At 38.8% G+C, this 55,000-nt stretch overlaps 3 protein-coding genes and 1 long non-coding RNA gene across 5 annotated transcripts in view; 1 reads left to right on the plus strand and 3 right to left on the minus strand.

The window, feature by feature from the left end:
- Positions 1 to 17,247: 17,247 nt before the first annotated feature.
- Positions 17,248 to 22,754, plus strand: eomesa (eomesodermin homolog a). The gene is made up of 6 exons (XM_082185403.1): positions 17,248 to 18,095; positions 18,570 to 18,724; positions 19,370 to 19,491; positions 19,873 to 20,031; positions 20,118 to 20,179; positions 21,602 to 22,754. The coding sequence occupies exons 1-6, from the start codon at positions 17,371 to 17,373 to the stop codon at positions 22,377 to 22,379; spliced, it is 2,001 nt and encodes a 666-aa protein (XP_082041529.1). The 5' UTR covers positions 17,248 to 17,370; the 3' UTR covers positions 22,380 to 22,754.
- A 13,926-nt stretch (positions 22,755 to 36,680) lies between these two features.
- Positions 36,681 to 49,361, minus strand: ppp1r18 (protein phosphatase 1, regulatory subunit 18). Its single transcript, XM_082185583.1, has 3 exons — positions 45,918 to 49,361; positions 38,116 to 38,322; positions 36,681 to 37,456 (listed from the first exon to the last, which is right to left on the minus strand). Exons 1-3 carry the CDS (start codon positions 49,344 to 49,346, stop codon positions 37,343 to 37,345), a joined length of 3,750 nt encoding a protein of 1,249 aa, XP_082041709.1. The 5' UTR covers positions 49,347 to 49,361; the 3' UTR covers positions 36,681 to 37,342.
- LOC309511722 lies at positions 41,090 to 45,911 on the minus strand. Its single transcript, XR_014210756.1, has 2 exons — positions 41,702 to 45,911; positions 41,090 to 41,614 (listed from the first exon to the last, which is right to left on the minus strand). It is a non-coding gene; the product is annotated as an uncharacterized lncRNA (long non-coding RNA).
- A 2,355-nt stretch (positions 49,362 to 51,716) lies between the features above and the next one.
- nrm (nurim) overlaps positions 51,717 to 55,000 on the minus strand; it is an 8,306-nt gene continuing 5,022 nt past the window's right edge. Inside the window, exons 4-6 of one of the 2 annotated variants that reach the window (XM_082186581.1) lie at positions 54,878 to 55,000; positions 53,584 to 54,602; positions 51,717 to 53,142 (exon numbers count right to left, since the gene is read on the minus strand). The exon at positions 54,878 to 55,000 is cut by the window's right edge and continues 209 nt beyond it. In XM_082186581.1, coding sequence (XP_082042707.1) covers positions 54,907 to 55,000 — 94 coding nt within the window. In that variant the 3' untranslated portion in view covers positions 51,717 to 53,142; positions 53,584 to 54,602; positions 54,878 to 54,906. The remainder of the gene's footprint in view (positions 53,143 to 53,583; positions 54,603 to 54,877) is intronic. The other variant, XM_082186580.1, reaches the window with a different exon arrangement.

The following is a 55,000-nucleotide window of genomic DNA, read 5'->3' on the forward strand; positions in this document are numbered from 1 at the left end:
AAGAGTTAAAAGGAATAGTCAAACATTCACTCACTTTTAATGATGCACAGATATCATTAAAACCTTTTCATTTATGGAGTCAGATGAAATAATGACAGAATACATATTCAAATGTATTGCATTTAATCAAAAAAATGATTTGCCTTGAGAAAAGATAGTAACACGTAAAGACCTTCCGCGCTGGTCGGATGCTGGACTTTGGGCCGATATCGCGAGCCTACAATTGCATTGATAATAATCCTCAATATATGGATTGCATTAATAATATTGCAATAATAATCTTCAATATAGATTGCATTGATAATAATCCTAAATATTTGGATTGCATTGATAATAATCTTCAAAATATAGACCGCATTGATAATAATCCTCTATATGGATTGCTTGTTTTGCACATTTAACTTATATGAATTGCATGTTTCACAAACACATTTAATATCATAATGGGACACTTTTCAGACTGAAACTAAACATTGTCACTCATAATTTGAATATTGTGAGTGACTTGAGGAAGATTTTGCTTTTAAAAGGAATTATGAAGATAAAGATTTTTAATTTTTAATTTCAACCAAAAATGTAAATTCGGTCATCATTTACCCTTGCGTCGTTCCAATCCTGTATGACTGTATGATATTTTGAAATGTCTTTTTTCTCTCCATACGATGAAAGTCAATGGGGTCCAAATTAAATGATGACTGAATTTTAATTTTGGTGAAAAATCTCTAAAAATATAAAGTGCATGAATTGCAATGCATGTTTAAGGAAATAAATAGATGTAATTATTGATTGATTTCACTTTAACCTAAATCTATTGTACAGTTACTCATACCTTATGACTTAAATTGAATTGAATGAGCATTGAACTGAATTGAACTGAATAACGACACTATTATATACTTTAGACTTGCTTTATAGCTGAATTGAATTTGTTTGATATTTGATGTATTTTGCAACATTAACACTGTTATTTCCATTCTTTACTGTTGCTTTGAAACAATATTGTATAGGATCAGACCTATAGCTGACATCTTTTCTAGTGTGTTTTCTGTAATACTGATGATACAGATATGCATGCAATTGATCTTTGCACCCCCAAAAAGAAAGAAACAATCCTCTCAACCATCTCTGAATCTCCGTGTCGATCTGATTCAATCTCGTGTAGTTGTGCATGAACACCTGAATAAGCAACACGTCTCTCTCTCGATGTGTGCCTGTCATGTGTGTTGCTGTGCGTTTAAAAACACATGCGGTTTGTGGGTAAAGGAGAATCTGGGGGTTGCTACACAACAGATTTGTATTGGAGAAAAAAAAGGACATTAACACCAGGTCTGAGTCCAAACTGGGCCGGCTGTTTCTAGGCTGAGAGGTCCAAATCCTAGAAGCCAAGACCTCTCTCTCTCTCTCTCTCTCTCTCTCTCACACACACACACACACACACACACACACACAGGCAGCATGTTCAGGGAAGATCGCATGTGTCTGGACTCCCGTCATGGCTAACCTACAAGCACAGAAGGAAACGCAAACACCCAACAGACGATCCAAAGCAACACACTCCTGTCATGTGCTGGTGGAATTTCCCCACAGCAGCTGATCTGAGAACAGCCTGGACTTTCTCTCGCACTACACTTCGCTCGTGGGGCAGCGATTAGTAGTCGTGATTCAAAGGACCACGTTAAGTTGGATAGTTTGAGTATAATTAGATACGATGCATCAGAATGAAACAAAAAGTTTAGAAGCGAGTGCTTTGATTTAGTGGATGGATGGATGGATGGATGGATGGATGGATGGATGGATGGATGGATGGATGGATGGATGGATGGATGGATGGATGGATGGATGGATGGATGGATGGATGGATGGATGGATGGATGGATGGGTGGATGGATGGATGGATGGAGGGATGGATTGGATTGGATTGAAGGATGGATGGGTGGATGGATGGAGGGATGGATTGGATTGGATTGAAGGATGGAAGGATGGATGGAGGGATGGATGGATTAGAAGGATGGATGGAAGGATGGATGGATGGATGGATGGATGGATGGATGGATGGATGGAGGGATGGATGGATGGATGGATGGATGGATGGATGGATGGATGGATGGATGGATGGATGGATGGATGGATGGATGGATGGATGGATGGATGGATGGTTGGATTAGAAGGATGGATGAATGGATGGATGGAGGGATGGATGGATTAGAAGGATGGATGAATGGATGGATGATGGATTAGAAGGATAGATGAATGGATGGATTAGAAGAATGGATGGATGGATGGATGGATGGATGGATGGATGGAGGAATGGATGGATGGATTAGAAGGATGGATGAATGGATGGAGGGATGGATGGATGGAGGGATGGATGGAGGGATGGATGGATTAGAAGGATGGATAGATGGATGGATGGATGGATGGATGGATTGATTGATTAGAAGGATGGATGGATGGATGGATGGATGGATGGATGGATGGATGGATGGATGGATGGATGGAGGAATGGATGGATGGATTAGAAGGATGGATGAATGGATGGAGGGATGGATGGAGGGATGGATGGAGGGATGGATGGATTAGAAGGATGGATAGATGGATGGATTGATTGATTAGAAGGATGGATGGATGGAGGGATGGATGGATGGATGGATGGATGGATGGATTAGAAGGATGGATGAATGGATGGATCCATCCCAAAAAAACATTACGTCTATTGAGAGTCCCCATTAAGATAGCTCAGTAAATGAGTGTGTGTCTGTGCGTGCATGTGTGTGTGTGTGTAAGCGGGTCTGTTTATCAGGAGTGCCTGCTGTCATCGGGCCTGTCGGGTGTGTGTGTGCGGCTGCTGGAGACCCATCTGATCAGCGTCTGAAACTGATCTGAGTCCAGTCGACAGGCGGCCCGTCCAGACTGTTTTACACCATCTCAGATAAATACACAGACCTCTTCTGTCCTGCACCTTCAATATTGAGATTCTCCTCATCAAAGACCAGCGATTCGCCAAGCAAGACGCCACTGATGACAAAGACGTCTATAAATGAAAATATGCTATGTTGGGATGAATCAATATGGAAAATTGGGCCTATACTGAAAATTATGTTTTAATATCAGATAACTGATATAATTGACAGGGTTTCTCTTTTTTAGTGATCAATTTCCAGGACTTTTTCTTTTATATATATAAAAGACAACGATCATCTACTAAACTAATATATTCCTCTCTCCAGAAGTATGTAGAAGACATATAGTTTAAGGCCTTAAAGGGATGGTTCGGAGTAAATCAACCTAGGGTCCTTTGCACCATGACCTCGAGCCAAACACCCCCCAGAAGCCTTTTCTCCCTTGGTTGAACACTATTATAGTTAGAGCTTATTAAGAGATATCAGCCGGATGGTTTAGTGCAGGCGCTAATGGATCCAAGGCTGTATCTGGTAAATTACCCCACTAATAATGCCCAGAATGGAACCAAACTTCTCCAGTAGAACAAATAGGTTCTGTACTCATAAAACGAGGCATTGGAAAGTTTGTAAGTACATCAGGAGTTTATTTAAATAACACTTTCCTGATGGCTCATGCTAACGCTAACCCGGACGTCGACGTCACTTCAGTGGTTTGGGAAAAGTCTGTAAAAGTCCTGACAGAAAGCGATGCATAAGGATGTAGTGTAACGACGCACAGTTCTAGGAATGCACTAATATTTTGTTGGTAGTACCAGTAACAATTATTAGTTAACACTAAGTTGTCAACACTTAATTAATAATAATTCGTCATTACACTACATCCTTATGCATCACTGTCTGTCAGGACTTTTACGGATCCATTAGCGCCTGCACTAAGCCATCCGGCTGATATCTCTAAATAAGCTCTAACTTTAATAATGTTCGACCAAGGGAGAGAAGGCTTCTGGGGGGGTGTTTGGCTCGAGGTCATGGTGCAAAGAACCCTAGGTTGATTTTACTCCGAACCATCCCTTTAACTATAAAACCAGCTCTTTGATAATAGTTCTTAATTATACATTATAACAATTCATCAACGACAGCTGTCACAGGCGACGAGCAATCTAAAAGGACCGACTCATTTAACAGCGCTCTGATCATATTCTCGGACATCGAAAGCTTGCTTTTTAAAGTCCGTGTCCTTTGAAGGATGCAGCCTCTGAATGAGACACTTTCTGATCGTTTCTCAGTGGCGTTGATTTAATTTATGATTACAAATAGCTCAGCCCCTCATTCTAAACACGTTCCTGTTTCCCCTATATGCTATATCCCCTATTATGCTATTTTAAAGATTCATAACTGTTTTGGAGTCTCCTACAATACGCATCCAAGGTAAAAAAATAAATTACAAAAAAATACTGTAATCAAGCTGCTCTGTTCTGATTAGTCAGATGACCCAGTCTGCTGTGATTGGTCAGAAACCAACCGCTCATTATCATATCTGAATCTCAGCTCTAGATTCACAGTGATACAAAGAGTAATAATGGCGTAGGTTTTACAGTATCAATTTGATCAAAGTGGATTTGCTTTGTCATCAGAAAACAGCGTCTTCTCCACATGAACAACACGAACCAAACTCTTCCAGTCTCAGATACAACTACAGTGTTTGAGGGCGGGGCTAAGAGACGCTGTTCAGCCAATCAAGACCATTATGCAAATTAGTTCCAAGCCTACACAGGTTCAGTTGGAATTAAGACTGGAATTACTGGCAGTTCAGAATCGATTCTTTCTTTTAGGAGACAAAAACTCAATTTATCTGCTCTTTGATCTGTGAAACTGTGCAGACATTTTACATTCACAAACAGCTGCATCACACACTACATGAAAGGGGATATATAAAAAAACACAATAGTGGCACTTGATCACACAGAATGCACTAAAAGCACGAACATTACTTGTATTCACCCAACGTTATGATCTTCTGATATTTCCACAATCAGCTGAAGTGAGTGCACTGGTTTGAGACAGAGAGGCCTGGGATTCCCTCTCTCTGTGGGGTCAGTTTTAAAGCAATAAACATGTCTTCATAAGCAGCATATGCCTGAGTAGGCTGAGAGTCAGAGAGATGTGTGTGTGTTTCATAGCGAAAGGTGTAAAAACCTCTGACTCACAGAGACGGGCCTGACGGGCTGCTCCTGCGCTTGAACTGCTGTGGAGAAATGTGTCCGCTCGTTCGTCCCGAAGACAGAGCGGGAGAGAGAGAGACTGGAAATGCAGTTTCTGAGTCAGAGCTGGAGATGTGATAAAAGCCCTGCTTGTTCCCGGATAACAGCACTCGTGAGCCGCCGACACCGGGCCGCATGCGGGAGTCACCGCGTGACCCCTACAAAGTGCACAGACACACACACACACACACACACACATGCACTCACACTCTCTCTCTCTCCTCTCACACACACACACACGAGAGAAAAACCTTAGTTAATCTTGGCCAATTAACACGTTTCTCTCAAAACACACTCTGACTGATTTCTGAACCACATCTACTCTGACTCTTTCTGCAATATTTAGTATGCACACACTGCATCGTATGCAAATATTCTGCAAAAATGTTCTTTGCCAAAAATACGTGCAGTATGCAAAGAATAATGTGTCCCACAATGCAATGTGCTCATCTTGCCCTCTTTCAGATTACAGTGTTGTTTTAGTATCGAGATGTGATATATATATATATTTCGATTTCCAGTTCACATTTTTATTTTAGTTAAAGGTTTGGTAATTTTGTGTGTGTGTGTTTTTGTCATTTTTAATAGTTAATGTTTTTTTTCCTTGTTTTTTTTTTTATGGCTATATATTTTTTATTGATTTTTATTTCCGTTTTAGTTATTTTAGTACATCAAGTTGAACTAAATGAAAAATTATTTCAGTTACTATTTATTTAATTTAAAATGTTTATGTTTTTTAGTTTTTTTTTAGTTAACGAACTAGAAATAATTACAGCTGTGATTTTGATACATTATTTATCGAGACTGACAAAAGTTCAGACATTTTTATGTTTGTATATATATATGTTTATATTATATATGTTTATATATTTTTTTAAATCACAATTTTCTCAGATGCAACTCAATTTTTGACAAAATTTCAAGACTACTTTTTATGGACAGATATTATGTACAATAGTGTTCTAACATAAAATATAAATATAATCTAAAAATATCAAACAGAATGTTAGTACCTGTACGTAACGCAAATAAGGGTGTGTGAAAAAATGATATAAAAAATGTGTTGATTCAGGGTTCAATTATTGCCACATTATTAAAATAATTAATAAAAGTCCTACATACCAACTGAAATAAGTGTAAGTTAAAGCACTAAAAATACTGGGGGGAAAACGAAAATAAAAAGAAATTAAACCTAAATAGCAATATTTAACTAATAAAATGACAAAAGCACATAACAAAAATTACAAAAAATGTTGCTGAAAAACTAATTCAAAGTCTTAATAATTACTATAACAGTATATAAATAAAACCTAAATAACACTAGTGCCAGTGTAAATGCGCACACACACATCACTCTTTCTTCAAAGCATGTATCTGTGGCCTGCGCTGTCAAACTTTTAGCACCTGTCATCCTGCGGCCCGCCGGTCGATGTCTTCAGCGTTCTGAGAGGAGAGAGAGATCAGAGGCGAGAAACGGGTCAGGCCCGGCCCGGGGTCACACAGAGGTCAGCTCCGGTTAGGAGGCCAAACCTAAACTAAACGGGACCCGACAGAAACGGTGCTTCACAAATCCGGTCCGTCTCATGCATGAGGTTATCCGTGGAAAGCTGATACTCAGGACTCATCCGTGTGTTTTTTAATGGTATTATGTGGTTCCCTTGGATGAATACAGGAGATGAGATCGAACGTTCCTTCAGCAGACGCGGCCAAACCCGCAGAATATTCAATCCGCAATCTGCATTTGTGCATATACGCACATCTAATCCACTGGCTTTATTGTGTTATTTTGTCATCTTAGAGAGACTGGGCTTCAAAAATATCATGCAATTCCCCAGATGTGCTTTAGAACAAACACCGAATTTCATTTTATTTTGGAAAAGGAGTTTGTTCATGCAAAAGCCATCATGTTCTTCATGCAAAACTATCATATGGCTTTAAAAGATATAGTGCACGAGTTGCTTTTGTTATTTTCGAAACTTGATAGCATCTGTTCACATTGAATGAACAATTCGCAATATATCTTCCTTTCAGGAAGAAGTGTGTAAATAATGGCAGAATTCTAATTTATAATGACAATTTATTACTTTAAATGTTATATTGGCCTTTTAACTGGTAGTACAGTGTGAAAAGGACCAGACTGGATTAAACAGCTGAATTTTCACAACATTAATTATCAAAGAAAAGCATTTTACAGAGGCCTTGATTAGTATTAAAGAGAGTTCACCCAATAATGATTAAAAAACAAATAAATCAATAAATTCTTACACTTATGCTGTTTTAACCCCAACTGCATTTCTTTCTTTGTTTTTCTGTGGAACATAAAAGAAGATATTATGAAGACAAAACAACTTTGGACCCCATTCACTTTCAATGTGTGCACGAAAATACCCACTGAAACATGTTTCAAAATATCTTGTTTTGTGTTCTATAGAAGAAAGAAAGTCATATAGTGAGTAAATGGTCACAAAGTTCAAATTTTTGACTGATTTACTCCTTTAAATGACATTTGGTTGATAAAAAGGGGTGAAACAGAGAGAAACTGGACAAGATTAACGGGTCTAAAACTCACATCGCCCAACATATCAGAGAACATGTACAAAAGTCATTATTTACTCACTGTCATGTTGTTCCAATCCAGTGTGCATTTCTTTTTCACAGAAACATCATTGGACCCCATTGACTTTCACTGTATGGACAAAACAACAGACATTTTTCTTATAATCTTCTGTGTTTTTAACACAAAAAAGAAAGTCATGATGGCATTATGAGATGATTTACTCCTTCAAATGTTATGGTTGGTCTTTTCACTTATAGTACAGTAGGAAAAGGATAAGACTGAATGAAAAAGAGAGAAACTAAAACAATCACCATTTACTCAGCATCATGACTTTCCAATTTTCTTTCATACATACATTTCATACATTTATTTTTGTGAACAAACTTAAACTGTGGAAAGCAACATGGACTTTTACTGCATGGACAGAAAAGCATTTCTCATATCGTATTTTAAGCAGAAGAAAGTCACAGAGGTTTGGAAGGAGTAAATGATGACAGAACTGGCACTTTCGGGTGAACTCTCCCTTTCAGCGTTGATTTGTTTGAGGCTTGTGTTACGTGGAGTCCAGGAACATTTAGGGGTCACTTGACGTTACTGAACATTTACACAAAAAGCTCTGACAGCAAACAGGCATCGGATACTCAATGAGCGCTGACTGAAAACACTGACATTCATCTCTTTAAAGAGCGAGTGTCACTGACCTTCATGTGCAAATAAATCCTGATCCCAGAAAACAGGGAACGTTCTCCCAAAGTTATGAACAAACGTTCTTCCAGTAACATTAATGCGCTTGTTCAAAGTTATCTGGTCTTTGATATTATTCCTCAAAACGTTAGCACAAATCGTTCATGGAAGTTTGTTTTCTGAAGCGTTTCAGTTGGAATGATCGTCTAACATTTTTTGAATGTTACTTGTTTCGGAATGTCGGAATGTTCAGAGAACATTCAAATGTAACACTCTCATAATGATGGCAGAATGGAATGTTCTCTTAACATTCGTTTAACTTTTGATTTCTTTAAACTGGACGTTCTGAACGTTCTGAGAACATTCAGAGATGACGTTTAAATGGGAACGTTATTTAAAGGGATAGTTCACCTAAACATTCTGTCAGTAATTACTCTCCCTCATGTTGTTCCAACCCCGTAAGACTTTCGTTCATCCTCGGAACACAAATGAAGATATTTTTGATGAAATCTGAGAGCTGTCTCACTCCTCCGTAGGCTTCTAGGTAATCGATATCTGCCATCCCAGAAAGTTAGTAAAGACATCGTTAAAATAGTCCAAGTGACTACAATGACTCAACCTTAAGTTTATCAAGCGACGAGAATACTTTTTGGGCGAAAAAATAAAATAAAATACCGACTTTATTCAACTCTTCATGTTCTTCTGTGTGTTCCTCTGAGTGAGTTCACGTATTGTAACAGCGCAGCGCTTCTGGGTTGTACGTCAGAACGCAGGCTCAATATTGGCCAGCATCACACGCATCACACACATGACAGCCAATCGTGAACCTGCGTTCTGACGTACAACCCAGAAGCGCTGCGCTGTTACAATACGTGAACTCACTCAGAGAAACACACAGAAGAACAAACTAAATAAACTAAAAAGTTGAATAAACTAAAAAGTATTCTCGTCGCTTGATAAACTGAAGGTTGAGCCACTGTAGTCACTTGGACTATTTGAACAATGTCTTTACTAACTTTTCTGGGATGGCAGATATCGATTACATAGAAGCCAATGGAGGAGTGAGACAGCTCTCAAATTTCATCAGAAATATCTTCATTTGTGTTCCGAGGATGACCGAAAGTCTTAGGGGTTGGAACAACATGAGGGAGAGCAATTACTGACAGAACTTTCATTTTTGGGTGAGCCTTTAATATTGTTCTCAAAACGTTGGCACAAATTGTTCATGGGAGGTTTTTTAGTTGGATGTTTGTCTAATATTTATTTGACTTGTTTCGGAATGTCGGAATGCTCAGAGAACATAACATTCTCATAACGATTGCAAAATGGAATGTTCCCTTAACGTTGGTTTTAAAACTGGACGTTCTTAGCACATTCAGAGATGCCGTTCTCCTCTGTGTGTTGTCTGGGACATGGCAGACGAGAGCAGGTGAAAGCAGACGCGAGCGCAGACGAAACACACTAATGGCTCAGTTTCTCAGCTCGCCTCCCGCCGCGGCTCTCAGCATCGAGATCCTCTAATGAGACGTACGGCGTTAATCCTGTCAACGGCGTTCATGAATCTAGCGCCGAGCAAAGGCTTCAGCGGCCGATCGCATCATAAAGCAGGAATGCAACGCTTTCATGTGCTGATGGACTCTGACAACAGTTCCTTCCCCTCGAAGGTGACCCCTGACCTCTGGCCACCGGGGGTCACTCAGCTTTTATGGGTGGCCACAGAACATGGCGAACGGGTCAGAACGGGAGCGGGTTTACGAGGAAACGTAAACTTTGGGCTGCGTTGGAATGAATCTATGCGTACGAGCCGTAATTCAACTTTATTTGGTTTTCTGGTAGTCTTGAGAGATGGAAACGCTCCTCTAAAACCCATCCGTGCTCCTCGTGACTAAGAGTGCTGCGCTTTTATCGGCTGTTTTATGGAGGTTTGTACAGTCGTCTGTGAAATACACCTAGCAGTAAAATATAACGCTAATGAATGAAACTAATGTAATGACTCTGCAGGAAATTGCTAAATAACATTTCACTCAGTGAAGATTTTTAATAATGACAGATAGATAGATAGATAGATAGATAGATAGATAGAGGGATGGATGGAGGGATGGATTGGATGGATGGAGGGGTGGAGGGATGGATGGATGGATGGATGGATGGATGGATGGATGGATGGATGGATGGATGGATGGATGGATGGATGGATGGAGGGGTGGAGGGATGGATGGATGGATGGATGGATGGATGGATGGATGGATGGATGGATGGATGGATGGATGGATGGATGGATGGATGGATGGATGGATGGATGGATGGATGGATGGATGGATGGATGGATGGATGGATGGATGGATGGATGGATGGATGGATGGATTGATGGATGGATGGATGGATGGATGGATGGATGGATGGATGGATGGAGGGATGGAGGGATGATTGGATGGATTGAGGGATGGACTGGATGGATGGATGGATGGATGGAGGGGTGGATGGATGGATGGATGGATGGATGGAGGGATGATTGGATGGATTGAGGGATGGACTGGATGGATGGATGGAGGGGTGGAGGGATGGATGGAGGGATGATTGGATGGATTGAGGGATGGATGGATGGATGGAGGGGTGGAGGGGTGGATGGATGGATGGATGGATGGAGGGATGGATGGAGGGATGATTGGATGGATGGAGGGGTGGAGGGATGGATGGATGGATGGATGGAGGGATGGGCTGGATGGATGGATGGATGGATGGAGGGATGGACTGGATGGATGGAGGGGTGGAGGGATGGATGGATGGATGGATGGAGGGATGGGCTGGATGGATGGATGGAGGGATGGATTGGATGGATGGATGGAGGGATGGACTGGATGGATGGAGGGGTGGAGGGATGGATGGATGGATGGAGGGATGGGCTGGATGGATGGATGGATGGATGGATGGATGGACTGGATGGATGGATGGATGGACTGGATGGAGGGAGGGATGGAGGGATGGACTGGATGGATGGACTGGATGGATGGACTGAATGGAGGGATGGATGGATGGATGGATGGATGGATGGATGGATGGATTGGATGGATGGATGGATTGGATGGATGGATGGATGGATGGATGGATGGATTGGATGGATGGATGGATGGATGGATGGATGGATGGATGGATTGGATGGATGGATGGATGGATGGATTGGATGGATGGATGGATGGATGGATTGGATGGATGGATGGATGGATGGATGGATGGATGGATGGATGGATTGGATGGATGGATGGATGGATTGGATGGATGGATGGATGGATGGATGGATTGGATGGATGGATGGATGGATGGATTGGATGGATGGATGGATCTAACGAGGTGTTGACATCAGTTTGAGGGTAAACATATGTCCAGTCTGTCATCATCTGACCTCAGTAACGGAGCCGCGGTTTGATTCGAACATTTAGCGACGGCAGCGCAAGGCCTGCGCTCATACACCACTGTCACGTCACGAGTGCATGAGGAGGAGAGACATGACAGGTCAAAGGTCACGTGTGCATGAAGAGTAGTGACACAACAGGTCAAGGTCACGAACGCCTGGACGGTGACTGTCCAGATTAATAGCGAACAATATAATTTTCAGTATTTTTCATTTATTTTGCTATTTAAAATACATGTATATCTAGTCCTTTTAGGCCTTTTTATTGCCTGCCAATCAAAAATCATTATTCTAATCAGTAAAAGCATGTTTTTTTCCCTTCATGTTTGTATAAATTGTAAAGTTTAAAACAACTGCAGACATGCTTTTAAGAAAAAACATTTATAATATTAATTATAAGCTTGATCTATACAGCACCTACTAAACAATATTTACAAAGTTATGTTATTCATTTTTCATGTACATAAATAAGTGTTTAATGTGCATTTCATACCACAGCAGAAGTCTATGTGGTGTTTTTAATATGCTTTAAGATTAAGACAAACCATGTGTAAATTCATAAGTCGACAGCATTGCTGAGTATTTCCTCCTTAAAACTGCAGTGAACCAAAGACAGTCTCAAACACACACTTTGAAATCGCTGGTGTTTCTGACGTCACAAACTACCTTGTAACCAATCAGATCAACGTGTGATCGTCAACCAGTGGATCTCTGAGCTGAGCGAGTGAGTGGAGGCGGGGCTCATTTACATATTCATAGAACAGTGCATACTAAATGAGGCAAGGGTGTCGAGTTACATTCAAGATATTTTAAGGCATAAAGAAATTTTTTCAAGCTTAAATATGTAATTTCGTTGATCAGAGATGAGTTTTAAGGGATACAATCATGGACTTCAAATCAGTGTGACTGACCCAGATCTGTGTGAACTGCACTGAAAGGCGCTGAAAATACTCACAGTTTGCGTTTGGAAAATTAAAAATGTGTCGTGATTCTTCAAGATCCCAAATCTTCCACCAAAGCCTCCGAGAGTTACAAAAGAACATTTAAGACTATTACCGTCCCTTATGTATCTGTCCCGTCTAAAAGCACAGTATTGATTTTGAGTGACCCTGATTCACCCGCAGCCTTTCGCCCGACTCTCTCTCTCTCTCTCCGAGCGAGAGAGAGAGAAAACAAGGGAGGGAAATAAAGACTGGGTGGCATTTCCAGTCAATAATAAAATGAGAAAGACGCTTTCAGAGGCGGAGGAGTGTTGAGGGGACGCGGCGGGGCCCTCGGGGGCCGAAACAGACATCTTGCGCCTGGTCACCGAGGTCCCAGACCGGAGAGGACAGCAGACTCTTATTTCCTCCTCAGGCTGGCAGCCAATCAGTTTCCAGCTGAGTTCCAGCCCCCCTCTCTGTCTTTTCACAGATTTTTAGCCCCTTTTCCCCAAATTCTTCACACATCTCTAGATTGCACACATGCAAACACACATACACACACACATCCCCTGCTCATAACACACATCTGCACACGGGTAATACAGTATTATGAAGCGTAAATATACAAAGCAATAAAACAAAGCAACTTGCAAATTTCCAGATTGAAGCTGTTGATTTAAGGAATAATGTGAAAACATTAGGATGCATATATGATTGGCTAATAAAGCAATAAATTAAAGCAACTTCTGAATCAAGCTTTGCTATTTTTCATTACATTCATATAATCTTCCAGCTTACATATACTATAAACTTCCAGATTTCAATTTGAAGCTGTTGATTTAAGGAATAATGTGAAAACATTAGGATGCATATGATTGGCTACATAAAGCAACACAATAAAGCAACTTCCGAATCAAGCTTAGATTTCATCAAATCTGAATGAAGCTGCAAATGCTGTTGATTTAATGAATAATGCAAAAACATTTAAATGGCATTATGATGCATATGACTAAAGCCTCTCATGCACTTTCAAAGCTTATTTTATCATCGGCATTAATTAATCTTTTAATTTCACGGCAGCAACACTCTTAAAAATAAAGGATCCAAAACGTTCTTTTTTTTTAGTGATCAACATTTACAAAATCTAAAGAACCTTTTGTGGAATTGGAAGATTTTGTATGGAACCATCGATGCCATTAAAAAGCCTTTATCTTTACGAGTGTGTAAATGCTGGTCTGAAAGCTGGAAGCAGAACTCAGTATTCTGCACGGAGAACTCGTTCTCATCTCAATATTCCTCTTAGCTGGGAGCTAATCCTTGTGAATCTCACACCTTAAAAACTACAAGGCACTTGGGACCCGGGATCTGTCAGGTGAGAACGCATAATCATTCCTGTGTGTGTGTGTGTGTGTGTGTGTGTTTCGCAGGTGCTCTGTGTGGATCGTCTTTACATCACACCTTCTCATACCATCAATTGAGATCATTTCAGGATTTGATTTCATAATTTAGACACAGCGACTGAGCTGAAACGACGAGGCGACGTGAGCCGGAGTCTGAATCAAACTTTGCTTTTCATTGCATTCATAATGAATGAGTATGAACTTCCAGATTTGAATATTGGATTCTTGATTTAAAGTCGGCATGAAACAGAAGTTGCGCTAGTCTTTTCTTCTCTATTGTGCCGTAACGCTTCTGGAACAAGAACAAATGTGGGCGGGGCTTGATTTTGTCAGTGGGAATTGATTGGATGGTTGTGCTTTCCTATTGGCTGATCTCATGTGAGTGACAGGTTGCCCCGCCCACATCATGAGAGAAGAGAAGATGCTGTTATTCTGATTCAAGATTACCAGGAACATGAATTTAAAACAATAATGATGTGCACGGATAAACACTGCAATATTCCATTACAAAAACACGAATCATTGATTTTGATTTCATGGTGACTTTAAGGAAAAATGTGTCTTTTCTTACACATGAGAGCTGGGCACATGCGACCCTAAAATCATATTAGTATTAATAATATCTCCTTTAAAGCTAATCAAATTAGGTCAGGTGGACCAAATATGTATATTTCAAGTGTGAATAGGTTAATGGTTGACAGTGTTATTTTTGAGTAGCCTAATATAATCACAACCTGTGACTTATTAAATGTATCACAGACTCTCTTTAATTTAGCATGCAGCCCATGGCTGTCATCAAGGAGTTTTAATTACAATGCCGAGCTAAAGAGAGTCAGTGGATGGGTTTGATGAGGACACCCGGTGGGTTTTTCATTAAAGAGCGCTCGCGCTGAGCGTGTGACCCTTTCCGGGTAACCGACCATTATCGCCACCCGGTCCGCGTGGTTCCGTATCGTTATAAAGAACGCAAAGCAGCGATTCCGTGCGTTTGTCCCTCTCTCTCACTCTCTCTCTCTTTTATCAGATTTGAGGTACAGAAGGGTTTTAATAAGGCGGTGTCTATCCGCCCGGCTGTCTCTTCCTTCTCGATCACCGGTTCCTTCACACGGAAAAATAATTGGCCGGTTTCCCTGAGCTTGGAAAGAGGTTGAGCCGGGTGGGATTTGCCTTTCCCCCGCCCCTCTCTTTTTATAACCACCGCCTGATGATAAAGACAATCAGATATTACCTTATGGTGAACTGGGGCTCAATTGTTTTTCCATCTGTTGACCTGGGTGGTGTTTTCTTTTCCTTTTTTTTTTTTCCTTCTTTTTTTCGCGTTTTGAAAATGTGTTCAGACATTGTTTGCATCGTGCATACGTTTTGATAAATACAACCTGCGTATTTCGAGCTCAATTTCACAATTTTAAATAACGCAATGTTTCGCTTTGAAGATTTAAACGTAGGCTATAATAATAATAAATGCATGGTGTTTAATAAACAAATACGACTATTTTATAAATAAAGACTTTGTTCAGTAGCTTAAAGCAGTCATTTATGATTATTATTATTATTTAGGAATTATAAACATCAATTAAACTTTAATTAATAGATTTATCCCTTTTTATTATTATTTCTGAAATTAAGTAGGCTAAAAAAAATGAATAAATGCACTTATTATATTTACTCTAACAAAAGAAAAATATATATAAATATAGGCAATTTATTTTAAAAACTGAGTATATTTGTATTTATAGGCTACTGTTATTAAAGGTGCAGGTTTTTTAAGAACTCCTCAGGTGACGCAAGCGCGCGCGCCTCGCTCACTCACTCACCTCGTGCACGCTGAAAACATTCTCCTGCAGGGTTTCGTCCGAATCATGAAGACGCTGAAACAGAGTTCACAGTAGAAGTACACATTAGAACACGTAGATTAGGCACCTAAATATGTAAATACACAATACGTTTTTTAGACGGGGAATGCTTTGGGTAAATGCACGTTAAAATCTCACGGAATTTGTGAACGTTTACTTGTGCGTGAACAGAACTTACACTGCGGCTCGAGCTCGTTCAAATCTGAGCGCTTTCTGGACTCCAGTGCTGAAAAGATTGAGCCCATACACACTGAACCGGAGAGGGGTGAACTTTAACCCCCGCGACACGAGCAACTCAAGGCATGGCGGTGCTGACTGACAGTCTGTGGTGAGTTTGCTTTCCTCATTAATCGTTTGTTAATTATTTGGGTTGCCAAGTTCAGTCGAGCTCAAGTGTATTTAGATCAACCGCTCTCAGGTCAGCCTGGAGGACTCGTTAATTGTTTTGTTTTCAGTGCATCAAAAATGGGTGTCAATCCACTTCCAAGTTCCTCAGTGGGTTCAATGTCAGTCTCAAATTAACACTCATTAATTGGCTTGAAGCGAATTTTGAAACGTTCTATGATAAGTATGTTTTTAGTCAAAACCTAGATGCATTCCAAGTAAATATAAAACACATTGTTATTATTAATAATAATAACACCCACTTACCAGGGCCAGGTGTTTAAATCAATACAAAAATCACTCTTAAAAATGTAGGTTCCAAAAAGAGGGTTTTCGATGCAATATAGAAGAACCATTGGTTCCCCAAAGAACCTTTCAGTGAAAAGCTCTTAAGAAAAAAATGTTTTCCTTATAAGTGTACAAAACATTTTAATAATCTAAAAAACCTTTTTTCCACTATAATGAACCTATAACTCAAAAAAAAAAAGCTGGGTTGTTTCAAAACGTTTGGGTCAAATATGGACAAACCCAACCGTTGATATAAAATTATGTGAATTTTTTTTAAACCCGGCTGGTTTTGTCCACATTTAACCCAAACATCGTTAAAACAACCCAGCTTTTTTGTGCAATGGAAAGGGTTTCATTGATGCTAAAGGTTTTTGGAACCATCATTATTTATTTAAGCGTGTAGAAGCCTTAAATAAATAAAAAAGAGAAAGTGATATGTTTTTAATAGTAGGCATATTAAAACGAAAGCCTCTGAGCCAATGAGAAAATGGTCAGAACGCACGAATTGCAAAGGCTCCGCCCCCTCGAGTGAGATGGAATATATAAACTCTCTCAAACAATTCTGTCACTCACAGATTACAGTTGAAAATCCGGAGGTGTCGCTTTAGAGGTCAAACTGCGGGGCGCACGGAGCCTCGTCCTGGTGTGATCTACTTATTGATCTCGACCAGCTTTTGATTGATCCTCATCCCCGTATCAGTGTATTGAAGAATGCAGTTAGAAAGCATCCTCCCTGGCGCATCTGTAAACTTACCCAAGACCTTCTATAACCTGTCGACGTCCTCCGAGAGCACCAGCAACAGCCCGGGGTCAACGCAGATCGATTTTCAGGACATGGACCGGACAGATTCCGAGCAGAGCTCCGGTGCCAAGAAGTTCTTAAGTGGCGGGAACACGCTGATGGATGAGGCGGACACCGAGAGCTTCACCGGGACTAAAGCAACAGCGGCAGCCGCTGCACCGGACGCGCGGAAAACTTCTCCGGTAATCGGTGGAGATGACGAGCTGTCCAGCGCGCGCCGCTACAACATCGACGAACTTGGCACTGATCGTTATTTCATATCATCTTCCCAACCGAGCTCCGACGTGACCAACCCGTGCTCTCTCTTCCCGTACGGGGGCCAGACCGGCTCGGTGTACAGTGGCTCGAACGGGTCCAGGTATTCGTCTTCTCTGCATTACGGCTCGGTTCTTCCACCCGCCGGGTTCTCATCCGCCGTGTGCGCCAGTCGGAGTCAGTTTGGAAGCGGCTATCAGTTCGGACAGGGTCCCGGGTGCCTGTACCCGTCCTATCCCGGACCGGGCTCCAGTTTGAGCTCGATGCCCATCCCGGGTTCGGGCTCCGCGACCAGGGCGCAGGTGTACCTGTGTAACAGACCGCTGTGGCTCAAATTTCACCGCCATCAGACTGAGATGATCATCACCAAACAGGGCAGGTAATGTCGAGAAGTTCATGAGCTCACTCTAAAAAAACTAAACCGCTGGGTTGTTTCAACACGTATTTGGGTCGAATATGGACAAATCCAACCGTTAAGTTAATTGTAATTTTTAAACCCAACGGTTGTTTTTAAATTCAAATTTTAAACCCAACGGTTTCAAATTCAAATTTTAAATCCAACGGCTGTTTTTTTTTTTTCATATTTGACCCAAACATGGGCTGAAACAACCCAGCGTTTTTTAGAGGGCTGATTTTGCAGAAAAAAGAAAAAATGCTGTTAAACTTTTGCTTTAAAATGATTAAGTAATTTAGAACATAAATGTATAATAATTTAGAGCGTGCATGGTTTAAAATGTAATTTTAACAGGAAAAAACGTGCAACATTTTAATAAAATTATAAGATGTATTTTAATAACGAATATTCCTTTCGAATCCGTCATTCTTAATTATTTATTAATAATCATATTCGCAGGCGAATGTTCCCCTTTCTAAGTTTTAACATCACTGGACTGAACCTGACGGCGCATTATAATGTGTTTGTGGAGATTGTTCTGGCCGATCCGAACCACTGGAGGTTTCAGGGCGGGAAATGGGTGACCTGCGGGAAAGCGGACAACAACATGCAAGGTGAGGAAAGAGTTTCAGCAACATGACAACATGTTATTTCTACAGTTAAACGTGTTGTTAGGGGGTTTTTCTTCTCCTGGAAAATATAAATTAAATTTAACTCGAGTAGGATATGGCCTTTATGATCAAATGCAGCCAAAAACTAAATTAGATATTTGTTGTTTTTTTATCTTGAGTGGGATTTTAATCTTTCGATGTTGGTATAAAAAAAAATTGGTTAGATATATAGAATCTTCCGTAATATAATTATGAATGTATGATTATTGCCAACGACGCGTGAAATTCAACGAATTAATTCAAACAATTTGAAAGCTAAAACGAACGTTATGGTTTGTGCGCGCGATTGTTTTTATTACCTTATTTAAATTTCGATATTTTTTCACACTTTAACATGTCATTTCGTTTTAAAATGAAAGCAGTTTCAATGCAATGAAAGAAGTTTCGCATTTAATATGAGCGATTTGCAGCGATGACACGCGGGGGTGGACGTGTTATTCTCCTATGTGTATTAGAATTATTCAAAACAAATCGCTCTTAGTCATGATGCATCTGTTTTACACCAGTGCAAAAGTTCTCAGCTTTATTTAGCCCAACTAATAATTTAATAAGACAAAACATTAATGTTCTACATGTGTTTTTGTGTAGGAAACAAGGTTTATGTTCACCCTGAATCACCAAACACTGGGGCACACTGGATGAGACAAGAAATATCATTCGGGAAACTGAAGCTAACCAACAACAAGGGTGCAAATAACAACAATACTCAGGTAATCCAAATCACTCTGTTAAAGAAGTTGAGCAGTGCTCTATGTTCATGTGTTAGGTTCAATTGTGGATGGAAAACATTATAGACACGCGTGAACTTCATTGTTTATTAGACTTTTTTTTTGTTGCAAAAAAACCAAACAATGCTGGAGAGCAATGTTCTTAAACTCTGAATGCATTTAGCATATTAACGGAAAACCTTTGAATAGTACTTTATTTTGAATGTATTTTAGTTCATGTTGCAGCGGTCTTGCACATTTTAAAGATGAGTGTGTGTGGAAGTTTCTTCAGGTCTTCGGTGTGGGTTTGACACCTACAGCAAACGCTGGCCATGAACTCTGCACAAACAATGACGCTGTGTGTGTGTGTGTGTGTTAAAATAGATGATCGTCCTCCAGTCCCTGCATAAGTACCAGCCTCGACTGCACATTGTGGAGGTGACAGAGGATGGTGTGGAGGACATGAGCAGCGAAGCCAAAACCCAAACCTTCACCTTCCCAGAGAACCAGTTCATCGCTGTAACGGCTTACCAGAACACCGACGTAAGCAGAAACACAGCCACAGCTCCTTTCAGCCACTTCTGCTTTTGTGCCGCTTCTCAACTCCTCGTCTTTGTGTTTAATTGCAGATCACACAGCTTAAGATCGACCACAACCCCTTCGCAAAAGGCTTCAGGGACAATTATGATTCGTAAGTGCCTTTCGAACAACCGTCCCTGACTGAGAAGTGCCAAACACATTATTGCTGACTGAATTATGAAAACAGCCCAAAAATATGAGGGTGTTCCTTTCGTTCACTACATTTTATAAACGATGACTCTCAAACCTTTCTTTTTAACAAAAACATTGGACATTTTTTGTAAGGTACATGAGTCTGGTTTCATTCTGTGTGTGTTTATGCTACAGTGCAGACTTGATCAAATCCAGTAGTATGAATACTGGTAAAGTAGGACTTTGGCATTATGGTAACACTCAAATATAAGGTTCCATTAGTTGATGCATGAACTAAATTTATTTAACAATGAGCAATTCGTTACAGTATCTACTAAAAACTTTAATGTTCGTTCATGTCAGCTCTGGTCCATTAAATACAACTTTTAATTCTAGTAATGTATTAGTAAATGTTGAAATTTAAGAATTATTATTCATGGTTCATACTAATGTAAAGTGTTGCCATTTATATTTGCATATTACATTATACAATATTTCTGTAGTGAAGATCTTTAGATTTAGCAAGGTTTCCCAAAGAACCTTTCAGTGAAAAGTTCTTAAAATATATATATATATATATAATATTTTTATAATCTAAAAGACCTTTTTCCACTATAATGAACCTTTCACTCTAAAAAATGCTGGGTTGTTTCAACACACGTTTGGGTCAAATATGGACAAACCCTGATTTAAAATTAAGTGGAATTTAACAGTTTGTTTTTAAATTCAAATTTTTATTTTTTTAACCAAACCGTTTTTAAATTCAATTTTTAAACCCAACTGTTGTTTTTTTCCATATTTAACCCAAACATCAGTTAAAACAACTCAGCATTTTTTGTCCAATGGAAAAGGTTTTATTGATGCTGAAGGTTTTTGGAACCATCAATATTTATGTAAGCATGTAGAAGCCTTAAATAAAAAAAAGAGAAAGTAATGTTTTGAATACAGGTAAAGTGGGACTTCATGCAATATGGTAACACTTCAATATAAGGCTCCATTAGTTAATGCATTAACTAAAATGATCTAACAGTGAGCAATTCATTACAGTATCTACTAAAACTGTTAGTTCATGTCAGCTCAGGTTCATTAAATAATATGAACAGATACAACTTTTAATTCTAGTAAATGTTAAATGTTTTAAGAATTATTATTCATGATTAGTCGCCTACTAATGTAAAGTGTTGCTATTTATATTTCTACATTGAATTATAAAAAAAGAGAGGGAGAAAGTAATATGTTTTGAATAAAAGTAAAGCAGGACTAACACTTCAATATCATGTTCCCTTAGTTAATGCATTAACTAAAATGATCTAATAGTGTGTCTACATTGACTCTTGTTAAAGAATGCAATGCGACAAATCGCTAACAGTCTCTCTTTCTCTCTCTCTCTCTCTTCTCTCAGGATGTACACGGCTCCAGAGAGCGACAGACTGACGCCCTCTCCTACTGATTCTCCGCGGTCGCACCAGATTGTCCCCGGCGCCCGCTATGCAATGCAACCCTTCTTCCAAGACCAGTTTGTAAACAACCTGCCACAAAACCACCGCTTCTACGGCAGCGAGCGCGCCGTGCCGCAAACCAACGGCCTGCTTTCCCCTCAGAGCGAAGACTCGGCCTCCGGCGCGGCTTCGGCTCAGCGCTGGTTCGTAGGGCCCGTCCAACAGAGCAGTGCATCCAGCAAACTGGACCTGTCCTATGACAGCGAGTACTCGGCGTCCAGTCTCCTGCCGTACGGCATTAAACCGCTTCCGCTGCAGAGTCCTCACGCGCTCAGCTACTACCCCGACTCCGCCTTCGCGTCGATGGCGGCCGGTTGGAGCAGCAGGAGCTCGTATCAGAGGAAGATGACCACCGGCTTGCCCTGGTCACCTCGACCGAGTCCTCCGGCCTACACCGACGACCTGTTGACCTCTAAAGACAAGCTTCAGGACGAGGGCTCCACCTCGGCCCCGACCGCCGGCTCCACCGCCCCCTGGATGGAGGCTCCGCCGGTTCTGAAGGTCGTCGACTCGGGCGACGCAAGCGGATACGCCATGGCATGTAAGAGGAGGCGCGTTTCGCCCGGCGGATCCAGTACGGACGCTTCGCCCACTATAAAGTGTGAGGACTTGAGCTCGGAGGAGTACAACAAAGAGAGCCATAAAGCCATGGGTTATTACGCCTTCTATACAAGCCCTTAAGAACTGCTTTCCAGATAATTTATCAATTCTCTCTTTATCTCTTATTTTGTTTGAAGTGATCTATGTTGTGTTTTTAATCTTTTAATCTGCAAGTGCCAAAGCTTTTGTGCCACCCCAGTTGTGCTTGTTTATTTGTGAAATACATAAGCTTCTTTTTTGGGTTTTTTTTACTTTGTATTCTTTTTAAAGCATGCCCTTTTTAATCTTATTTTTATAAGGCAGCCATAATGTGAATTTTTTTTTTTCTTTTTTCTTCTTCCTTTTATTTAAGATCCCTCTGTTGTACAGTATTTGTGCACTTTAGATTGTGATGTATCTTGTACAAATGTTCTCATGGCACTGTTATGAAAGGTGAAATAAAATGTGCTTTTCATACTTTCTTTGTCTGTGTTTCTCTGCTGAATGTTTTATTTAACGAAAATGTATTTTAAAACTCCACGTATTCATGGACTTTATTTATAACGAAAAATAAATAAACTTAACGAAAATTAAATTCGTTCATTTACATAACGTTGTCTTGTTTTAAACGGTCAATTTCTAACGTTTACATTTTCATAAATAATCGGCAATTTTGCGGAGCGAGCAAAACATTTGTAAAGTACAGAAAAGTTTTTTTTTCGTTGTTTTTAAAATGTAACTAATAATGTGAATTCTTACATTTAAACGTTTTACAGCCATTTAAGAAATAAACACAATTTGTGTAATAAACCAAAGATGCGTGTTTTTATTTTTCAATGAAGTTAAGGTTTTATTTTATCTTTGACTAATAATGTTCTAAATAATTCGAAACCAATCTTTGTACTGAACAATCGTGCATTCTCTAAGAACTCAGTTTCAATCCACCACAAACGCACCGTTATGTCGTTATTTGAAGGCGCGCGTCTCGTTTTTCTTTATTTTGACCGTGCTCTGTCAAACAGGAGTTTGTCGCCTGTATATTCAGAAGCTTTTCCCGGAGTTATTTCGGATCATACGAAACGCATTTCTGGGTGAATGTGACAGAGGAAGTCACTGCGGTTCCTCATTTTGTGTTTTATGGCCACTATTTTCTGCGCTTTAGTTGAAAGTGACACAAATACATTTTCCTTTCCAGCCCCAGCTAAACACATTTAGAAGCGTTTCTGTACAGAGACCGCACAATCTTACTTCCATTGCATTAAATAGTTCAACATTATGTCCAAGAACTACAACACATTTACATTATGTTCAAACCGGCAACAGAAGCATCTTAAAAATAAGGGATGGATCGGATGCATTTCCAGCCTATAATTGTGATGAAGCGCAGCTAAAAAAGTTCACTTTGCAAAACCAGCTGTTTTTAAAAAGCCCTTTAATAGAAGAAATTAAAACCTGATGCATTAATATCATTAAACACCCTTCATTTTTTAAGACCTACATTTTTGACACATGCAATTTTCTTAATTGAGGAGGCAAGTGACTTCCTTCCTGCTATATTTTTCGGAAGAGGCTCAAATGAGAGTGTGAAAATTACGCATCAAATATGAGAAAACGGTCGAGCTGATAAACTTCCTAAGCAAGATGCACGAGGATGGGCCTCATGATCGCCATGTTTAAGGAGAATTGCACATTCTGTCTGTCAGCTCGCAATCCTTCCTCATCAGCGAATCCCTCTTGAGTTCATTTCAATGCCCCGGTATTTTTAAGTCTAATGAATTCTGTTGTCAGACTTCTTGACAGAAAGCGAAGACTCCGACTAACTCCAATTAACACCTTCTAATGATGCTGAGCTCCTGATGGCGCTGAGATCATCTGCCCCGGGCGGGTACTGATGGGGGTAGCGGGGCTATAAATGTTCTGTGTTCCTTCAACACTCGTGTCAGCGAATCCCACACCGGATCACCGAGATCACGGGCTCTTTTTACTTCCTGAGTCTTAGAAGACAAAGTATGACGGTTTAAATATGAAAACAATGTGTTAATAAATACAGTAGTCAACATATGAGCTGGATCAAAGCCTTTCATCATGAATTTTGAACAATAGGCCTACCCGTTCTTTGTCTTGGGACAACTTTGATGGACTTTTTTGATCCACTTCAAATGTTGGCTTCTGTGTTTCTGTCTTTATTGTGTTTCTTCCAGACCAGTCCATGTCTGTTAGCTTTGACCTATGCACCTTATTTTTAACCTTATAACCAATGTGCGAGACTTCCGGTGTCATTCCCTCCCAGTTTTTTTTACCTGTCCAAAATAGCTTACTTTCGTTTTGGATATCATGAAAAAAATTGGATATGGGTATTCATATATAAGATGGATATGCTTGTGTACTTCTAAAAGATGACAAAATAATGCTAGTGTTGCACATTTTAAAATTACTGACCAAAACTATTGATGACATCATCTTTTTTTTGTACCAAAACTCTAGATTAAGAATGTCCCTCCTCAACATCATACAGTATTGCCTCTTCCTAGCAGTATAGCAAATGCAACACAAACTAAAGGTATAGGCCTCAAGACTTTTAACATGTCCCGTCTTAAAGGTACAGTAAGCGATTTATGAGAAGCTGATCAGGGCTGCATTTCCCAAAAGCATCGTAAGCCTTAGTTGATCGTGGAACAATTGCCACCAATGGTCTCTATACAATCAATATAGGCTTACGATGCTTTTGGGAAACACAGCCCAGGACGGAGCACCAAAACACACCTGTAGCCAATCAGCAGTAAGGGGCGTTTCCACTTATGATGGGGGAGATGCGTTGCATATAAGCGTCAACCTTCCGGTCTTAAACTGTAATTCATCGACTGGCTTCTAGAGACCGGCTCCAAAAGAGAGTCAATCCCATAAACCCCCATGCTAAAATGCTTTACAACTTTACCAACTTTAATGCCAACTTTACAGCAGAAAAAAACATATTTACAGCCTGGTACAAAAAGTGGTTTTGGTCTATATAGTTCATTTTGCCCTTCATGACGACTGTGAGGGGGGTGAATTTTTTTATAACGCATCCGTTTAAATTATATTAAGCCTTAAAGTTCTGCATAATTAAGGGCGTGGCCACTTGAGTGACAGGTGGATTGCCGCTGATGTCACTACTAGCCGTTTGTCTGCTGTCTGTTAGCGTCACGTCACCTCAGCTAATCCGCCTCGCTGCACATTTTCGTTTATCCGGGAGTGACACGCTGCCAAGATGGCGACCACTGGCTCCGCCCACTTTGGGCTTTAAAAACGCTCTTCAGGGGGTGTTTGGGGGTGGAGCTATCAAGATAGGGGTGTGATCCTATTGGGAAGGGGTGTGTTTTGGTGATTTCAAATATCAACAGCCTTTCTCAGAAATTGCTTACTGCACCTTTAATTTCTTCAACAGGTAACACCTCATCAACATCAAACTGTGCTCATCAAGCAAACAAATGCTGAATAACTCAAAGTTATGTGGAGATGAGTTCAATGATTCATATGCACAATTATAAGTAGTTCATGGGTTTTTCAATGACCCATGCCAGTATCTATTAGACAGGTGGCACTTTTTTTTTCACTTGTTGTTTTTTTCTCCTTTTGTCGTGGCACTCTGAGACTGAACTCTTCATGAATAGTCCTCGAGGATGTCTGATCTTGTCTTGTTCGTTTAGCTAATGGATCACATGCACACATGACCCTGAGCATCGGGAGGACAGGAACTGTACTCTTACAACAAGTCAATCGACTGCGACAGCAACACGCATTAATGCAGGAACTGCAGTAATCAATAGACACTTCACCTGCGCTCTGCATGTCGAGAGTCACAGCATGTAAACGAGGAGAGGACAACACGAGCCGCCTGATCCCGAGCCATCAGACACCTGGAGGGATTCCCAGAGAAGAAGTGATCCAGATTCACTCCAGACTGCTTCTGCACGGCACTGGCTTTATGTTAGGACAGGTTTGGTACATCATCAAAACAGCAGGAGCTCGGAGAAGGCCTGAATATCCTTAAAGCCTTGTTTTCAACCAAATTAAATTCAATATGGCGTTTAACCTGACTGAGGTCTATTAAGTGATTTGTTGTCTATGGCTAATATAACAGTGGTTTGGGACTTTATACTGACATCCGTCAGCGTTGTTTCATGCAAAAGCAAAGGTTCTTGGTTACAAAATTGATAAAGTGTAGTATTCCACTGGTCATGTGATGGCATCAGTTGTTTACTCCACTGATATGACTCCAGTCTCATTTGAGTAAACATGTCAACAATAATTACTTAAGGTGTAAAACTTTGGAAAACATAAATGTCACACAGCATTACTTTAAATTGTGTGTATGCAATTTAGTTTTTATGTGAAAATTCTAAATATAATATGGAATGTTTATATATCACAGGTTATCCATTGCATACAGTATATAAACAAAAACTTGCGCTTTTGAATGAATCAACGCTGAACGATGTCAGTATAAAGGCATATCAGCAGAATTAAGAAATTACGTAACACTCATATGATAAAAATTAACTCCTCTCTCTCTCTCTCTCTCTCTCTCTCTCTCTCTCACACACACACACACACTTTCTCTCACACTCTCTCTCACTCTCTCTCTCTCTCTCTCACACACACTCTCTCTCTCACACTCTCTCTCTCTCTCTCTCTCTCTCTCTCTCTCACACACACACACACTTTCTCTCACACTCTCTCTCACTCTCTCTCTTACACTCTCTCTCTCTCTCTCACACACACTCTCTCTCTCACACTCTCTCTCACTCTCTCTCTCTCTCTCTCTCTCTCTCATGCAGATAATAATAACTGTATGGAACATCTGTTTGAAAGAAAGTCAGGATTTGACACAACATGAAGGTGATAAAATGATGACAATCTTAATTTTTGGGGTGAACGATCCCCTTAAGACCCTCAGACATCATTAACACAGTGATCTAACGAGGAATGAGAGACAGAACTGAAATCAGTTGAGTCTATTTTCAGATTAGGTTGATCAGGCTGATTTGAGGAGGTCAGGTCTGTTGTGTTGGGTCTGTGTGTGTGTGTGTATGTGTGTGTGTGTGTGTGTGTGTGTTTTTTTGTTTATATTACATTGTGGGAACCAAATGTCCCCACAAGGATAGTAAAACATGAGATCACCTCCATTGTGGGGACCAGCCAGCGGTCCCCACGAGGGAAATGGGTTAATAAATATACTAAATTATATTTTTTTGAAAATGTAAAAATGCAGAAAGTTTTCTGTGATGGGTAGGTTTAGGGGTAGGGTTAGTGTAAGGGGACAGAATATACAGTTTGTACAGTATAAAAACCATTACGTCTATGGAGAGTCCCCACAAAGATGTGTGCGCCTGTTTGTGTGTGTGTGTGTGTGTGTGTGTGTGTGTGTGTGTGTGTGTGTGTGTGTGTGTGTGTGTGTGTGTGTGTGTGACGTCTGGGTCAGCGGTGTGTGAGTAACAGTGTTGGGGCCTGAAACTGTCCCCTGCTCAGACCTGCACTTAACACTGAATTGATTTTAGACACCCCTCGCCGTCCTGGGAGGGTCCGGCCTTTACCGCTGGAGAACAAGCCCAACACACACACACACACACACACACACACACACACACACACACACACACACACACACACACACACACACACACACACACACACACACACACACACACACACACACACACACACACACACACACACACACACACACACATACTGTAAAATCAAACATCTGCTTAAGGTTGAACACACTGCACTGATTTGAGACGTTCAGAATAGTCCTTGTACTTTTCTTTTTTCTGCAGTATATGTGTTTAATTCATCCTGTGCAACTTTTCTGTATGCATGAAAAACTGGCTATACTTTACAGTCCCAATAATGTTAGTTAATTAATGAGTAATACATTTGTTACATATTCATCTTTGTTAATGTTAGTTAATACAAACACGTCGTAAGCTCAGGTCCATTAAATATTATTAAATTATATTAACAGATACAACTTTTGATTTTAATAATGTATTAGTAAATGTTGAAAATAACATTAACTAAGATTAATACACGCTTTAGTTGTCTTTAGTAGTCATTGCTAGTTCTTGTTAAGTAATGCTAACAAACAGAACCTGATTGTCAACCCGGATGACCTGCACTTGCCAGATTGTGCACAAGTACTGTATCCCACATGTTCATGCTCATTCTGTTTGATCAAACTGGCAAAAAGTTAAAATCCCCCATTAGTCAGTAATTGTATCCCTTAAAACTCTTTTTTAATCACCAAAATGACATATTTAAAGTTTTTCCTTGGAAAAAAAAATCCTCTTGTCTTAAAATATCTTGAATGTAACTCGACACCCTTTCCTCATTTAGTATGCGTGGTTCTATGAATATGCAAATGAGCCCCGCCTCCACTCACTCACTCAGCTCAGAGATCCACTGGTTGACGATCACACGTTGATCTGATTGGTTACAAGGTTGTTTGTGACGTCAGAAACACCAGCGATTTCAAAGCGTGTGTTTGAGACTGTCTTTGGTTCACTGCAGTTTTAAGGAGGAAACACTCAGCAATGGTGTCGACTTATGAATTTACACATGGTTTGTGTTAAAGCATATTAAAAACACCACATAGACATATAAACAACATTAAAAGGTAAAAATGAAATAGTTTGTGGGTCAGGATGGCGGGTCGGGTGTGGTTCGGTACCGGCGCCCCCTGTGGATCCCCAGACACACAGAGCACTAAAGCTTCCAACATGACTGCAAACAAGTTCCAGTCAAGTGTGTGTGTGTGTGTGTGTGTGTGTGTGTGTGTGTGTGTGTGTGTGTGTGTGTGTGTGTGTGTGTGTGTGTGTGTGTGTGAGTGAGTGTGTGTGTGTGTGTACAGGGAGCGTGTAGTCGTAGCCGGCGGGCTGGAAAGCCGCGGTGGCTGAAATCAATGCACTGGCACTTTGAGGAGCGTCCTACAGATTTAGGACGTCCCTGTAGGGTCCAAACCACTGGAAAAAAGAGAACAACATCATCCCTCCATCCCTCCAGCGCCCCAGGGAAAGAGGGATGCTATCTCTCCATCACCTCGGGGAACGGACGCAACACACTTGATAACCTCCAACCTGAACACACACACACACACACACACACGCGCACACACACACGCGCACACACTCCTTAGTTTTTCTACCATTGACTTCTATTGTTTTAGTGATATATTCACCCAACCCCGAATTAGAATACTGTAATTTATAAGCATTGATGGGTGTGTAACGATCCCCTCATATCACGATACTGAACTCACGATACAATTATTGCGATACTCCAAAACATATGATAAAAGGTTAATACAATTTTTTCTGTTGATTAAAATTCTAAATTTGGTATTACATTGTGTGTGTAAATGAATATTTTTGGACTTGTGCTGGAAACCCAAAGCACAGGACAATAGAGACGCCAGAATAACAATATTCATGATTCTGAAGATGAAAATACAGAATTATTTTAGATTAATATGCTTGAACTCTGTCACTGACTAGATATATTTATGATAATGAAGGCCACTTTTTACTGGTAACAAGACATTTAGCATTATCAGGACACACAAATATTCCCATAATTGATGGTGAAATGTTGAACTAAAATGATAATGCACACAGTATGATCACATGTCAGCAGATGGCGGCCCCTCCAGAGCTGAACTGTTGACCCTGGTTTGGCCCCAGTGATGACAGACCTCCAGAGGCTCTGCTGGGTCAGAGATCTGTGGACGCTCGACTAGTTTAGTTAGCTGGTGACCAGAAGCTCTCGAGTGTTTGGTAAGGGATGGTGTGCTACTGGTGATAGGAAGTCTGCTGGTCGCTTCCCTCAAGGATTGACCTATGACCTTCACCGTTGTCTTTGCTCAAGGCACTTAACCTCAGGTTACACCCGAGAGACTGTCCGTCAACTATAACACACTGCAGGTAAAAGCATTTGCTTTTACATCCAAATCATTATAAATAAATTGTTTATAATAAATCATTATAAATTGAGGTCAGTGAAATTTCTTTTTGAAAGCAATTAATAGTTTTATTTTGCAAAGATGCATGAAATTGATATAAAAATTAAAGACATTGATTGATTTTTCAAATAAATGCTTTCTAATTGTTAAAGAAAAGAAAATCTGTTTTCAACTGTTTTCAACATTGATAATAATCATAAATGTTTCTTGATGATCATATTAGAATGATTTCTGAAGGATCATGTGACACTGAAGACTGGAGTAATGATGCTGAAAATTCAGCTTTGATCACAGGAATAAATTACACTTTAATATATATTCACATAGAAAACAGCTATTTTACATTGGAATAATATTTCAATTTTTTTCACTGTATTTTTGATCAAATTACTGCAGCCTTGGTGAGCAGAAGAGACTTCATCATTCATCAGTGAGCAACAGGATCAAGATAATGCAACTGGCAGTGATAAAGTAGAATCTAAATCTTATTTCTACACCAGAGCCAGTGTTTGTGTCTGTGATTTCCCCCTGATGAGCCACAGCATCACTCCATTCATTTATTATAGGGTCAATCTCCATGGAGTAACCTGAGGTTAAGTGTCTTGATAACAGACACAGTGGTGATAATTCATAGGTCAGTCCTTTTGGGAATTAAACCTGCAACCTTCCAGATACCAGCTCCAAACTCTGAGCACAACACCAGACCACCAACCCTGTGGAAAACACTTCAGATCGGTCACACCAGCTCCTCGAAACAGCAGAACAGCGGATCTCTCTCTCTCTCTCTCTCGAGCACAGCCTCCTGGATCAAACCCAGCTCAAAACTCACAAACACTCCCAGATGAACGCTGTTTAAAGGGAAAGTTCACATTCTCATGCAATGTAGAATTGTAGAAACAGTTGCCAGAATTTTACCGTAAAAAAATACGGTAGGAACATTTTAGGTTTTACAGACTTAACTTAAGTTTACAGTAAAAAAAATAAAAATAATTGTATTTCAATATCTGATATAGGCCAAAGTTAATTTACCTACTCTGTAAAAATTAAATAAAAAAATCAGTTAAATTTACTGTCAAAAAAACAGCAGCTGTGGTTGCCAGAAATTTACTGTAAAAAATAGGAACATTTTAGGTTTTACAGACTTAACTTTAGTTTATAGTAAAAAAAAAAAAAAAAAAAAAAAATGTATTTCAATATCTGATATAGACTTAAAGTTAATTTACTTACACTGTAAAAAAAAAAAAAAAGTTAAATTTACTGTAAAAAAACAGCAGCTGTGGTTGCCATAAATTTACCGTAAAAAATACGGTAGGAACATTTGAGGTTTTACAGACTTAACTTAAGTTTACAGTAAAAAAAAAAAAAAAAAAAAAAATCTATTTCAATATCTGATATAGGCCTAAAGTTAATTTACCTACACTGTAAAAATTAAATTAAAAAAATCTGTTAAATTTACTGTAAAAAAACAGCAGCTGTGGTTGCCAGAAATTTAATGTAAAAAATAGGAACATTTTAGGTTTTACAGACTTAACTTTAGTTTATAGTAAAAAAAAAAAAAATTGTATTTCAATATCTGATATAGACTTGAAGTTAATTTACTTACACTGTAAAAAAAAAAAACTGTTAAATTTACTGTAAAAAAACAGCAGCTGTGGTTGCCATAAATTTACCGTAGGTTTTACAGACATATTTACAGTAAAAAGCATATTTCATTACCTGATATCATGTTAATGTACTGACTTATTATTGACTAATATCTGTTTTACATATACACTGACACCCACCAATCACAGTGGAGATGAGAGTCACATGATGATTCAAAGCTCACAATCAGCTATTCCATGAGAAAGTTAATATTAAAAATAATCAGAAGCTGCACAGTGTCATTCACACAAACTCTAAACACCATCATTGGTAACACACATGAAGTTTGAAAAGTGCAATAAGCATTAATTTAACAACATTAAATGTATTTTAGAAAAACTACGAAAAACTATGAAGAAACAGTTATTTCAATGAAAATACATCAAATCTGAAGTTTCAGGGAATTGTGGGAATGTCAGTTTATGGTTTTTCACTGTAAATTATACAATGACTTGTTCTTTTTCACTTCCAAATACTGTAAATGTAATGGTTTAACAGTGTTTCACCGTAGCATTCACCGTAGTCTTTTACAGTGTTGTTCCAAACGACGTCTTTTCTCCAGAGAAACACACAAGGAGCGTTCAGTGACTGCACCATATAACACCAGCTCTGTAGAAAAGACAAACATGCACTATACAAATGAATGTGCTTTAGACCTGAAACATAACGCGATGCCCCAGTCATTTGTTTCATACTTTGATGATGCTGAATAAATAAATCAACATCCATTTTCATTGCATGACAAACAGCAACAATCCGAGCATCTCATTCGTGCTTCACACTGAAGTTATCAATAAAGATCAGATCTGAAGAACATGAAGGAGAATAGATGATGGTCAACTATTCCTTGAAGACTTCATTGTAATGTTCGTCCATGGATGTGTGTGTCTGTCCCTGAATCCTCTGGCACTGAAGCGCTTTAGACTCATTGCATCACTGTGGAGACTAGCAGCTCGCATCCGAACAAATCTCTGACAGCAGCTCTGCATGACACATATATAAAAGCCAAAATCTATGTTTTTTTCAAGTGCAACAATAAAATGTTGACAATAAAATGTGTTATTCTACAAGCTCGCCATTGAAAGGAGAACATTGACCTGTAGAGCGTTCAAGCTGGTGGGAATAAATGCACCAGAACCACATTTATTACATTTCTTTAGATAAACTGGATGAAGAACAAGTTGTGAGTATCTAAAAAGAATTAATGCATTAATTATTTGGGTAATACTTTATAATAAGGTTCATTAGTTAACAATAGTTACCTAAGTTATGAACTGAGAATGAACAATACTTCTTCAGCATTTATTAATTCATTTCACCAAGGTTGTATTTGTTAACAATAGTTAATGCACTGTGAACTAACATGAACACACAATGAACAGCTGGATTTGTATTAACTAACATTAACCATGATTAATGAATACAGTAACAAATACTCATTGTTAGTTCATGTTAGTAATACATTCCCTAATGAACCTTATTGTAAAGTGTTACCATTATTTGTAAAGGAGTCTATAAGTATCTAGTCAAAAACTAAAGCTTATGGGAAAGATTGATGAATGTTTGGCTTGCATGAGCTCTAATAAAGTCATCATATCCGTGCAACACGGTGAAAACTAAAGGTGCGCTCAGGTAGAGCAATGCAATCTCTGGATCTCACACACACACACACACACACATCAGGTACACAGTGAGTGTTCAAGGATCTGAACAGAACTACAATCGAGGTGTAATTAACTGGTGAGAGTGTCTGCGAGAGCTATCCGTGTTCGCTGGTGTGACTTGCCTTTTGGGAACAGAACTATTTCAAGCCTGAACCCCTGCACAGTGAGAAAGCCACATCTCACATCTGACAGAACGCCGCCTTTATTACTCAGACATATGCATTTCCATATGAACAAGTTTCTGTACAAACACACACACACACACACATAATACAGCACAGCAGCCTTCACAAAACAGGAGAAACTTTTGGGATCATGGGATGAGATTAACAGCAATCTGTTATGAGATTCCTGATGCATTAAAAGCTCTCTTCATGTTTATGCTCTCAGCAGATGTTTCATAGCAAATCAAAAGCACAAATCACGGTGAGGGGAAATTACCATGATAAAGCAAAGAGAATACACAACATATGCTCAAATAGGCCCCAAAACGACAAAAAAAACAAAAAACAAAAAAAAAAACACACACACACAACAAATAACGTGCAATATTTGCAAATGCATTGAATTCTAAATCAAGCTGCTGTTAAACTAATATTCCATCAGCCTGACGCTGCACAAACACACATCTGTGCACAACAGGGATGTAGAACTGTGCCGTTATGCATCAGTCTCACAATGAAACTTCAATGCAATTACTACAGAATAAAAAAAAAAAAAAAAAAAAATAATAAATGTATTGATTTCTTAATAAAAATACAATGCCTGCAACTATGAATGTAAAATCAACCTAGGGCCGGTTGCATAAACCGCTAAGACTAGTCTTACAAATCAGACATCAAATATTTTTCTTGACAACTCATAACTTTTTTAAATCAGTTACATAAAAACGTCAATTAGATACCAAAAGACACTGTCTTAACATAATGGATGTTTGTGCAACCGACCCCAGGTCTATTGTTTCGTCTATATTTTACTTTTTTATATTTTACAATTATTTTAATCATTTCAAAATGTTTGTAAATATGCTGAAGACACAAATGTAGAGGGACATCCAAAATAATCAAATCGAATTTAATCAAACCCGATCAAATTCCTGACTTCATGAGGCATCATTTAGTGAAGAATCATAATTGAATCATTGTCAGAGCATATATTTACACCCTCTTTAATCACTACACAAGAGTTCTTAACGAGAACAGAGTGATTATAGAGCAGGAACAGAGCTGATGAGAGTCCCGGAGCAGGTCCATCATGAGCAGGTGTCTTGACACTCACTCTAAAAATGGCTGTTGACTGACATGTAGAAATGGCGATGGAGGGATTCAGAGATCATGTGATCAGACCCATTCGGTCCGATTAATGGAAGCAGTGGAAATCTTTCCTCTTTAAGCATGAAGTTTATCACAGAATTCAGTCCTCTGCTGCCATCTAGTGCTGGTTTGTCCTTACAAACCAGTCTAGGTTTGAGAAAAATTCAAGTGCATTATTAGCCTATATTGGAATATAGCCTAGTTGAAAAGTTGAAGCCAACTTTAAAATACAACACACATAAAACATAAAAACAACACGGCATAAAAACGTGTGGTCGTGTAGACATTACAAAGGTAGCCTACTGTACATTGATGGTAATACCATGGTAGACTACTCTAATAGCCTATAGGCTACAACACTCGACAGATCACCATATAGGCTACTGTAGGCCTATATAGTATTAATATGGCACTTCCATGAATAACATGGTATTACAATGGTCCTATGGTCAAAACATAGTCTACTATGGTAGCCTACTTTTTGCAATCTCTAAAACGCACATTATGAAAATGGGGTGAGGTTATCCACTTCATATTAAAACAAAACAAAACAAACAAAAAAAAACACAAAAAAAAACAGTTGGTTTAGCCTCACACACTAACTAAACCGCGCGAGAGCCGTTGGGATTTTCCCACTTGGAGAATGTGAAATGATTTGGGAAAAGATGTAGGCTATTCAAGTGATGACTGGCTGCAAATAGGATAAAAAAAAAGTTCCGAATAAATTAAAAACACTAAGAAAACGGGGTTTCTGTTAATAGGCTAGTCCATCCTGGCAAATTCAGAAGCACATTTTAGATGTCCACGTGATCATACATCCGTGTCGATTCAGTGGCGTTTCGTGTCGCTTGATTCACGGATATCAGCGTGATTTGGCATCGCAGGTGTAATTTTTAATAGCGGAACCGGAACAAACAGCTTATTAACCCAATTGTTAATGACAGGGTGAGTTTGCTGCTATTGGTTCGAGGGTAGACAGCGCAGGTAAGATGGATATTAGCAAGCTAACACTATTACACTGATTCTCCAAAATCACCGCGGTATTACCATGGTTGTCTTTTAAGTGTCATGCCACGGGCTACATGTAAAGTGATATTTAATTTAAATATCATTGGTTATGGACTATGGAAATAATTACTAGCCTATAGTTGTTATAAGACATGAGACTCACTTGTAAGGGAACATACTGTAAATGATGTGATTGTGATTGGTTGTACACAACAATACAGAATGTGTCATCGACAGACAGTAGGCCTAAACAACATTTTATTTATTTTCCATTGAAGGACGATGATGAACTTAAAGCCAACTGTAATTTATTTTATGTATTAGTATTAATCAGGAACATATGAGGGTTTTTTATGTTATATGTGAGGGATACCTAATCAAATACCTCTACAAATATACAACATTTCATCTGAAGTACTAATGATGTGAGCAGAAACAATCTCTAATGAAATTTGACAAAGGCAGTACATTTAAATAAATTATTGAATCTATAAATTGGTAATTTGATTTAACTGTCCACAGGGACTGATATTTCTCATTAATATTTCAGATGATTTATTGTGAAGAGTCATTCATCGTTACTGTGAATAACCAGAAGGTGGCGCTGTAATACAACCAGTGTGCAATAGAATAGATAAAACAACCAGTCAAAGATTGTAGACTACTCCCTTTTTATATAACACACACACACACACACACACACACACACACACACACACACACACACACACACACACACACACACACACACACACACACACACACACACACACACTGTATGTCTGTAATGTTTATTAATATTTTAAAGGTGCTTCTTCATTTCATTGCAAAGTTGAAAACTGGTATTCAAGTACAAACAATACAAAAATTTGATTTTTTTGGGATTGCATTGTAAAAACCCAAGGGTGACCCATCAACACAGATAATTCTATAGGCAATGACAAACTTCTATTTTACAATCTCATGATGAAAACGGATCTATTTTTTAAACAAATATCATATCACTGTTCCATGACAGCATTTATTCTAATCTTTATTAATCATAACCATACTTTCATAAGAGAGAGTCAACTCTTAGCATGTGACAATCAGAGCATGAGCATTTCATTTTCATTTATAAATAAAAATAAATTCCCTCAATGTGATGCATAATAATACAATAGAATGAAATAAAATCTATTCCAGCTATATATATATATATATATATTTTTTTTTTTTATGAACAGCCTTCAGACCATAAAAGGTTTTAATCATAATACTCTGTAAATTGTGCAAACCATCATATCGGACCTGAGCGGATCAATCTGTGAATCAGAGCTCTGAACATGAAACAGATATTGTGCTTGTAAAGTATTTTGTAAATCTTGTACATTTTTGATTCTCCAACAGGACAAGCAAAACTAAAGAATGAAAAAAATTAAGATAATAAAAATAATTTTAAAACCACATTTTAAAAAATGTATCATTGCGTACACCTTCTGCAAAAGTAAAGAATTTTAAATCTAAAGGATGGCAAGGTTTGTCATTTAGAGAGTCGTTTGCAGGATTCATCTGGAAGAAAAAAAAAAAGACAGACAAAAATTAACATTTAAAATTACAGTTAAAAAAAAAGATTTAAAAATGTGCAATTAATGATGTTTTAACTGCAGCAGCGTTGTGCCAAAGATAGATAGATAGACAGATAGATAGATAGACAGATGGATGAATAGATAGATAGATAGATAGACAGATGGATAGATAGATAGATAGATAGATAGATAGATAGATAGATAGATAGATAGATAGATAGATAGATAGATAGACAGATGGATGAATAGATAGATAGACAGATGGATAGATAGATAGATAGATAGATAGATAGATAGATAGATAGATAGATAGATAGATAGATTTTGCACAACCGTGAACTGCAGGAAATATACATTTTTATTTCATATAATTATAACACGTAATAGAGTTGCTATTTTAAGAGCAGTTTACCTCTGATAAAGTCAAAGTATGAACTCTATATTTTCAGTGTAAAGCACACATGCTATTCTACAAGCTCTACACACAAAACCGACTTTACATTTGCATAAAGTATGTGCAGTATTTCTGCATCTCATGTTCAGGCGTATGTGTGAATATAGTATTTATTTCTATTTCCTGTTTGACTTTATCTCAAAGTAACGTTAACAGAATTTGATGTAATGTAGAAGCCACTGACCCACTTTTAGGACCCGAACCCTTCCTGTGCTCTGACTGACGGCACCGCGCGACACAAACGCCGGTCTCTCGTCCTCCTCGTCTTCCTCCTCTTCCCTCGCTCCGTCTTCCGGCCCGGGATGAGGAGAGCAGGGGAGGGACGCTAACACACAGTCTTCTGAAGGGTACTCACACACTCTCTCCAGCTGGACCTCGTCGAAACACACCTTCACCTGCAGGAGAGAGAGAGAGAGAGAGAGAGAGAGAGAGAGAGAGAGAGAGAGAGAGAGAGAGAGAGAGAGAGAGAGTGTGAGTGAGTGAGTGAAGACACAATCCAGATCGGTGTAACAATGCACGTGTTTACATGAGAGTTTTAAATGGGTGGTTGATTATGATTTCACTTCTCTAACTTTAGTTAGTGTGTAATGTTGCTGTTTGATCATAATCAACATCTGCAAAGTTACAACTCAAAGTTCAAAGCAAAGGGAGAGATTTGCTTTTAAAGAAATTGCTTTTTAAGGACTACAACAAACGGCTGGTAGAGACTACACCACATTCCTCCCGGGTTAGTGACATCACAAACCCTAGAATTTACTTAAGCGCCGCCCCCTGAACACGATTTATTGATTATCATGACAGAATATGCTAATCAGTGACTAGAAGATAACTACACATAAACTACATTAATTCATCAACTAACCATTCAGAAATGTTGTCTACATGTTGTCACTTCTTCTTGAGTCTCTCCATCTTTCAGGGATTACACGACATTCCTCCTGTGTGTTGACTAACCCTAAAATTTACATAAAGCCCGCCTCCAGGAATACGATTTATATATTATCATGACAAAATATGCTAATCAATGACACATAAGCTACATAAATTCATCAAATAACCATTCAGAAAGGTTGTCTACATCTTTCTGACTCCGGTTTGAACATAAAAGGCTAAACGTTTTTTTTTATTTACTGTGCACTGCATGTGTGTGTGAGGTAAAAGAACACAAGCTGTTGAAGCTCCGCCCCCTGTGCCGGGAGCAGCAGCTCATTTGCATTTAAAGGAACAGACACAAAACGGTGCGTTTTTGCTCACCCTCAAAAAGTGACAATTTTAACATGCTATATAATGTATTTTGAGCTAAAACTTCACACACACACACACACACACACACACACACACACACACACACACACACACACACACACACACACACACACACACACACACACTCTCTGGGGACATCAGAGACTTATTTTACATCTTGTGCAAAGGGCATTATACCAGCCCTTTAAATTCATAGGATTCTTTTTTAGATAGATAGATAGATAGATAGATAGATTTATAAATGTAGGCCTAACAAATTATCATCATTATTATTTAATACTATTTAAAGTATATTTTTTTTTTATTCGTTTTTTGCCATTTTTGAGTAGAAAATCCAATTTTACTGTAAATACACTCTGAACATTTATTTTTACAAGGTTGGAAATAAAACAAAAATTATTGTAGTACATTTTACTAGAAAATAATATTTCCTAGTCCTGTAATGTCTTCCTACTTCAAAATGTCATGTTTAATTCAGAGTTACTTTGAATCAGTTTCTGATTATTTGTGAAAATTACTAGGAATTTTCTGAGTGACAATTGTCTGAAAGCAAATGAGAGTTCCTTAAAATGTCAGAATTTTAGAGCAGGACAAACATCTTACATTTACATTTATTCATTTAGCTGACGCTTTTATCCGAAGCGACTTACAATTGCTATATATGTCAGAGGTCGCACGCCTCTGGAGCAACTAGGGGTTAAGTGTCTTGCTCAGGGACACATTGGTGTCTCACAGTGGATTCGAACCCGGGTCTCTCGCACCAAAGGCATGTGTCTTATCCATTGCGCCACCACCACCCCCTTGTTAAAGTTAAAGTCCCCCTTCACCAAAATCACCCATTTAAACGGGTTTTCCTTAAAAAATAAATCTTTATGCCTTAAAATATCTTGAATGTAACTCGACACCCTTCCCTCATTTAGTATTCGTGGTTCTATGAATATGCAGATGAGCCCCGCCTCCACTCACTCACTCAGCTCAGAGATCCACTGGTTGTAAAAACTGAACACTTTTTATGCGTTTTGGCCTAAAAAATGTAAACTCTTATAAACGGGTTTCAAAGTGCAAGTTTTTGAAAACGAGACCGTTATCGTCTCTGTGTAAACTACAAAAACGCAAATTTGTGGGGAAAAAAAGGTGATATAAGGTGGTATTAATGCATTTACAGTGCAATTACAGCTCCCTTTTACACTAGAGGGGCTTCGATGGGTCTGAACTGGTGTGATTATGGCTTTTATCTTTGCACTGGATTTTGAGCTGGCACAGAGCAGCCTTAGCTTGGCTGTGTAACAATCCACTGGATCATGATCATGCTGATTCCCTTTAGCACTCAGACCCACAAACCTTCGAAGATCCTATACAGAGGACGTGATACCGAGAGAAAGGCATTATCGAGGCTTAAGGCTGAGATGAGGAAAGTGAAGAATCGGCAGATTAAGAGACTGACGTCAGCCGATCTGCAGGGGGTCGGCGGTGACGCTGCAGTGCATTATGGGAACTGTACGAGACTTTCTGCATGCATGAACAGTAGGAAGAATGAAGGTTAGATGTGGTCAGAGTGTAAACCAGGGTAATGACTCTTGGAGCAGACACACATTCACACACCCGCTGTATAACGCGTGAACACGTGAACTCAGATTAGCATGAACTGATAAAACTTGGGTTGCTTTTGGTCGAATGCATTCTGTGTGTGTTACAGGAAGTGACACGGATCTGAGGAGGAAGTAGCAAAACAGAGTTTGTCAACCCAAATGTTGCAGCTAAATAACACACACATTAGTCATATGCAGAGTTGAGCTTATACATGTTGATCACCCTCATACATGCGGACAGTTTAGCGTTTCATGCGATGCTCTGCTTTTAATGTGCATTTCTGAATATTGAATATATTTACACTGCTGAAAGAAAGGCTCACCAAGGCTGCATTTATTTGATCAAAAATACAGTAAATACAGCAAAAAATGTGAAATATTATAATGTAAATCAGCTGTTCTCTATGTGAATATACAGTAAAATGTAATTTATTCCTGTGATCAAAGCTGAATGTTCAGCATCATTACTCCAGTCTTCAGTGTCACATGATCCTTCACAAATCATTCTAATATGATGATTTGATGATCAAGAAACATTTATGATTATTATCAATGTTGAAAATAGTTGTGTTGCTTCAGATTTGTTTGAGGTATGTAATGTTTTCAAAAAATGTATAATACTTGTATTCTGCACTTTTATTAAAAATGACAGGAAAGACATTTATAAGGTCACAAAAGATTTCTGAAATAAATTCTGGTATTTTGAACTTTCTATTCATCAAAGAATCCTGAACAAAAATAAAACATTTATATATGAAGCAGCACAACTGTTTTCAACATTGATAATAATCAAATGTTAGTTAGTAATGACTAATAACTAATAATAATTGAGCTTCTAATCAGCATATTATTTTTGCAGGTCTTTAAAAGGTTTACGCAATTTAAGGCCTTTAAAATTAGCAGAAAGTCTCAATTTCACAGAATTATGGCATTAAACGTGTGCATTGCAAAATTGATGTTCTCTCTCAGTATTTTTGCTGTTTAGTTTTCCAGTACAAATATCTACATATCCTTAAATCAAGATGCATTGTGTATTTCACTGATATTGTTTGAATTGTGGATGTGTGTAGTTGTGTATGTGTGTAGTTGTGTATGTGTGTAGTTGTGTATGTGTGTAGTTGTGTATGTGTGTAGTTGTGGATGTGTGTAGTTGTGGATGTGTGTAGTTGTGGATGTGTGTAGTTGTGGATGTGTGTAGTTGTGTATGTGTGTAGTTGTGGATGTGTGTAGTTGTGGATGTGTGTAGTTGTGTATGTGTGTAGTTGTGGATGTGTGTAGTTGTGTATGTGTGTAGTTGTGGATGTGTGTAGTTGTGTATGTGTGTAGTTGTGGATGTGTGTAGTTGTGTATGTGTGTAGTTGTGTATGTGTGTAGTTGTGTATGTGTGTAGTTGTGTATGTGTGTAGTTGTGGATGTGTGTAGTTGTGGATGTGTGTAGTTGTGGATGTGTGTAGTTGTGGATGTGTGTAGTTGTGCACACTAGAGTTCGGCTGGTTCGGTGTTCGGTCACTGCCGGGATTCATAAACCTTTTTTTGTCAGCTAAAAGATTTTATGTTAACATTTCAATAATCTAACAACACATTTGCATGTTCACGGTTCTCTATTGTCGGTTAATGGTCACATGACATGCAGGTAAACAAATAAAATATTCACATTTTTAGTATGCATTTAATTTGATTAATTTTAATAATATTTTTTTTTTTATGATTTAATGAATTATTAGCATTTCAACGATTCACAAACGTCCTGCAATCGCCTCTTAAGCCTCAGTTTGGGAAAGATAACAGTTCATTAACGTATAGGCCATTAATGATAATGCATATGAACGAATATGAAATGACTGTATTCTAATGTAGAATCAGGTGTGCATTTATAAGCATTAAACAACAGATCTTTCTTTTATAATATTGCTTTCTCCATTTTAATTGGAACAGCAACTGTTTTATTATTAGCATAAACGCTTCTGTTCTTCAAGCTCAAGAGTCCTATTTCATTCTTGTGTTTTCTTGATGTACATTTGACTCCGGTTCCTGGCAGAAGTTATTGTGTGTGTGTGTGTGTGTGTGTGTGTGTGTGTGTGTGTGTGTGGTTACGCTGATCGCCACAATGCAAACATACTGCTCTATTAACTCCCTGTGAAAACCCAACTAAATGAAAAGGTCATTCTTCCGCTTCCACATTCCCTCGCTCCCTCGCTCTGCTGAGCTCTTGTGTTCGCTGTGTCCCACTTACTCCAGAAAGCTTTGTTTGATGAGATCAGCCATTAACCCCCCGTCCGGAACGACCACATATCTCATGCGAGCAAACTCTGCTGATGTTAGTTGTGATGTTTCCAGAAGTGAAAGTTTCCAGTATAGTGTGTGTCAGTGTTTCTGCAGCTCGAGGGAGGAACTACACCGCTAGTTTGGGGAAGCCAAGCGTTCATCAGCGTATCGAGTGTGTGTCCGCCTCACTGATATATCAGATACCATCATAAATGGCTTGTGGTCACACCGGTGTTCCCTACGAACTCTAATTCCTCCTGCTGTAACGCGAGAATAAACGTGAGACGTGACTGAAAGCAATAAACACACTGTATGGTTCAGTGAAGGATTCGTTAGACTGACTCACACTGATAGTTCATGAGTTTGTGAGTGTTTTGAGTGTTTTGGCTCATTAGACGCGTTCGCTCGTGACACAGAGACTACGGTTGTGCTTTCCTTGTGTTTGGATAAACAGTGAAGACAATGCAATAGAAGGACATTGTCTTTGTATAATTTTGCAGTTTCCAAGGAAGCTCAGAATCTCAGTAATATATATTACCAAGCTTTGCATTTATTACTTTGCAAAAAAAAGATATAGAGCAAATGTATATATGTGTGCAAATGTATATCCACATATCCAGTAGCCTACCAGTCAAAAGTTTTTAATGTTTCAGAAAGAAGTCTCTTCTGCTCACCAAGGCTATATTTATTTATTATTTTGAAATATAATTTTTATGTAAACCAGCTTTATATATGATTATATATTAAAGTGTAATTTATTCCTGTGATCAAAGCTGAATGTTCAGCATCATTACTCCAGTCTTCAGTGTCACATGATCCTTCAGAAATCAGTATAATATGATGATTTGATGCTCAAGAAACATTTATGATTATTATCAACGTTGACTTTTTTTTTTTTTTTTTTTGTGTGGAAACAATAAAACACTACCATTAAAAGGTTTGGGGTGAGTAATATGAAAAATATTAATCATATTTTTTATTCAGCAAGGATGCATTAAATTGATCAAAAGTGACAGTAAAGACATTTATAATGTTACAAAAGATTCTATTAGAAATAAATGCTGAAATAATCATATTAGAATAATTTCTGAAGGATCATGTGACACTGAAGACTGGAGTAATGATGCTGAAAATTGATCACAGGAATAAATTACATTATAAATAATAATTAAAACAGAAAACAGCTGTTTTATTTGTTTATTTGTTCAGCTATTAATATCTGTTTATTTAACAGATATTTTAAAGTATAATGATATTTCACTATATTACTGATTTATGACATGAATAAATCCATGGTGAGCTTAAGAGACATTTAATAATCGTATGTTTCCAAACGTTTGACCGGAACTGTATATTATAATTGTTTGCTGTACATTGTGATTCGGAGGCACGTGGACTAAAATCCTAGAGATAGCCGTATTCGTCAAGTTCAATCAAACTGATCTTTTTAGCATTAAAAACTAAAACTACTAGTTCATGGGTCAGTTTAGACTAACACGCATTTGGGTCAGTGTCAGGGAGAGAGGCACTGAAGAAAGCAGGACTACAGTAGATTAACCTCCAGCTATTCTTAGACACACTCCACTGTAACGCCAGCCTCGCTCTTCTGTTTGTTTTGTTCCTTTTTGGTCCGGTTTGTTGAACTACTCCTGGACAATGCAGAACGAGTCAAGTGTTTCCTAAAGTCATGTTTTGAATCGTTTTTTATTTATTTTTGTGTGCAGTATTTAAATGAGTTAAATCTTCACCTGTGAACTGTGATGGCGTGAGAGATAAGCCTAATCCAGGTTTAACACTGAGAAACTGCCTTGGCCACAATCAAAGACGACAGAGATATAGCCTGACTATTGAGAGATCACACTTTGATTCAGTCTTGGGAATCTTCCTAAATGCAGGTGTTTCTTTGAAATTAGAAATCCCACTAAACCACAGCCACACTGCATCATGCTAGTATTCATTTCACTGCATTACACAAGTTTTTGATCGGTAAGATTTAATGGAATTTAATATATTTTAAGATGTAATTTATTCCTGTGATCAAAGCTGAATTTTCAGCATCATTACTCCAGTCTTCAGTGTCACATGATCCTTCACAAATCAGTATAATATCATGATTTGATGCTCAAGAAACATTTATGATTATTATCAGTGTTGAAAACAGTTGTGTGCAATTTATTTTCAGGATTCTTTGATGAATAGAAAGTTCAAAAGAACAGCATTTATTTGAAATATAATCTTTTGTAACATTATAAATGTCTTTACTGTCACTTTTGAGCGATTTAATTAATCCTTGATGGATAAAAGTATTTATTTATTTTATTTCTTTCCCCCAAAAAATAAAATACAAATTCTTACTGACCCCAAACTTTTGAACGGTAGTGTTTAATGTTACAAAAGCTTTAGATTTCAGATAAATGCTGTTCTTTTGAACTATATATTCATCATAGCATCATGAAATAAAAATGTAAATAACTGTTTTCAACATTGATAATAATCATAAATGTTTCTTGATCATCAAAATCATCATATTAGAATGATTTGTGAAGGATCATGTGACACTGAAGACTGGAGTAATGATGCTGAAAATTCAGCTTTGATCACAGGAATAAATGACACTTTACTATATATTCACATAGAAAACAGCTGTTTTAAATTGTAATATTATTTCACTGTTTTTACTGTATTGTTTGTATTTTTAATCAAATAAACGCAGCCTTGGTGAGCAAATGAGACTTATTTTAAAAACATTAAAAATCTTACCGATCAAAAGTCTGAGTGAAGCTTTTTGCATGCTCAGTTTTATATTGCCTTGATAATATGAGCACAGCAGCTTGATGTAAATGTCATGCATTAACACAGAAAACACTCACCGCTTTCGCTGTCGCTCTGCTCTTCACCAAGCACGAGCGCTCGAGGTTCTGGTACCCTCCGATCACTTCGATCTCCTCTGCTGTGGGATACCTCTTCTTCCCCGTTTCCCTGGCGCTGCTGGGAGCAGGCGTGGGAATATTGGCCGGTGGCGCTGCTTTGGGAGTCCCTGTTGGGATGCTACTAGACGAAGATACCCCTGCAGGTCTTCTAGGGGTGATCGTGATGGTATTCCCTCTTTTACCTGGTCCACCTGAGGCGCTTCTAATGGAAAAGAGAGGATGAGATGGAGACGAAGAAGGGGATGCGGTGCAAGGCGAGGATGACGATGGAGAGCTTTGTTCTGGAGGTTTCGTTGTTGATTCGGTGTTGCGGGCGTTGATTGTGAACGACTGTTGTTTAGGAGGTACTTTCTGTTGGGCTTGTGGGAATCTAGGACTTGTAGATGCTTGAGTTTCTCTTAAGATGTCTGGTCTTTTGGCTTCCCTAACCTCCGGTTCTTCAATACGGCTTTTCTCCATTCTGGTCTGTACCTTTCTGTCGTTTTGGGAACCACATCCGGCTTCCGGTTCCCTCAGCTGTAGTCGTTCCACGTGACGCTGTACCATCTGAACACCTGTCGACTCAGTCGTCTCAGATTTATCACCGTCCCTCCCATGATTCCACAGTTTTACCGTTTCTGGCAGGACATCCGGTGACGGTGCCTGTCTAATAGGGTTGTATTTACCTTGAGGTCCACTATGTGGAGGCAGATCCGACGATCTTTCACTGATACACACCGCAGTCCTGGACCCAACAGTCTTGAGGTTATATATACGGCTCATGGCGTCTAACGAGTCTGAAAGTGTTGGGGAGGGAGAGAGAGAGGGAGGAAGATACTCTTCCTCTAACAGTTCGTCCTCTCTCTCTTTTTTCTCGTCTCCTCCGTCAGTGTCTTGCGTTCTCCAAGCGATCTCTACATGGCGTTCGGTCTCTCTCTCCGCGTTCCCGGGGTGGATATCTCTCTCGAACGCGTCTCGGATAGAGATCTCCCCAACTTCTCTTTCTGTCGAGTCTGACTTCTGCAAGAGCGACAGAGAAACAGGAAGAGGAAGTTGAGGGCTTGACTTTGCCATGCTAGCGTCCTGTGTGACGTCAAACGGTCTGACAGTCTGTAATGTGGTTTCTTCCTGTTCTCTGACTGCTTCTCTGTTGCCCTCTTCTTTATCATCCTCCCTGCTTTTCTGTCTTTCCTTCTCCGTTTGACGAATTCTCTCTTTTAAAGACTCGACTCGGGTCAAAGGTCGACCGGCCTTCCAGCTCCCTCTCCTCTCCATTTGTCCATCCCCAACAGGGAGACTCGTCCTCCTTTCTGCTGATATATCGACCCCATAAAACACAGCCCTGGGGATGGTGACCCCCTCTTGGGTGCAGCGTTTGCTCAGTCCCAGTGTCACAGATTGCTGTGGGAGTTGTGAGGTACAATTGATTTCATCTGTGGCTCGTTTTGAAAAGTTCTGATGCTCTTCTTGATCCTGTTCACTCATTTCACTAGAGATCTTGTCTGTGTCTCCATGGGAAAACACATTCCCTGCCCTCTCAATTTCTTTATCTGATTGGACTTCTTCTTGGCGTGTTTGTCCGGCGTAGGCCGTAGACGGGCAACTGGGATCTTTAGAGGGAGTGTTGACACATTTGCACCGAATTTCTGCAGAGAAATCGGTAGTACTGTCATCTGAGGGTGGGACATATGAACCATGGGATTGTGTTAAAGCTCCGACGGTTTCCTCATCCTGATTCCCTCTCCTTTCGGATTCTGTTTTTGCCTCCATTTTGAATTCTATGTGTGTCTGACTTACCAGCACATCTTCCCTCTTCTCTCTATGTTTAATTTCTCTCTCATTTTCCTCCCTCACACTTTTGATCTCTATTCCTGAGCTGCTTTCCCTCCCATCTTGTTTGATGGGAATTCGTTGTGCGAATGCGACCCCCTCTTGGTTTTTAACGGAGGCCCGAACGAATCCCTCTTCTCCGTCTACACTTGAAGTCTCTCCACATACAGAGTCATTCTTATTTTCAACTCTTCTTTCTTTTTGTCTCTTTTCAAGCATCGGCTCATCATGTTTGGGTCGGCCCCATCTCCTGGTGACCCTCGATTGATTCTCCGATGAGTCGGCGCCCGTGACCCGTGTCTTGACCCTTCGGTCAGAATATGTCCTTTCCATCATTTTAAAGTCTTTCTTTCCCTCACGGTTCTCCTGTTGGGAAACCACACGGTCCGAGAAGCTAAAGGAGCGTTTGGGAACACTCCTAGATGTCGGACTCGTTTCCGTCTCCTCCGTACTCTGATCCTCTTGGTCAAACAGGTCTCCAGTGCTGTATCTATCCCGATTCTTTCCCGGCCGGTTGAAGCAATCCGTGCTCTTGGAGCGCATCGGAGGTTTGGGATGTTCCCCAAACTTACTAAGCAGCAAACTAACCCGTCCACTACATTCTTGAGTCGCCTTATCCTTGTGGTTCAGGAGTCTCTCCGCTCTTTGCATAACCGTCCTCGACGTCAAGCGCATCGATCTCCAAATCCCTTCTCTCTCTAAACTTTCTTCACCATTCCCTCTTTCCGGCATCCCAACAATCTCTGTTTCCCTTTTCCCATCGATCACGGACGGCTTGATGATCAATACCTCCGATGCCCTAATCTCTGTCACGCTTCCTCCGCAAGCCAGAAACTCTCTCAAATCCATCCTCATCCTCTTTTCTTCCTCCTCCACCTCCTTATTCCTCCTATCTGGTTTTTCCTTACCATTTTTGTCTCTCTCAATGATGATTATGTTGTTTGCCTGGATCGTGCGGAGACCTACGACGTGAGAAAATTGGGATTTGCTGATTTCCGCGTCTCTGCTTTCTCTCCCAATGCTTCGATCTCTCTCTCGCTCTCGTCCCTCACTTTTGTTTACCATCTTTTCTACCCAAATCTCTTTATCCCGTCCTCTCCAAATCTCGGTTTCCCTATTCCTTTCTCTTCCACTATTATTGGTGGTCTTTTTATACTCATTCTCTCCATCTCTAATCACCTCCTTCCCTCTATTATCTCTCCGAAAGCTGTTCTGGGAACGAATGAAGGGGTTCTGTTGGATGGGGCTGATGGTTTCTTTTTTGGATATCTGTTTTTGCCCTTCAGCCTGAAGGTGATGTGTGAGTTTACTATCCGTTTGCTCTGTGACGACGTCTTCCGAGATTCCCAGGACATCTGGAGTATTCTGTCCTCCGTCTCTCTCTCTCTCTCGTTCCTCATCTTGCCTCGCTCTCCTTCTCTGGATGATCCCTCGCTTCCAGGCCGGCATGCTGGCCATCCGCTCCTCTTCTTCCTTCTCTCGTCTCTCTCTCTCCTCCTCCTCTCTTCGCTTTCTCTCCAGCAGAAGCTGCTTCCATTCCGGTAGAGCCGATAGAGACATAACCACACGGTACTCGATGAAACAGTGCGGTTTTACTGATCAGATTTTTTTTTTGTAGGAACACAGGAACATCCAGGAATCCTGTCAAAAAAATAAACACTTTAGGTTTGTCTAAAATGGATATGTCAAGCACATTGTCAGATGAACCATCTTATATTACCAGTATCATAATAAAGGGATAGTTCAACCAAAAATGAAAATTCTTTCATCATTTAATCATGATGTTCCAAACCTGTATGAGTTTCTTTCTTCTGCTGAACACAAAAGAAGATATTTTGAAGGATGTCAGTTGATGGGCCCCATTGACTTCCATTGTATTTGTTTTATCCATAGCCTACTATGGAAGTCAATGGGGGAATTTCTTATTCTGTGTTCAGCAGAAGAAAGAAACTCATACAAGTTTGGAACATCTTGAGGGTGAGTAAAATAAATTTTTGGGTGAACTATACCTTTTAATTCAAGTAATTTAGGAGTACAAATATATGAGCATTTATTCATTTTTATTCTGCATTCTGCATAACATTTTTTGTTGTTGTTTTTATTCTGATTATAGATATAAAATATGATAGATATTAGATATTAATCTGAATGGACAAGAGAAGAAGCATATTGTAGGTGCTGTGTCTGCTCACCATTTTGTGCAATTAACTTTTTTGCAGGTAACATAATGATGTCAAATTGTTTTTTAAAAGTACACATTTACATGCAATAAAGTTTGCATGTTTAATAACCAATCCAAATATCAAATCAAAATTTATTTATATAGCACAATAAAAACAACAGTAGTTGGGCATTGTGCTGTACAACAACAGGATAATTATCTTTAAAAAATTTTTTTTTTTAAAACAAGACAGTAAAACAATGATATAAGGGAGTTTACACAAAAACACCAATCAGAAAATTAAACATGAAAAATAGAACTTAATAATGCATAGATAAATTAATATTGCATGGTTGTCTTTGCATGGATGATTTATTTCATGGAAAAAAACAATTTGCTACAATTACGCTCCATAGTATGAACTGAAATGTTAAAGCCTATAATTTGTATATGTTTATTTTGACATATTGATCTATTTAAAACACAATATTCACATTTAAGTAATTCATTTTTTACATAGCCGCTACCTTATTTTGTGGGATGACCGAATTCCTGATTCACCGGAATAAAGTTTTCCACTCGCTCGACGTTCATCTTTCCATTTGTTTAAATCCAAAGAAACCATCAAAAGTCCTGATAACTTATCCACTCCCTGCAGAAGGGAAGCTTCGACCTTCCTAACACGCAACAAGCAGGAAACCTGCAGTTATTTCATATTTGTGTGGTTCTGTGATCTGTGTGTCCCGTGAAGCGGAGCGGCAGTGTAGTAAACATTAGCAGCTTTAGCGGCGCACTGTAATCCCATAATGACATTACACTCCAGCAGGAGAAGCACAGGCACACGCAGCATGTTGACGGAGGAAAGACGTTTAAGTAAGACTGTTCTCCATCTCCTCACGTGTGTGTGTGTGTGTGTGTGTGTGTGTGTGTGTGTGTGTGTGTCCCGAGCAGCGAGCCGTTAACGGGAGAGAGACGAGGCACGGGAATTAACCTCAGCTCTTAGATAACAGTCACAGTTCAGAAACTCCTCTTAATTGGGCTCTTAATTATACATTACATAATAATCACATACTTCTTAGGTTATCCCGGCAATGGATTTTTTTTTTTTTTTTTTTGAAGAACAGTTTTATTTATCAAAACTTGTCACACTAGTTTAACCAGCAAGCATTTAAGTTTTTCATTATAACTGGATACAAAAAATAGAAATAAAATAAAATAAGAAATACATATTTATAAATATTCATATATATATATATATATATATATATATATATATATGTGTGTGTGTGTGTGTGTGTGTGTGTGTGTGTGTGTGTGTGTGTAAACCATACAATAAGGAATATTTGTTTTTACTAATATTAGTTGAACCTGAAGATATGGTTCAACATTCAGGCTATTTCAGCTAGTTGTCATTTTTGCTAGTTTCACATGTGAATGAAAAAGTTTTCCTGCCAGATTTTCTTTATGTAAAACCATTAAAAGACTATAAAGTGAGACCAGACAGATAAAAGCATCACTAAAATTACAAATATTTTGTTTAATAGCCCCATTAACGTTCAATGCATGATTCCTTATGGAAGGAGTTCTGCTATTGTTATATGCCAAAGAACCCTAAACTTTTATATATTTATATTAATATATGAAACCAGTTACAGCACTTAAAAATACACGTTCCTTTATACTGTATAATAAGCACACATGTTGCTAAATACCATATTCCTGAAAAATACAGTTAATTTCAAATTCAGTTACAAGACAAACACACATAATTTGCTGCAGAATTGTGTTTATTCAGAAAGATGTGATCTAACAGAGACAGATGTGGAGTGATGAACGCTTCACACACACAGCATGATACAGACTAAAGGCTTTCACCATGGAAACTAAATGAAGGTGGTTTTCAGATCTTATAATAGTGCAGTTGTTTTCATGTCTTTAGTTTATACAAAAATAATTTCATGTTTATTGACCGTGTAAAAATACATTCTCCACCAACTAACTCTGAGGTCCTCATATAAACACTTCAGCATCAGACGTTTCCAGAGAGCGAAACACAAGCATGTTTTCCAGTAGTTATGACACTTATGGTGACACACACAGGGGGGTTTTGTGATGATAAAACATTTGTCAAAAATAAAAAGATGATTAAAAACAAGCAGTAGATACAAAACACAAGTCCTCATGAAAGCTGAGACGTTACACTACTGACCACAGGAGAACCTTCCTGTCATTTTCTCCACAATCACATTGGGTGTGTGTGTGTGTGTGTGTGTGTGTGTGTGAGAGAGAGAGAGAGAGAGAGAGAGAGAGTGAGTGAGTGTTTGTGTGTGTGTGTGTGAGAGAGAGAGTGAGTAAGTGCGTTTGTATGTGTGTGTGTGTGTGAGAGAGAGAGAGAGTGTGTGTTTCTGTGTGTTTGAGTGAGTGTGTTTGTGTGTGAGAGAGAGTGTGCGTTTCTGTGTGTAATAGATTGTGTGTGTGTGTGTGTGTGTTTTGTCACTCTTAATGTGTCACGTAAGGGCTGACTAGAGTAATTTAATCTGGTGACCTTTGACCTGTGCGCCTCATCTGAAGCCAGAACACATCAGCTCATCTCGCGCTGACTAAAAATAGAGAGAATGTGACTCAAATATAATGTATTTGATTCATTTGTAAAAGCTATTTCTATGAACACATCAGCTTTAAGTTAACAGTGTAAACGTGTAGAAAATGATGAGCATGACGGATGAGGAACTGTAAACACTGACAGATATGATTGGAACATCACACTACTCAAAAATACACAATAACCTTAATTATTTTCTAAATGATAACAGGACAACAGTTGAGAATTAAACATGCGTACTGTAACGAGATCATATGACGACAGATTCAGCATAAAGCTGATAATGTTTCTCACTAATATTTAATCATATTTGGACAGTTAATACTGTGCATTATGCAGTATATGCTAGTGTCCCACACATATCTGTGCTTGTGCTGCTGCCTTCACGCCACCGAAACCCAGAATACCAGTGGAGGGACCATTAAAGATGAAGTCAGACTGGTTTTAATCATGCGTTTCAGCTGTTAAAGTCAACAGTACCAGTTTAGTTCATGCACATCTCTGAACTACTGAAGAAGAACAGCAATGAAGCTTTAGTTAGTCGGTTAATGAGGCAAGAGGCTTGTGCAAAGAAAACTACATTTCCCATAATCCTCAGTACCGCGGCAGCATAGTGTAGCTTAGGGACGCAGCATATGGCTTTACACGATGATGATCGCTCTGATTGGTTTTAGGAGTTTTAGGTCTATCCAATTGCGCCCAGAGGCATTTGAGTGACGTCCGTTGGTGAGTTATTAATGAAGCTTTGCCAGACCATAACTCAGTTACTACTGAGAATGGTCTGGTTTTAACCAGGCTAAAAGGCTAGAGGCTTGTGCAAAGAAAACTACATTTCCCATAATGCTCAGTACTGTGACAGCACAGGAATGATGAAATACACAGATAAGCATCATTAAATATGCATTATTTGTTAATTACTCCATTGTATTAAAGGTAAAGTCCTCCTGTGTTTGTTAGGAAGAGAGACAGCACTACTCTTACACTCTCACTCTCTCTCTCTCTCTCTCTCATCATTCAGTCTTTATAGAGGAAACTATTTTTAATTATTTTGGTTTCCAAAGTTTCTGTGTTTCTTTTTGAGATGTTTCACAAGTTTGTCACTATAACTGATAATAATGGTCTTGTTTATGGATTGTGATTCCGGTTTATTGGAAATGGATAATATAACTCATATTCTCATTTTATTTGGGAAATATATACAGTCAAACCTAAATATATTCAGACACCTTCAACATTTCTCACATTATCACAGTTTATTCGCTTTAGTTTAGAAAATGGTAATAAAATATGAGCAGAACTCAGTTGATATTTGACTGGTTTTGTCCGTCCTTCTGTTAGACTGTCTCACACATGAATTATGTTGAATATCTGTCAGCTGTTAAATTTAACTACACAATTAGATAATACCAGTTTAGCTCAACCAATCACCAAGCAATGCTTCATTGTGTTCAGTCTGTGTGTAAAAAGAGCATTAGCAATTAAAGACAAAACACTTCAGCAAAACATGATCAGCTCAAAGTGTCCGAGTAATATTTGCTCCCAAATGTTTATAATGTCACTGGTAGTCTCTGAATGAAGAATTATTGGGTATAATATGTCACAGTTTACTTTATTTTGCTCTCCTCACTTACAGAAATGAACTATAGTGTCCTGATCACACTAGTGAAGAAATATAAAAAATGATATCTGGTATCTGAATACATTTTTGGTTTGACTGTACATAAAGCAAAATGTATGTTAACTGAACTAAACGGTAGACTTAACGTTTTCAGACGTAAAGACTTCAACAGAACGAGTGTGAAGCTGTTCCCACATCTCAGCGGTTGAAAAGGATACTATTAGATGTATGATTGACTTTTGATACAAGAAGCAGAATTCTGCTTATATTTTTTTATAGATTCAAGTGTTTTGTATTCCCCTATTGTTATTGTTATAAAAAATAAATAAACAATCAGTCAGTCTTGTGCGTGTTGTCTCTGAGCGCTGTCCTCTAGTGGCGTGGAGAAGAGCTGCAGATAAATGTTCTTCTCAACTTTCTATTCATCAAAGTATCCTGGAATAAAAATGTACACAACTGTTTTCAACACTGATAATAATCATAAATGTTTCTTGATCATCAAATCATCATATTATACTGATTTGTGAAGGATCATGTGACACTGAAGACTGGAGTAATGATGCTGAAAATTCAGCTTTGATCACAGGAATAAATTACACTTTACTAGATATTCACATAGAAAAGCTGTTTTAGATTGTAATAATATTTAACAATATTACAGTTTATTTTTATTTTTAATCAAATAAGCAGAAGAGACTTTTTTTAAAAACCTGAAAATGTCACCGACCCTTCTTCTTCCTCACTGGGTCTTGTGTGTGTCGCTGCGCTCGCTGTCCTCTAGTGGCGAGGAGAAGATCTGCAGTTTGCTCTGGAGCTGCCGGCGCAGATACACA

Source organism: Leuciscus leuciscus, assembly GCF_965113295.1.
Source record: "Leuciscus leuciscus genome assembly, chromosome: 12".
Classification (NCBI taxonomy): Eukaryota; Metazoa; Chordata; class Actinopteri; order Cypriniformes; family Leuciscidae; genus Leuciscus; species Leuciscus leuciscus.

Coding starts and splice junctions, on each gene's coding strand:
- eomesa (XM_082185403.1), top strand. CDS start 17,371: ATGCAGTTAGAAAGCATCCTCCCTGGCGCATCTGTAAACTTACCCAAG. Junction 19,492..19,872: donor CAAATAACAACAATACTCAG/GTAATCCAAATC, acceptor GTGTTAAAATAG/ATGATCGTCCTCCAGTCCCT. Junction 20,032..20,117: donor CGGCTTACCAGAACACCGAC/GTAAGCAGAAAC, acceptor GTTTAATTGCAG/ATCACACAGCTTAAGATCGA.
- ppp1r18 (XM_082185583.1), bottom strand. CDS start 49,346: ATGTCTCTATCGGCTCTACCGGAATGGAAGCAGCTTCTGCTGGAGAGA. Junction 38,323..45,917: donor GCAGAGCGACAGCGAAAGCG/GTGAGTGTTTTC, acceptor TCTCTCCTGCAG/GTGAAGGTGTGTTTCGACGA. Junction 37,457..38,115: donor GAAGGGTTCGGGTCCTAAAA/GTGGGTCAGTGG, acceptor TTTTTCTTCCAG/ATGAATCCTGCAAACGACTC.